A 72,089-nucleotide genomic window follows, 5' to 3' on the forward strand; every position below is an offset into this window, starting at 1 on the left:
TTCTCGCTTCTAAGTAGTGACATTCCATTCATGAGATCATATACATGTTCATATTAATAATTCCAGAAAATGATTTCTTTGTTATAACATATGTGAGTTTTAGTCTACATCTTTACATCAATCTTCTCACATATACCTAGTGTAGGGAGTGTAGTCAAAAAATCTGTGTGAAAATAAAGAGTATATCTGGTGAGGAATTGAGGAAATTCTCTAAGGCATGTTACTACTTTCAAATTGTTGTTTTAATTGATTAAATGCGAGCTAGTAAGTAGTGACTACGGTTAAGTGTTTGCTCAAGTGTAAAGAGAGCTCAAATCTGTGGGAGTAGTGATTTTTAATATGTTCTGTTCATTGGAAATCCCTGAGGAAAATGTTGGAAGGTTTAGATTGTGTTTTGTTTTGCTCGAGGAGTAGCAAAAGCTAAGTGTGGGGGAATTTGATAGGAGCATATTTATGTGACTTAGTTAGCTTGTTTTCTTGAATTTATGTTGTTAGTTCCTAGTTATTTTAGTATTTTAAGCTATTTTCGTGTGTTTGTAGGTCCAATTGACTAAAGTGGCAAGAAAGTGCAATTTGGAGCATTTTGGAGCAGTTTTGGGCTTGGAATGGATAGCATATGCTTGGAGCAAGATGGATGGACGAAATTGAAGTCAAGAAAGGCTAAGAATATGCTAAAGAGATGGAAGAAATTAATTCAAGACTTGGAAGACACAAAATCAACAAGAAAGAAGGAAACATGAGTCAAACTTCCTTATTTTGACTTAGTCAATCCTAATATTTTCCTACTTAATTTCCAGCTGTTAAGGAGGGTCCCTAAATATATTAGGACACTTAATTACATGGTTCTAGAAGCCCTAATCCTAGTCAAAGAGGGATGCCGCACCAATTCTCCCTTTTCCTTTCCTTGTCATGGAAGGAAGTTCCTTTCCTTTTCCCTTTGGATGCTGCCACAACTTTCCTACCCTTTTCTCTTTGGGATTTTGATTTGTTACCTTTTTCTTGGAGGATTTGGAGTCTTAAATCTTTCCAAAATTAATTAATTAATGCCTTGCCCTTTCTCCCTTTATTTTACACAATCTGCCGCACAAAAGAAACATCCATCATTCAACCATCATTCACCCCTTCCACACCTACATCCACACCATACCATTCATCCATCACAACCTAATTTCATACCCAAACACCCTTGTGCCGCAATTTTGCAAGGAGAAAGGAGAGAGGATAGCTTGGAGTCGTGCCTGCCATTCAAGTTGGATTGTTGGAACGTTTCTAGGTGTATTCAATCTTTGTTTTCAATGTTTAGTTTAAGTTTTCTTTGTTTAATTTTGAACATGAGAGGCTAAACTTGTTTTAGATAGAGGAGACTTTGAAACCATGATTATATTTGCAATATGAATTGATTACTTCTAGTTGTGATTTCATAAATCGTGAATGCAATTTGCTTAACTTATTGATTGATAACTTATTCCTGTATGTTGATTGAGCGTGCACACTTAGTTTACATGCATGAATTTGATGCTAGAATATAAGGGAGTTTCACCTAATTGTTATGAACTTATATTCACAAGTAGTGGAGGTTGCTAGACACAATCGTGTTAAGTAAATTCCTGGCAAGAGTATCATGCTGTTCATAGTTACGAATGCCTTGTCAATGCTTATGATTTTCACAAAGCTTAATGATCTTTGATTGTATCTCTATTATGTTGTTCATGTAGGGAACTATTGAAGAATAATTTGGTTGCCGATGCGTATTCCATCCAATTCAATGACTTAAGGAAAATCTGAGGGTTAATTAGTGCTGTTCACGGTTAATCTGGGGTGTTAAGGTTCATGGTTTTTTGAAAAAAGCAACAGAAAATCAATTTGTATGCAAGTGTGTCATGTGTGGAGAAGGACCCTCTAGCTAGCTTATCACCCATAAATTCACCTAATTTCGTCCAAAGTTGTTTAAGTCTTTAAATCTGTTTGTTTTACTTTAAATTCGTCAAAACCAATCCCCCCCCCCTTTAATGTTTCGTGTTTTACTTAGTTAGAACCTTTTTTAGTTTGTTTCCTTTAGTGTTTTGTGTCAAAGTTAAGTTAGAATTCGTCCAAAGTAAGTCTTAGTGTCTGTTTTGAGTCTTTTTTATTGTTTTGAGCTATTTTTAGTCTTTTTAGTTTGTTTTGAGTTCTTTGAGTCTAGTTAAGTGTTTTCAAGCCTAGTTTTATGTTTTTGAGTCAGTTTTAAGTAGATTAGAAATCCTTCCTAATCCCCGGCCTAGAACGATCCCTACTTACATCTTTACTACAATTGTCAATAAGAAAGTTTAATTTGAGTGCTAGTTTATAGCGCATCACTAAGTGCCCGGCGGACTCATCGATGGACCCGGATAACGGACGAGGGAGAGGTGTCTGCTTCGACTTCCACCGTAGATGGAGAGGGAGCCAACACATGTAATACATCTTTTTGTGAAAAAAATTAATTTAATAAATTTAATATACTATTATTTGATTCCTTTATGTGTGAATTGTTGGGTACTTGTGTTGGTTGTATTGTATATTTGTTTGTAGGTTTTGGGAAATGTTGTAATTTTAGGGAAAATTTTGTCGAATTTTTTGTAGATTATTTAATTTGTTTTTACAGTAACTTATTTCATTTTTATTGCTCGTAAAAACACTAGGGGCCCATGTAGACTCATGGGCACCTCACAGCTCACCCGTACCACCCAAGAGCGTATAAAGATTACGTGGGATGCTCGACATCGGGAGGCATTAACAAAGGAGTAGCACAACCGTTTGGTCCACAATATTGGCTCCAATGTGCGTTGCCATTGCCCCATGCAGTGGAAGTCTTGGAGACTTGTCCCACATGAGACTAAGGACGCCATTCTTCATGAGCAATCAGTTAGCAAAGTCTATTGATGCCAATCAAACCAAATAAATCCAGGAACTTTTCACTGGCAGGTTTACTTAGTGGAAGAGTGACTTCCACAAGTATTTCCAAAAATTCAACGATCCGGCTATCGCTTTAGCACATGGGTGCCACTTAGAGTTGGTGAAGCGCCCTAAAAATTGGGCCTCGCTCTGCACCCATTTTCAGGACGAAAAATACTTGGTAAGTGAATTATATAAATTATTTTAGATTAATAATATTTTATCAATACTTTAATTCCATTTATTAATTTATTTGAATACTTTATAATTAATATCGGCACTAGTACAGTTCGTTTCTTTTTAATATAAAAGAGCCAAGGCCAACACAATAAATAGGTCGAAGAATAAGCTTATTCACCAATTCGGCTCCCGACGCTTCTCATACAGGATGAAGGAGCGACGTCGGATGACCACATTTAAAAAAATAAAAAATTATTACTCTTACTCTAAATTACACAACTAATAACTCGTGTCTTTATTAATTTTTAAAGCAGACAGGGTCGAAGTTTCCTGAGATTGACACGTTCAAGAAGGTGTACGTGCCGCCTGGTGATGAGTTGACGGAGGAGCTCCATGTAAGTTTTTGTAATTTTTAAATTTATAATTCTTATTCATTTTAAATAAATGTTATATAAATATTAATTAACTTGCTTTTATAATTAGGAAAACTAATGAAAAGAACTTGAAAACTTTGAGTTTTAATGATAAGGACAAAATAAAGGCTAAAGTGAATAGTATCAGGATTGACTTTTTAGTGTAAAAATATGGTTTTTCGTTAAATTGAATAGTACCGTGGGCTTTTCATTAAAACTCCCTTTATAATTATAGGCTACTATGGTTGAGAGGAGTCAGGCTGTCCTCAAGGAAGTGGCTTCCCAACTTCCCCTTGACACCTTGGTGAAGGAGTTGCCCCCCTTAAGGATGCGGGTCTTTGTATCATGATAGATACCCTCGACCAGAAACTAGGTCTTAGGTGGGCGAAGATGTATCGGGGCATGGGAAATCCCCGCCATCATGAGACAGGAGCCTCCTCTTCCACCTCCACCTTGGGACAGGTCGCATCATTGACGGAGCAAGTAGAGGAATTCCAGCGACAGGTGATGGCCCAAAATCAACACATTGCGACGCAGATTACCCATATCGCCACCCAGCATGCTCATATTACTACCCAGGAGTCTAGGATGGCCCAGATCATCACCGCACTTTTGAGGGGAGGCTTCGACATCCCCACCGCTACACCTCCTCCTACTACACCTTCTACCAACTAGACCCTCGACCCAGCACAGCCGACTGGCAAAGCTGACTCTGACAACTTCTTTTTTTTTTTTTTTTTAATTAAACATTCATACTTTTAAAAAATTTCCTAGCTTGTACGTACATTTTCACATATATTTTTAATTAATATTTTTTTTATCAATTACTGTTCCTAATTCAATTTAACCAAACAAAATTATTTTGTTTAAAATTTAGTTTATATATAATTTTATTTTTAAAAAAATTAACAATGGTTTGCCCGACAAAATAATCCTATTAACAAACACGAAAATAGAGTACAATCTTGCGATAAGGAGAGCTTTGGCCCATAAAAGTATTGGCGACGAAAGACACCTTCGTTGCTCTATCTTGCGCCACGAACATCTTTGTCCCTTTAAACTCATGCAAGGAGTTCTATTTCATCGCACTTACAGGTATGTGCGATGATTGCGATTTCTATTTCGTCGCCAAAACTGTTTTATGTAGTAGTGTTAAAAAATTATAGAAATTATTAAAAAATATAAAAAATTATAAAAAGCTAATTAAAAATATAAAAAATTATAATTTTTTCTATAAATATTTAACCATGTTCTTTCACTTTACACTACATTTCAATATTTTCGAATACTTTCAACTAATTTTTTTATTATTATCTGAAATTAAAAATATAGTTATCTTTTATTATTTTATAAAATAAAAAATAAAAAATATTAATATTTTAATACGAATTGCCTGGGCTATTCAACTTAGGGATGGATTGTGTTGCCTATTGCCCATGAGGTCCTTCCTACACTGAAAGTGCTCTTAGAATCTCACAATGGTTTTAGGTATTCTGTTGCCTTTGTTGATGACTTTTGTTGAGCCAATTTGATACTTGATTCTATGAGTGAGGTTCTATCATGCTTCAAAAGATTTTTTGTAAGGAAATTGTGAATCAATTTGGTACTCGATTCAAGGTGATCTGATCTGATAATGGCACTGAGTTTATGACAAGTTTATTTTCAGGTTTTTTAATTGATCAAGGCATCGTACATTGAACGAGTTGTTTGGGTACACCCTAACAAAATGGGGTGGTGGAGAGAAAAAAATGGGGATCTTCTTGAAAAAAACTCATGTTTCAAATGAATGTTCCCAAGAAGTTTTGGTCGCATGGAGTTTTACTACTATATACCTAAGTAATAGACTTCCAACTCGTACTCTTGGCTCCAAGTCACCCTTTGAAGTTCTTAAAAACAAAAGATGAATATCTTGCATTTGTGTTTTTGGATGTACATGCTTTGTTCATGTTCAAGCTGCTCATCGAGATAAATTTGATCCTCGAGCTATAAAGTTTGTATTTCATGGATATTCGTAAAAAAAAAAAAAAAAAAAAAAAAAAAAAAAAAAAAGGGTACAAGTGTTATGATCCTAAAACAAGGAAAATACTAATCTCTCGTCATGTTCAATTTTGAAACGAAGGTATTCTTTGACAAACAGTCTGGAGCTAAATTTCAAGGGAGCTCTTTGTTGATCAAGTACATTGTCCAATTGTTGATCAGGTACCTTTGCCAACTTTTTTTTACTTATCTTACTTTTCGCAAGCATATCAAAATTTTTCTTCTATGATCAATCGGTATAAACATCAACAATTCCAGTACATCAAATTTATCTCATGATGATTCTAAAATTGCAGCAGAAAATTATCATTCAACTCATGATCATGAAGGCTAGGTATCCAATTCAAAATTACATGTCCCATGAAAATGTTTCTTCATCACATTATGCTTTTCTAAGCAGCATTTCAAGGGCATTTGGACCTAAATCCTTTCAAGAAGCCTCTACTCAACCAGTGTGGAGGAATGCGATGAAAGTAAACTGCTCGTTTTTCCTTCCTCGCGAGTATTGTCAAATTACCAAAAGGAAAGAAACCTGTTGCTTGTAGATGAGTTTACAGGACTAAATTCAATAGTGATGGTTTGATTGAAAGACATAAGGCAAGGCTAATCACCAAAGTTTTCACTCAAACCTATTGAGTAGATTATAATGAAACCTGTATTCCAGTTGCAAATTAAGATGAACATAGTTCGAGTGCTTCTGTATATTGTCGTCAATATGTGCATTCCTCAAGGGCATCCTCAAGAATATAAAAAGGAATGATTTTGCAAATTAAATAAAGCACTTTATGCTCTCAAGCAATCTCCTAGGGCCTGGTATACGAAGCTTAGCTCAGTTCTCGAAAGTATAGGTTTCAAGAGTAGTTATGCTGATTCTTCTTTGTTTGTTAAGGCATGACCATTTGGAAAGCTTGTTGTTTGATTTATATTGATGATATTATTATCACTTGAAGTAACGTGGATGAAATAAAGAAGCTCAAGTCTTTTCTCTCTTAAGAAGTTTTCAATAAAGATTTGGGTGTTCTAGAATACTTCCTTGGCATTGAAATGGCTTCTTCGAAAAGTGATTGTTTCTTAATCAAATGAACTATATGATGGCTCATCTTCAAGAAACTGGAAAGCAAATTATGATGTTAGGCATTATCAAAGACTGGTTGGGAGGCTTATTTATCTCATAATCACTCGCCCAAACATAACGTATGCTGTTAGCTTAGAGAGTCAACATATGCATGCTCCAAGAACTAACCATTTGCAGGCAGTCAGAAGAATTCTACGATATCTAAAAGGTTCTCTAGGACAAGGTGTGATGATGAAAAAGAATGACATAATGAGATAGTTGGATACAACGATGCCAATTGGATGGGCTGTAAAGCAGATAGGAAGTCCACTACTTGATATTGTACATTTGTCAGAGAAAATCTAGTCACTTCGAAGAGTAAGAAATAAAATGTAGTTGCTCGTTCAAGTGCGGAAGCTTAATATAGAGATATCGTTTATAACCAATAAGTTAATATGGTTTCGAGCTCTTCTTAATGACTTGGGATTTGGTTCACCACAACCCATGAAATTATTCTACGATAATCAAGCTCCCATACACATTGCCTCTACTACTATATTCCATGAAAAAACCACATACATTGAAGTTAATTGTCATTTTGTTTAGGAAAATGTTCAAGATAATACCATCCAAATGATGTTTGTTAAAAGTGGGGAGCAGCTGGCTGACATCTTAACCAAATGCCTATTTAAGACTCAATTTCAAAACTTTCTCTTCAAGCTTGTCTACTTCAATATTCTTGCATTAGCTTGAGAGGAAGTGTTGGAATAATTATATTATTCTTTGATTACATTTATAAGAGCATATCTAAAAGAGATGTCAAATATAATATGTCAAAACTTTATTTGATGGCTAATGTGGCCCAAAACTTTATTTGATGGCTAATGTGGCCAATTGAATACAAATGTTAAATCTCCTTCTTTTGCAATCGATGTGTGTTTAGACCTAAAATTATTGGGCTAGGCCGAGTATGGAATTGTTCTCGTCCCAGAAGCTCTGCTCGAGGATTGCTACAAACCAGCCGGTTCATGGGCCGCCTAACTAAGGTCGACCAAGTCCTGTTTAGGAAAAGAATATTCCAGATGAATAGGAAGTGGTGGGCCCTATTGCGAAGTGGATGAATGAAGAGGTTAAGTCCTGATGCAGTAAGGATTCTCAGCCAGATAAAGATATTGACAAGTGGAAGTGAATGTGGCCTAATAAGAGGTTGAATTCAAAATCCTAATAGAAGGGGGATTGGCCTAGATAAGATGGATTGGGGTAAGGAGTCCTAGTTCGAGTGTGGTTAGGATTTGTTCTTGCTGCTATAAATAGAGAACGGTGTGCGTAATTAAAGTCTCTCCAATTCAACACACAATTACCATACGTAAACCTCTTAAACAAACTTGAGATTTTTCATTTTCTTTTTCCGCTAACACATCTTCAGTTTGGATAAACAACACTGTTGCCATAGAATCAATCGACCAAGGAGCACTTTCAGTTTTGGATAAACAGCACTGCATCGAGGTCGACTGGTTACCTATCCAAGTCTCGATCAAGAAAGGTTTACGAATCCTTATTGGCAGAGGTCACTTTATTACCATTCTCGGCGAAGTAAGGTGTTACGAGTTACGACATTCGGCACATTGAATGCTGAGTAATTTTATGATTGGATACTCACAAGTGAGTTTCAGAGTTCTGCATTCTGACGGTTGAACCACATTTACCATCAAGACATACGTCATCTTTGAGTATTTGTGTCCATATAGTTTGGTGTCGATTCGACGTGCTTATACTCTCATAAATATAATCACCGTGACCAAATCCGGCACCGATGATTCATGAACTTCGGAGATTAACAGCCTTGTCTTCAAGCTCGAGAATCCAAAGGCCGAGACTTGTTCCTTCCTCGGCTGCAGTCACAAAATCAAGAAGTCAGCAACACACTCAACGCAATATCAACAAATTTTACTCATCGGCTGACAAGTTGGCACGCTTTGCATCAACCGAAGGATGTAGTTAGCTCATTAGTTACTCGGTCTGCACGCTACATAGGCTTTGTAATGTTTAGGGTCAACAATGTGTCAAATATTTATTTTATTATTACATTGGGCTCCATGGTTACATCAGCTATTAAAAAATAATTGAAATTGATTTTAAGTTTTAATTCTATTGGTTGTCAATGGGACCTAAAAATTAAGAAAATTAAATTAAATATATTGGACTCCTTTTTTTTGGTAAAAAAAAAAATGCTATAAAGTAAGGAGTCAAATAACTTAATTGCCACACCACATATGGCATCTCCTTCGGAGAATACCTAAATGTCTTTGAGTCCTATTTGATATATTTGACATCTCTTTTGAAGATGATCTAAGGTGGCTGGGTGGTGTAAATATGTTGGGTTCCTAGGGGACTTTTCAAATTATGATCAATAAGACTAGCTAATCAACTATAACGTGGACGTAGGCTAATTTGCCGAACCACATAAACTTGTGCTTTGTTAGTTCTTACTATTTTTCCACATGAACCATATGTATTTACTCCTAGCCAGTGTATATTTGTTTCATTTCCTTCCTTCCAAGGAAGAATGCATGACTTTAGGAAAGTAATTATCCTCCTTTTTAGCGAAGGCAACTAATGCAGACTTGTAACAAAGCAAGACATTAAAGTAATTGATTGCTTTGAATCTAGTGTGGTTAGGTGAGGTTGAATAAAGCAATTCCTCTTAGAAATATCTTATCTCTGATCTCAAAGCCACAAATGCTTGAATCTACATTGCTTAGCGTATAATTAAATGATGTTACCCATTAATTTGTGTAGCGAACCAATACGCCTACAACATTTTCTAATTTTAGTCTTGATTTGTCAGTTAATCCATCAACCTCATCAGCATTGTCAGATGCTGCCAGTATTCTCTGTTCTTTCGATTCAATTCATATTGGAGGTGTGGTTCTAATGCTTATGTTATGTATCACACACTATCTACACCGAAATAGACTCAAACAAAAGGATGATTTGGTCGGAAACTTGATAGGAGCATATTTATGCGACTTTGTTAGCTTATTTCCTTGCATTTACTTAGTTAGTTTATATTTATTAGAGTGTTTTAAGCTATTTTCGTGTGTTTATAGGTCCAAATGGCAAAAGTGGCAAGAAAAGGCAATTTGGAGTATTTTAGAGCAGTTTTGGGCTTGGAATGGATAGCACATGCATGAAGTGAGGTGGATGGACGTTTTTGAAGATCAAAAGAGGCTAGGAATGTGCTAAAAAGTTGAAAAAATTAATTCAAGACATAGAAGATAAGGAATCAGCTAAAGAGAAGGAACATTATCCAAAACCTTTTCCAATTCTGTTTTATCTCAACCTTATCCAATCTTATCTTCTCTAACATTATCCAAACTAATCTTATCATATCCTAATCCTATCCTACCTTCTTTCCAGCTGCATGGGGGAGTTATTTTCACATTAGAACACCTAATATCAGAATTCTAGAAGCCTAAAAAGGTGCCACACCACCCTTTCCTTATTCTCCCTGATTTCTGCCATGTAATTAGCCTTTTCCTTGTGGGATTGGAGTGTGTAATCCTTCTCCAACACAACCTTGTCGTGCCCCCCTAGCCCTATAAATACCCACATCAGTTGCATAATTGAGAGAAGAGCCTTAGAGAGAAATTCAGAGAAATTAAACACTTTGTGCCACAGCTTTGTAGTCGTGCCTGCCATCCAAAGCCTTTGGGATTGCTGGAGCTTTTTTAAGTGTATTCTATCCTTAGTTTTAGTCCAATGTTTGTTTTAATTTGGTTTTTAGTTATGATGAACATGTGGAACTAATTTCGTTTTAGCTAGAGGTGAATTCAAAGCCATGAACATATATGTGATATGAATTGATTGCATCTAGTTATTGTTTCATAAATCGTGAATGCAATTTACTTAACTATTTGATTGATAACTTATTCTTGTATGTTGATTAAGGAGGCCTACTTAGTTTGCATGCATGAATTTGATGCTAAAATATAAGGCAATTTCACCTAATAGTTATGACCTTATATTTACAAGTAGTGGAGGTTGGTAGTCACAATCGCGTTAAGTAAATTCCTGGTAGGAGTATCATGCAGTTCATAGTTACGAATGTCATGTCAATGCTTATGATTTTCATAGAACTTAATGATCTTTGATATGTATCTCTATTATGCATTTCATGTAGGGAACTTGATAAGAATAATTTGGTTGCATCGTTGAGTCCAATTCAATGAATTTAGGAAAATCTGAGAGTCAATTTGTGCAGTTCACGGTTAATTTGGGGCATTATCATTCGTGGTTTATAGGAATAATAGCTGGAACTCGATTTGTATGCATATGTATCATGTGTGGAGAATGACCATCTAGCTAGCTTTTCACCCCTTTAAGTTACCTTAGTTTCTTACCACCCTTACTTTGTTTCTGCAACCTACTTAGTTTTAGTTTAAAATCAGTCCAAGCAAACCGCCCCCCCCCCCCGGTTGGTGTTTTTAGTCAAGTCTAGAAATCGTCCAAATTCCCCTTTAGTTCATGTTTTGAGTCAATTTGTTTGTTTTGCACTGTTTTGAGTCAGTTTGGTCTGTTTTGAGTCATTAGAGTCTTATGTGAAAGTATGGATCGTTCTAGACCGGGGATTAGAAGGGATGCTAATCTACACTAATTAGACTCAAAAACAGAAAACTAGACTCAAACAACTCAAAACAAGTTAATTGACTCAAATAACACAAAACTAAATTAAATTGACTCAAAACAAGCACTAGAAAGAAGTTTGGACGAAATTTAAACTAAAAAGACTCAAAATACTCAATGGAGGTTGCTTTGACGAATTTAACTAAAACTAAGCAGATTGCAAAAACGAATTAAGTTTGGTACAAAATTGGGTGAATTATGGGTGAAAAACTAGCTAGAGGGTTCATCTCCACACATGACACATATGCATACAAATCGATTCCCAGTTATTATTCCAATAAACCATGAATGACAATGCCCCAAGTTAACCATGAACTGCACAAATTAACCATCAGATTTTCCTAAATTCGTTGAATTGGACTCAACGACGCAACCAAATTATTCTTATCAAGTTTCCTATATGAACTGCATGATAGAGATACATATCAAAGATCATTAAGTTCTATGAAAATCATAAGCATTGACAAGGCATTCGTAACTAGGAACTGCATGATACTCCTACTATGGATTTACTTATCACAATCATGACTAGTGACTTCCACTACTTATAAATATAATTTCATAACTATTAGGTGAAATTCCCTTATATTTTATCATCAAATTCATGCATGCAAACTAAGTGTGCACCCTTAATCAACATACAAGAATAAGTTATCAATCAAACAGAAAAGTAAATCACATTCATGTTTTACAAAACAATAACTGGATGTAATCAATTCATATCACATATATGTTCATGGCTTTGAATCCACCTCTAGCTAAAAAGAAATTAGTTCCACATGTTCATCATAATTGAAAACCAAATTAAAACAAACATTGGACTAAAACTAAGGTTAGAATACACCTAGGAACGCTCCAACAATCCCAAAGGCCTTGGATGGCAGGCATGGCTCCAAGCTCTTCTTCTCCTTCCTTCCTTGCAAAGCTACGGCACAAAGTGTTTAATTTCTCTGAATTTGTCTCTCTATGGTTGTCCCTAAATATCTGCAGGAACTTCATATATATAGGGTTAAAATGGTTGAATCCAATAAGGAAAGGGATTGAGTTGTTTGAATGGATTAGGACTCCTAGAATCAGATGGGAAGTATTTAGAATAGGATAAGGACTCCTGTTGCAGCTGGAGATAAGTTTAGATAATGTTGGATTAAATAGGATAATGTTTGGATAATATGGGATAAGATTGGATAAGATAGGATAAGGTTGGATAAGATCTCCTTGTTTTCAATTGATTCCTTGTCTTCCAAGCCTTAATTTAATTCTTCCAGATTTGTAGCACATTTTTAGCATCATGTGTCACCAGAAACGTCCATCCATTATGCTCCATACACATGCTATCCAATCCAAGTCCAAAACTGCTCTAAAATGCTCTAAATTGCCTTTTCTTGCCAACTTTACCATTTAGACCTACAAACACACGAAAATAACTTAAAACACTATAATAAATAAAAACTAAGTAAGTAAATGCAAGGAAATAGGCTAACAAAGTCGCATAAATATGCTCCTATCAATTCCCCCAACCGCAGAATCTCCCTTTTCCTTTTATTTGCCTTTCTTTTTTCGTAAAGAAAATTAAAGGGTTTACGTAGCATCTATTCCTCTTTCTTTTCTTCTTTTTCTTTTGCTTTATAACTCAAAGCAATCTATTAATTGATTCATATTCACATCTTGTTTTTCCTTGGAAATTAAATGCAAATGTCAACGTATGAGTTTTGCACCATTGTTTTTGCTCAATACATATAAATTAATGAAATGCGAATAGGGCAAAAATAAAGCAATGTATGACGAGAAGAAAACAAAAAATAGTCTTGCAATATTCTTTAAAAAATTATATTTTTGAAGGCTAAACATAGCCTAAGTTATTTAGCTCTCTATGACTGGAGATGACCTAACACCTAGGCTCTTGCATTTGGAAACAACATGAGGATTGCAGGTTAGAGAAGGGTTGATGATTGTAGTATTGCAAATGAGACAGGAGTCCCATGGGATTACAAGAACACCAATAATGTTGTTTTTTTCGGTCGTGAATAATGATAAACATCATTTGCACACACAAAACTGACCATTTATTAGAAAATGTGAGCAAATGTGCCATTTTGTACAGTATCATTGCCCCAATAACAAATATTAGAACAAAAACTATCTTGCAACAACTAAATTGAGAAATGGCTAGTTTGTAAGAACTAGAAAAATGATGGTTTTGTTTTTGTTAACCCAATAGCAACGCTTTCTATTGGTCTGTTAGCCAAAGCTTTTCCATAAATGAATCCCAGCCAAAACCAAAACCAAAAAGAAAAAGGAAAAAGGAAAAGTAAAGTAGGCCGACAACTACTTTGGCTAAAGCTAGTAGGTAGGACTGTCCGATCCTTGCCTTGCGAAAGTTAGGTTTACCACCTCCTGGCATGGTTTGGGAGCTTTATTTGTTTAATATCCTCCTGAGAATGCAAGCCTCCGCCGATGTCAATAAAGTGTGGAGTTATAGAAAGATGAGTGTGCGGGGGGTGCAAAGCCAAGAGTTTGTGCATAGCACCAAAGAGTGTAAACATGTTGAGAGAAGCTCTTCCATCCGATCTGGTCATGACCAACAGAGGGGGAGAGAGAAAGCGATCAGCGTCGAAGCTTCTCAAGCATTTGAGGAGTCGAGGACTTGTATATATCATTGCATTTTCTGAAAAGTTATGCATCCGGAACATGGTGTTTGGATGAACTTGGTAAGATCCTTCAATGTAAAGAATTTTCAAAGAAATGATAAGTTTGGCAAATTTTTTACAAGGTGAATCGCGGAAGCACAAAAATCAAAGGATTTGGTACTTCTAAGGGATTCAGCTTGTGAAAAATTGATCAAATCTTTTGTTGCTTTGAATATTATTTACACTTACGGATATTAGCAAGTTCATTCAAACACCATGTTAAGGATGCATAATTTTCACAAAATACAATGATTCAAGTCCTTGACTCCTCAATTGCTTTGAGAAACTTTGATGGTGATATTTCTTTTCCGTTTGGAAGCTCACTATCATCTATGAAGGTTAATCACCTTATGAACCAAATTGCTATACAGATGGTTTGTAAAGTTGTAGTGTGTATCGCCATGAATAGGTAATCTACTCCATATTGTTTGGTACGGTGGTGGTAAGTGGTAACATATTGTTTGGATGCTGCCGCAACTTTCCTACCCTTTTCTCTTTGGGATTTTGATTTGTTACCTTTTTCTTGGAGGATTTGGAGTCTTAAATCTTTCCCAAATTAATTAATTAATGCCTTGCCCTTTCTCCCTTTATTTTACACAATCTGCCGCACAAAAGAAACATCCATCATTTAGCCATCATTCAACCTTCCACACCTACATCCACACCATACCATTCATCCATCACAACCTAATTTCATACCCAAACACCCTTGTGCCACAATTTTGCAAGGAGAAAGGAGAGAGGATAGCTTAGAGTCGTGCCTGCCATTCAAGTTGGATTGTTGGAACGTTTCTAGGTGTATTCAATCTTTGTTTTCAATGTTTAGTTTAAGTTTTCTTTGTTTAATTGTGAACATGAGAGGCTAAACTTGTTTTAGCTAGAGGAGACTTTGAAACCATGATTATATTTGCAATATGAATTGATTACTTCTAGTTGTGATTTCATAAATTGTGAATGCAATTTGCTTAACTTATTGATTGATAACTTATTCATGTATGTTGATTGAGCGTGCACACTTAGTTTACATGCATGAATTTGATGCTAGAATATATGGGAGTTTCACCTAATTGTTATGAACTTATATTCACAAGTAGTGGAGGTTGCTAGTCACAATCGTGTTAAGTAAATTCCTGGCAGGAGTATCATGCTGTTCATAGTTACGAATGCCTTGTCAATGCTTATGATTTTCACAAAGCTTAATGATCTTTGATTGTATCTCTATTATGCTGTTTATGTAGGGAACTATTGAAGAATAATTTGGTTGCCGATGCGTATTCCATCCAATTCAATGACTTAAGGAAAATCTGAGGGTTAATTAGTGCTGTTCACGGTTAATCTGGGGTGTTGAGGTTCATGGTTTATTGAAAAAGCAACAGGAAATCAATTTGTATGCAAGTGTGTCATGTGTGGAGAAGGACCCTCTAGCTAGCTTATCACCCATAAATTCACCTAATTTCGTCCAAAGTTGTCTAAGTCTTTAAATCTGTTTGTTTTACTTTAAATTTGTCAAAACCAATCCCCCCCTCTTAATATTTTGTGTTTTACTTAGTTAGAACTTGTTTTAGTTTGTTTCCTTTAGTGTTTTGTGTCAAAGTTAAGTTAGAATTCGTCCAAAGTAAGTCTTAGTGTCTGTTTTGAGTCTTTTTGATTGTTTTGAGCTATTTTTAGTCTTTTTAGTTTGTTTTGAGTTCTTTGAGTCTAGTTAAGTGTTTTCAAGCCTAGTTTTATGTTTTTGAGTCAGTTTTAAGTAGATTAGAAATCCTTCCTAATCCCCAGCCTAGAACGATCCCTACTTACATCTTTACTACAATTGTCAATAAGAGGGTTTAATTTGAGTGCTAGTTTATAACACATCACTAAGTGCCTGTCGGACTCATCGATGGGCCCGGATAACTGACGAGGGAGAGGTGTCTGCTTCGACTTCCACCGTAGATGGAGAGGGAGCCAACACATGTAATACATCTTTTTGTGAAAAAATTTAATTTAATAAATTTAATATACTATTATTTGATTCCTTTATGTGTGAATTGTTGGGTACTTGTGTTGGTTGTATTGTATATTTGTTTGTAGGTTTTGGGAAATGTTGTAATTTTAGGGAAAATTTTGTCGAATTTTTTGTAGATTATTTAATTTGTTTTTACAGTAACTTATTTCATTTTTACTGCTCGTAAAAACACTAGGGGCCCATGTAGACTCATGGGCACCTCACAGCTCACCCGTACCACCCAAGAGCGTATAAAGATTACGTGGGATGCTCGACATCGGGAGGCATCAACAAACGAGTAGCACAACCATTTGGTCCACAATATTGGCTCCAATGTGCATTGCCATTGCCCCATGTAGTGGAAGTCTTGGAGACTTGTCCCCATAAGACTAAGGACGCCATTCTTCATGAGCAATCAGTTAGCAAAGTCTATTGTTTCATTATCTTTTAAGTAAATTGTGAAAATTAATAATTGTTAAGTTTGATTAATTTTTATCTTATTCTCAGCATCCCTATGAGCTTGAGGACCTTGATGCCAATCAAACCAAATAAATCCAGGAACTTTTCACTGGCAGGTTCACTTAGTGAAAGAGTGACCTCCACAAGTATTTCCAAAAATTCGACGATCCAGCTATCGCTTAGCACATGGGTGCCACATAGAGTTGGTGAAGCACCCTAAAAATTGGGCTTGGCTTTGCACCCATTTTCAGGACGAAAAATACTTGGTAAGTGAATTATATAAATTATTTTAGATTAATAATATTTTATCAATACTTTAATTCCATTTATTAATTTATTTGAATACTTTATAATTAATATCGGCACTAGTACGGTTCATTTCTTTTTAACATAAAAGAGCCAAGGCCAACACAATAAATAGGTCGAAGAAGAAGCTTATTCACCACTTCGGCTCCCGACGCTTCTCATACAAGATGAAGGAGCGACGTCGGATGACCACATTTAAAAAAAATTAAAAAATTATTACTCTTACTCTAAATTACACAACTAATAACTCGTGTCTTTATTAATTTTTAAAGCAGACAGGGTCGAAGTTTCCTAAGATTGACACGTTCAAGAAGGTGTACGTGCCGCCTGGTGATGAGTTGACGAAGGAGCTCCATGTAAGTTTTTGTAATTTTTAAATTTATAATTCTTATTCATTTTAAATAAGTGTTATATAAATATTAATATAATTCCTATTCATTTTAAATAAGTGTTATATAAATATTAATTAACTTGCTTTTATAATTAGGAAAACTAATGAAAAGAGCTTGAAAACTTTGAGTTTTAATGATAAGGACAAAATAAAGGCTAAAGTGAATAGTATCAGGATTGACTTTTTAGTGTAAAAATATGGTTTTTCGTTAAATTGAATAGTACCATGGGCTTTTCGTTAAAACTCCCTTTATAATTATAGGCTACTATGGTTGAAAGGAGTCAGGCTGTCCTCGAGGAAGTGGCTTCCCAACTTCCCCTTGACACCTTGGTGAAGGAGTTGCCCCCCTTAAGGATGTGGGTCTCTGTATCATGATAGATACCCTCGACCAGAAACTAGGTCTTAGGCTGGCGAAGATGTATCGGGGCATGGGAAATCCCCGCCATCATGAGACAGGAGCCTCCTCTTCCACCTCCACCTCAGGACAGGTTGCATCATTGACGGAGCAAGTAGAGGAATTCCAGTGACAGGTGACGGCCCAAAATCAGCACATTGCGATGCAGATTACCCATATCGCCACCCAGCATGCTCATATTACTACCCAAGAGTCTAGGATGGCCCAGATCATCACCGCACTTTTGAGGGGAGGCTTCGACATCCCCGCTGCTACACCTCCTCCTACTACACCTTCTACCAACTAGACCCTCGACCCAGCACAACCGACTGCCGGAGCTGACTCTGAGAACTTTTTTATTTTTTTTTTAATTAAACATTTGTGACATCCCACATCGCCCAGGGGAATGATCCTTAAATATATATTCCCATCTCTACCTAGCACGAGGCCTTTTGGGAGCTCACTGGCTTCGGGTTCCATAGGAACTCCGAAGTTAAGCGAGTAGCGTACGAGAGCATCCCAGGATGGGTGACCCATCGGGAAGTTCTCGTGTGAGTTCCCAGAAACAAAACCGTGAGGGCGTGGTCAGGGCCCAAAGCGGACAATATCGTGCTATGGTAGTGGAGCGGGCCCGGGAAGTGGTGCCCCTCGGGCCGGGATGTGACAATTTGGTATCAGAGCCTAACCCTGGCCGCGTGTGTGCCGACGAGGACGTCGGGCCCCTAAGGGGGGTGGATTGTGACATCCCACATCGCCAAGGGGAATGATCCTTAAATATATATTCCCATCTCTACCTAGCACGAGGCCTTTTGGGAGCTCACTGGCTTCGGGTTCCATAGGAACTCCGAAGTTAAGCGAGTAGCGCACTAGAGCATTCCCAGGATGGGTGACCCATCGGGAAGTTCTCGTGTGAGTTCCCAGAAACAAAACCGTGAGGGCGTGGTCGGGGCCCAAAGCGGACAATATCGTGCTATGGTAGTGGAGCGGGCCCGGGAAGTGGTGCCCCCCGAGCCGGGATGTGACAACATTCATACTTTTAAAAAATTTCCTAGCTTGTACGTACATTTTCACATATATTTTTAATTAATATTTTTTTTTATCAATTACTGTTCCTAATTCAATTTAACCAAACAAAATTATTTTGTTTAAAATTTAGTTTATATATAATTTTATTTAAAAAAAAAATTAACAATGGTTTGCCCGACAAAATAATCCTATTAACAAACGCGAAAACAAAGTACAATCTTGCGATAAGGAGAGCTTTGGCCCATAAAAGTATTGGCGACGAAAGACACCTTCGTTGCTCTATCTTGCGCCACGAACATCTTTGTCCCTTTAAACTCATGCAAGGAGTTCTATTTCATCGCACTTACAGGTATGTGCGATGATTGCGATTTCTATTTCGTCGCCAAAACTATTTTATGTAGTAGTGTTAAAAAATTATAGAAATTATTAAAAAATATAAAAAACTAATTAAAAATATAAAAAATTATAATTTTTTCTATAAATATTTAACCATGTTCTTTCACTTTACACTACATTTCAATATTTTTGAATACTTTCAACTAATTTTTTTATTATTATCCGAAATTAAAAATTGTGACATCCCACATCGCCCAGGGGTGATCCTTAAATGTATATTCCCATCCATACCTAGCACGAGGCCTTTTGGGAGCTCACTGGCTTCGGGTTCCGTAGGAACTCCGAAGTTAAGCGAGAAGGAGGCTAGAGCAATCCCAGGATGGGTGACCCACTGGGAAGTTGCTCGTGAGTTCCCAAAAACAAAACCGTGAGGGAATGGTAAGCCCAAAGCGGACAATATCGTGCTACGGTGGTGGAGTGGGCCCGGGAAGTGGTTCCGCCCGGGCCAGGATGTGACAATTTGGTATCAGAGCCTAACCCTGGTCGCGAGTGTGCCGACGAGGACGTCGGGCCCCTAAGGGGGGTGGATTGTGACATCCCACATCGCCCAGGGGTGATCCTTAAATGTATATTCCCATCCATACCTAGCACGAGGCCTTTTAGGAGCTCACTGGCTTCGGGTTCCATGGGAACTCCGAAGTTAAGCGAGTAGCGCACGAGAGCACTCCCAGGATGGGTGACCCATCGGGAAGTTCTCGTGTGAGTTCCCAGAAACAAAACCGTGAGGGCGTGGTCGGGGCCCAAAGCGGACAATATCATGCTACGGTGGTGGAGCGGGCTCGGGAAGTGGTGCGCCCCGGCCGGGATGTGACAAAAATACAGTTATCTTTTATTATTTTATAACATAAAAATTAAAAAATACTAATATTTTAATACGAATTGCCTGGGCTATTCAACTTAGGGATGGATTGTGTTGCCTATTGCCCATGAGGTCCTTTTTACACTGAAAGTGCTCTTAGAATCTCACAATGGTTTTAGGTATTCTGTTCCTTTGTTGATGACTTTTCTCGAGCCAATTTGATACTTGATTCTATGAGTGAGGTTCTATCATGCTTCAAAAGATTTTTTGTAAGGAAATTGTGAATCAATTTGGTACTCGATTCAAGGTGTTCTGATCTGATAATGGCACTGAGTTTATGACAAGTTTATTTTCAGGTTTTTTAATTGATCAAGGCATCGTACGTTGAACGAGTTGTTTGGGTACACCCTAACAAAATGGTGTGGTGGAGAGAAAAAAATGGGGTTCTTCTTGAAAAAAACTCACGTTTCAAATGAATGTTCCCAAGAAGTTTTGGTCGCATGGAGTTTTACTACTATATACCTAAGTAATAGACTTCCAACTCGTACTCTTGGCTCCAAGTCACCCTCTGAAGTTCTTAAAAACAAAAGATGAATATCTTGCATTTGTGTTTTTGGATGTACATGCTTTATTCATGTTCAAGCTCCTCATCGAGATAAATTTGATCCTCAAGCTGTAAAGTTTGTATTTCATGGATATTCTTTAAAAAAAAAAAAAAAAGAAAAAAAAAGAAGGGGTACAAGTGTTATGATCCTAAAACAAGGAAAATACTAATCTCTCGTATGTTCAATTTTGAAACAAAGGTATTCTTTGACAAACAGTTTGGAGCTAAATTTCAGGGGAGCTCTTTGTTGATCAAGTACATCGTCCAATTGTTGATTAGGTACCTTTGCCAACTTTTTTTTACTTATCTTACTTTTCGCAAGCATATCAAAATTTTTCTTCCATGATCAATCGGTATAAACATCAACAATTCCAGTACATCAAATTTATCTCATGATATTCTAAAATTGCAGCAGAAAATTATCATTCAACTCATAATCATGAAGGCTAGGTATCCAATTCAAAATTACATGTCCCATGAAAATGTTTCTTCATCACATTATGCTTTTCTAAGCAGCATTTCAAAGGCATTTGGACCTAAATCCTTTCAAGAAGCCTCTACTCAACCAGTGTGGAGGAATGCGATGAAAGTAAACTGCTCGTTTTTCCTTCCCTACGAGTATTGTCAAATTACCAAAAGGAAAGAAACCTGTTGCTTGTAGATGAGTTTACAGGACTAAATTCAATAGTGATGGTTCGATCGAAAGACATAAGGCAAGGCTAATCACCAAAGTTTTCACTCAAACCTATTGAGTAGATTATAACGAAACCTATATTCCAGTTGCAAATTAAGATGAACATAGTTCGAGTGCTTCTGTATATTGTAGTCAATATGTGCATTCCTCAAGGGCATCCTCAAGAATATAAAAAGGTATGGTTTTGCAAATTAAATAAAGCACTTTATGCTCTTAAGCAATCTCCAAGGGCCTGGTATACGAAGCTTAGCTCAGTTCTCGAAAGTATAGGTTTCAAGAGTAGCTATGCTGATTCTTCTTTGTTTGTTAAGGCATGACCATTTGGAAAGCTTGTTGTTTGATTTATATTGATGATATTATTATCACTTGAAGTAACATGGATGAAATAAAGAAGCTCAAGTCTTTTCTCTCTTAAGAAGTTTTCAATAAAGATTTGGGTGTTCTAGAATACTTCCTTGGCATTGAAATGGCTTCTTCGAAAAGTGATTGTTTCTTAATCAAATGAATTGTATGATAGCTCATCTTCAAGAAACTGGAAAGCAAATTATGATGTTGGGCATTATCAAAGACTGGTTGGGAGGCTTATTTATCTCACAATCACTCGCCCCAAACATAACGTATGTTGTTAGCTTAGAGAGTCAACATATGCATGCTCCAAGAACTAACCATTTGCAGGCAGTCAGAAGAATTCTACGATATCTAAAAGGTTCTCTAGAACAAGGTGTGATGATGAAAAAGAATGACATAATGAGATAGTTGGATACAACGATGCCAATTGGATGGGCTGTAAAGCAGATAGGAAGTCCACTACTTGATATTGTACATTTGTCAGAGAAAATCTAGTCACTTCGAAGAGTAAGAAATAAAATGTAGTTGCTCGTTCAAGTGCGGAAGCTTAATATAGAGATATCGTTTAAAACCAATAAGTTAATATGGTTTCGAGCTCTTCTTAATGACTTGGGATTTGGTTCACCACAACCCATGAAATTATTCTGCGATAGTCAAGCTCCCATACACATTGCCTCTACTACTATATTCCAGGAAAAAACCACATACATTGAAGTTAATTGTCATTTTGTTTAGGAAAATGTTCAAGACAATACCACCCAAATGATGTTTGTTAAAAGTAGGGAGCAGCTGGCTGACATCTTAACCAAATGCCTATTTAAGACTCAATTTCAAAACTTTCTCTTCAAGCTTGTCTACTTCAATATTCTTGCATTAGCTTGAGAGGAAGTGTTGGAATAATTATATTGTTCTTTGATTACATTTATAAGAGCATATCTAAAAGAGATGTCAAATATAATATGTGTAAACTTTATTTGATGGCTAATGTGGCCAATTGAATACAAATGTTAAATCTCCTTCTTTTGCAATTGATGTGTGTTTGGACCTAAAATTATTAGGCTGGGGCGAGTATGGAATTGTTCTTGTCCCAAAAGTTCTGCTCGAGGATTGCTACAAACCAGCCGGTTCATGGGCCACCTAACTAAGGTCGGACAAGTCCTGTTTGGGAAAAGAATATTCCAGATGAATAGGAAGTTGTGGGCCCTATTGTGAAGCGGATGAATGAAGAGGTTAAGTCCTGATGCAGTAAGGATTCTCAGGCAGATAAAGATATTGAAAAGTGGAAGTGAATGTGGCCTAATAAGAGGTTGAATTCAAAATCCTAATAGAAGGGGGATTGACTGAGATAAGATGGATTGGGGTAAGGAGTCCTAGTTCGAGTGTGGTTAGGATTTGTTCTTGCTGCTATAAATAGAGAACGGTGTGCGCAATTAAAGTCTCTCCAATTCAACACACAATTACCCTACGCAAACCTCTCAAACAAACTTGAGATTTTTCATTTTCTTTTTCCGCTAACACATCTTCAGTTTGGATAAACAACACTGTTGCCATAGAATCAATCGACCAAGGAGCACTTTTAGTTTGGATAAACAGCACTGCATCGAGGCTGTTGGAAATGTGCCCTAAAACCAATCATATGATGATACTTTATGGACATTTCACATGTTAAACTAATCTAGTTTAATATTAAGGGCAAACATTATTGTTTGAGCCGTCTCATATAAATGTTATATGCTTAAACGATAAGTCCAAGGAATATGTGATTGGGAGAATGCGATCTAAAGAAGTTAGATTCATGAGACCATTCTTTCGTAGACACATCCTAAACGTTCCTGATCATAGGATTGCCAATTGGGCATTGACAGTCCGTTACGATCAGTACGTGCTGTGTCTTCTCTCAGGGAGAGTGACTAGTCTCGAGTCATTGGTGTGAATGACACCAAGACAAGCATGTAGGTGCTCAATAGAGAATGAGTTCACTGAACACGATCAACGAGGAGTTCTCATATTCATGTCACATGAGAACTCATGGTTGGGATAATACAAAGTAGTCATTTGACCTGAGGCATCACAGCTGTTTTGTGGTTAGGTACTTGATCTTTGATTATGTCAAAGTCACTCTATCAGGGTGTCCACGGCATCGTCGGGGTTAAGCCACTTAGCCATGGAGGCAAGTGAATGCGCAACAAGGGATCTCTAACCTTCAAACTGTTTGAGGGAGAATACTCTATGATATGATTTAGAATCTCTGGCCAGAGTATGAATGAGATGTTGGAATGCGTTCCAGATCACATTCAAGGTAATCATATAAGTACAAGATTCACATTGGATAGTAGACATGAATAAACTATCAAACCAAACAATGTGGTCAAGAGTATTGTATTAGAGAAAGACCGTATTGCATTTGTAATCCTAAAACTGAATAGGTTCTCCACCTCTTCTGATTAGCTTGGGTAACCATGACATGCTGCTAGGCGTCAACCATGGTTTGTGGAAGCCCTAAACGTGTATAATCACTAACGGGAGAATTGAAAGTAAGTTTCAATTCACAATCGATTAGAAAGAGTTTTTAATCGCCCACTGCCTCGCTAAAAGGAACCTAATGGATCGTTCACCGAGTAAGGTAGAGTTTGAAGAAACAACGGAGATGAGTAAGAATAATTAAATGGTTTAATTATTTATCTAAGGCTAGGATTAATTAATATGTTAATTAATCAAACGAATAAGTTCGTTAAAGACCTCGGGTTAGTTTTGGGCCGCAAGGCCCAATGGGATTTGAATGTCAAGCCCATTAACTCAAGTTGTATGACAACTTGAATAAACAAAGGGCTTGAAAGCCCAATAAACCCTATAGGCCGGCCATGTTAGAAGAATAGGGCTTTTGGTCCATTAGGTCACTTATTTGAAGGGACTATATAAAGGACTTTATAGCCTAAAATTGAAAAATGGTAATTTTTGGGGAAAGGATGAGAACACAAGCTCTCCTTTCTCTCTAAAATTTCGGCCACCTTGGAGGGATCATCTAGCAATCAAACTCCTCCAAGGTCACTCATTTCTTCTTCATTATGCCTTGGTGATGAATCATTAGAGGTTCTCAATTTTGGGAACTTGGAGAAACCTTTTCATCCATCCAAATCCATGGATCTAAGATGCAAGGAATGAAGGCCCTCTCTTTGGGTGATTAGCCTTTGCTTATGCAAAGAGGAATCTACAAAGGTATTGATTTCTCAACTCACTTTGTTTTGAGTTGAGTCTTGGTTCACCTATCTACTAGGCTTTAAAGTTCATGGGTTAAGTTTTGTTTTTGAGTGCATATAAACATGATTCCGCCTTTTAATTGTTAATTGCATGTTGTTGATGTTGCTCAAATGAACTTGTTTTTCACAAATCTTCCTTCAGAGGCCGACTGGTTACCTATCCAAGTCTCGGTCAAGAAGGGTTTCCGAATCCTTATTGGCAGAGGTCACCTTATTAGCATTCTCGACGAAGTAAGGTGTTACGAGTTACGACATTCGGCACATTGAACGCTGAGTAATTTTATGATTGGATACTCACAAGTGAGTTTCAGAGTTCGGCATTCTGACGGTTGAACCACATTTACCATCAAGACATACGTCATCTTTGAGTACTTGTGTCCATATAGTTTGGTGTCGATTCGACGTGTTTATACTCTCATAAATATAATCACTGTGACTGAATCCGGCGCCGATGATTCGTGAACTTCGCAGATTAGCAGCCTTGTCTTCAAGCTCGAGAATCCAAAGGCCGAGACTTGTTCCTTCCTCGGCTGCAGTTGCAAAATCAAGAAGTCAGCAACACGCTCAACGAAATATCAACAAATTTTACTCCTCGACCGACGAGTTGGCACGCTTTGTATCAACCGAAGGACGTAGTTAGCTCATTAGTTACTCGGCCTGCGCGCCACGTAGGCTTTGTAAATTTTAGGGTCAACAATGTGTCAAATATTTATTTTATTATTACATTGGGCTCCATGGTTACATTAGCTATTAAAAATAATTGAAATTGATTTTAAGTTTTAATTCTATTGGTTGTCAATGGGACCTAAAAATTAAGAAAATTAAATTAAATATATTGGACTCCTTTTTTTCTGTAAAAAAAAAAATGCTATAAAGTGATGCGAACTAAGTAAGCACACAAATTAAAACCCTCTTGTGACAATTGTAGTAAAGATGCAAGTAGGGATCGTTCTAGACCGGGGATTAGGAGGGATTACTAAATCACTTGGAAACTGACTCAAAAACGTAAAACAAACGTTAAAAACACTAAACTAGACTCAAAGAATGTAAAACTAAACAATAAAATACTAAAACAAATCAAAAGACTCAAAGAATACAAAACGCTTATAAACACAAACTAAGACACTTTCTAACTAAATTGGACACTAAAGTAAAGGGGGATTGAGGTGTTGACGAAATTAAACTAAATGCAACGATTGTAATTTAAAGGCAGAATGTAAATATGAATGTGATGAAAATATGGATGAATGCTAGCTAGAAGGTTCTTCTCCACACATGTTACACTTGCATACAAAATGATTTTCAGTTGGTCTTTCGATAAATTATGAAACTCAATACCCCGGGTTAATTAGGTCCGCTTAAATTAACCGTCAAGTTCTCCTTAAGTTAATGAATTGGATGGGTTAGCGCAACGCAATTCAAAACATTCTCCAAAAGTCCTTTACGTGAAAAGCACAATAAAGATACAATCAAAGATCATTAAGCATCATGAAAACTATAAGTGTTGACGAGGCATTCGTTACTATGATGAGCATGAAACTAGTGCCAAGAATTCATTTAACGCGATTGTTTATAAGCAACCTCCACTACTTGTGAATATAAGTTCATAACTATTAGGTGAAACTCACTTATACTCTAGCATCATATTCATGCATGAAAATTAAGCGTGCACTCTCAATCAACATACATAAATAAGTTATCGAACAAGCAGTTAAACAAATTGAATTCACCATTCATGAAATTCCAACCAAAAATAATCAATTCATATTGCAAGCATAAACATGGTTTCGAATCACCCCCTAGCTAACTAGGGGGATTTAGCCTCTCATGGTCACAACAAGAGAAATAAAATTGAATTTAAACATAAAGAACAAAGGATGGATTACACCTAGAACGCCCAACGAATCCACTTGAATTTCTGCGCGTCTAAGTCCTCTTTCCTCTTCTCCTTGCTGCGACAGTTTGGTTATGGGTGGTGTAGGAAGGTGTAAGATGGTGTGGAATGGTCTTGGTGGCTGCGTGAAGATGGGGGAAGGCTGGAATTGGTGTCTGGAAGTCACGGCAATAATGGGAGGAAAGGTATAAAGTGGCTGCGTGAAGATGGAATAGGTGCGGCTGTTTGTTGTTTTATATATGGTGTTGCGGCTGCAGTTTTGTTTTTGAAGGCTGCCCTAATTAAATGGGGAATTATGGGATATATTGGCTGCACGGCTGGACTAAAATAAAATATGGGAGAATGGTGGAATGAAAGGCTTGCTGCGGCTGTTATGGAAAAAGTGTGGAATCAAAATGTAGATGGTGGCGGCTGGATGGTTTTTGCACGGGTTTTGGTGAGAATAATGGTGGCTTGGTTGTAAAAATATGTAGGGTTTTAGAAAATAAACCCTAGCTTATTTAAAATTAAATCAAAGGCTTACGAAAATAGGAAATTAAAACATAAATATAAAGGTGCGGCTAGGAAGGGAAATAGGGCTAGGGCCTTGGTTTTGTGTCCTAAAGTGCATACGAGGCCTATAAAGTGGCTAGAAAATATGGACGTTTAGAATTAGGAAAGGTTACCAAAACGGGAAACTTAGGGTCAACTTTCCTAAAATAGGAAGCCTTGTTTGAGTAGGATTCTTCGTTTTGGTAAGAATTCATCGTTGGCGTAGGAATTCGTCGTTTCTTCAAGTCTTCAACTCATTCATTCCTCATTCGCTCCAAAAGACTCCAATTTGCATCTTCTTGCACACTTTGGCCTTATAATCTGAAAATACACAAAAGTGGCCTTAAACACTGAAATAGATAAGTAAACACAACATAAATGCACGAGAACAAGCTAATTAAGTCGCATGAATATGCTCCTATCATAAAGTAAGGAGTCAAATAACTTAATTGCCACACCACATATGGCATCTCCTTTGGAGAGAATACCTAAATGTCTTTGAGTCCTATTTGATATATTTGACATCTCTTTTGAAGATGATCTAAGGTGGCTGTGTGGTGTAAATGTGTTGGGTTCCTAGGGGACTTTTCAAATTATGATCAATAAGACTAGCTAATCAACTATACCATGGACGTAGGCTAATTTGCCGAACCACATAAACTTGTGCTTTGTTAGTTCTTACTATTTTTCCACATGAACCATATGTATTTACTCCTAGCCAGTGTATATTTGTTTTATTTCCTTCCTTCCAAGGAAGAATGCATGACTTTAGGAAAGTAATTATCCTCCTTTTTGGCGAAGGCAACTAATGCAGACTTGGAACAAAGCAAGACATTAAAGTAATTGATTGCTTTGAATCTAGTGTGGTTAGGTGAGGTTGAATAAAGCAATTCCTCTTAGAAATACCTTATCTCTGATCTCAAAGCCACAAATGCTTGAATCTACATTGCTTAGCGTATAATTAAATGATGTTACCCATTAATTTGTGTAGTGAACCAATACGCCTACAACATTTTCTAATTTTAGTTTCGATTTGTCAGTTAATCCATCAACCTCATCGGCATTGTCAGATGCTGCCAGTATTCTCTGTTCTTTCGATTCAATTCATATTGGAGGTGTGGTTCCAATGCTTATGTTATGTATCACACACTATCTACACCAAAATAGACTCAAACAAAAGGATGACTTGGTCGGAAACCTGATAGGAGCATATTTATGCGACTTTGTTAGCCTATTTCCTTGCATTTACTTAGTTAGTTTATATTTATTAGAGTGTTTTAAGCTATTTTGGTGTGTTTATAGGTCCAAATGGCAAAAGTGGCAAGAAAAGGCAATTTGGAGTATTTTAGAGCAGTTTTGGGCTTGGAATGGATAACACATGCATGAAGTGAGGTGGATGGACGTTTTTGAAGATCAAAAGAGGCTAGGAATGTGCTAAAAAGTTGAAAAAATTAATTCAAGACATAGAAGATAAGGAATCAGCTAAAGAGAAGGAACATTATCCAAAACCTTTTCCAGTCTTGTTTTATCTCAACCTTATCCAATCTTATCTTCTCTAACATTATCCAAACTAATCTTATCATATCCTAATCCTATCCTACCTTCTTTCCAGTTGCATTGGGGAGTTATTTTCACATTAGAACACCTAATATCAGAATTCTAGAAGCCTAAAAAGGTGCCGCACCACCCTTTCCTTATTCTCCCTGGTTTCTGCCATGTAATTAGCCTTTTCCTTGTGGGATTGGAGTGTGTAATCCTTCTCCAACACAACCTTGTCGTGCCCCCCTAGCCCTATAAATACCCACATCTGCTGCATAATTGAGAGAAGAGCCTTAGAGAGAAATTCAGAGAAATTAAACACTTTGTGCCACAACTTTGTAAAGAAGGAGAGCTTGGAGTCGTGCCTGCCATCCAAAGCCTTTGGGATTGCTGGAGCTTTTCTAAGTGTATTCTATCCTTAGTTTTAGTCCAATGTTTGTTTTAATTTGGTTTTTAGTTATGATGAACATGTGGAACTAATTTCGTTTTAGCCAGAGGTGAATTCAAAGCCATGAACATATATGTGATATGAATTGATTGCATCTAGTTATTGTTTCATAAATCGTGAATGCAATTCACTTAATTGTTTGATTGATAACTTATTCTTGTATGTTGATTAAGGAGGCCTACTTAGTTTGCATGCATGAATTCGATGCTAAAATATAAGGGAATTTCACCTAATAGTTATGACCTTATATTTTCAAGTAGTGGAGGTTGGTAGTCACAATCGCGTTAAGTAAATTCCTAGTAGGAGTATCATGCAGTTCATAGTTACGAATGTCATGTCAATGCTTATGATTTTCACAGAACTTAATGATCTTTGATATGTATCTCTATTATGCATTTCAAGTAGGGAACTTGATAAGAATAATTTGGTTGCATCGTTGAGTCCAATTCAATGAATTTAGGAAAATCTGAGAGTCAATTTGTGCAGTTCACGGTTAATTTGGGGCATTGTTATTCGTGGTTTATAGGAATAATAACTGGAAATCGATTTGTATGCATATGTATCCTGTGTGGAGAATGACCCTCTAGCTAGCTTTTCACCCCTTTAAGTTACCTTAGTTTCTTACCACCCTTACTTTGTTTCTGCAACCTACTTAGTTTTAGTTTAAAATCAGTCCAAACAAACCCCCCCCCCCCCCGGTTAGTGTTTTTAGTCAAGTCTAGAAATCGTCCAAATTCCCCCTTAGTTCATGTTTTGAGTCAATTTGTTTGTTTTGCACTGTTTTGAGTCAGTTTTGAGTCATTACAGTCTAGTTTTGTGTTTTTAAGTCTCATTTGTGTTGATTAGCATCCCTTCTAATCCCTGGCCTAGAACGATCCCTACTTACGTATACTACAATTGTCTAAAAAGGGTTTCATTTGTGTGTTATTTTTTTATAGTTGTAGTATGTGAAAGTATGGATCGTTTTAGGCTGGGGATTAGAAGGGATGCTAATCTACACTAATTAGACTCAAAAACAGAAAACTAGACTCAAACAACTCAAAACAAACTAAATTGACTCAAATAACACAAAACTAAATTAAATTGACTCAAAACAAGCACTAGAAAGAAGTTTGGACGAAATTTAAACTAAAAAGACTCAAAATACTCAATGGAGGTTGCTTTGACGAATTTAACTAAAACTAAGCAGATTGCAAAAACGAATTAAGTTTGGTACGAAATTGGGTGAATTATGGGTGAAAAACTAGCTAGAGGGTTCATCTCCACACATGACACATATGCATACAAATCGATTCCCAGTTATTATTCCAATAAACCATGAATGACAATGCTCCAAGTTAACCGTGAACTGCACAAATTAACCATCTAATTTTCCTAAATTCATTGAATTGGACTCAGCGACGCAACCAAATTATTCTTATCAAGTTTCCTATATGAACTGCATGATAGAGATACATATCAAAGATCATTAAGTTCTATGAAAATCATAAGCATTGACAAGACATTCGTAACTAGGAACTGCATGATACTCCTATCCTGGATTTACTTAACACAATCATGACTAGTGACTTCCACTACTTATAAATATAAGTTCATAACTATTAGGTGAAATTCCGTTATATTTTAGCATCAAATTCATGCATGCAAACTAAGTGTGCACCCTTAATCAACATACAAGAATAAGTTATCAATCAAACAGAAAAGTAAATCACATTCATGTTTTACAAAACAATAACTAGATGTAATCAATTCATATCACATATATGTTCATGGCTTTGAATCCACCTCTAGCTAAAAAGAAATTAGTTCCACATGTTCATCATAATTGAAAACCAAATTAAAACAAACATTGGACTAAAACTAAGGTTAGAATACACCTAGGAACGCTCCAACAATCCCAAAGGCCTTGGATGGCAGGCATGGCTCCAAGCTCTTCTTCTCCTTCCTTCCTTGCAAAGCTACGGCATAAAGTGTTTAATTTCTCTGAATTTATCTCTCTATGGTTGTCCCTAAATCTCTGCAGGAACTTCATATATATAGGATTAAAATGGTTGAATCCAATAAGGAAAGGGATTGAGTTGTTTGAATGGATTAGGACTCCAAGAATCAGATGGGAAGTATTTAGAATAGGATAAGGACTCCTGTTGCAGCTAGAGATAAGTTTAGATAATGTTGGATTAAATAGGATAATGTTTGGATAATATGGGATAAGATAAGATAAGATTGGATAAGATAGGATAAGGTTGGATAAGATCTCCTTGTTTTCAGTTGATTCCTTGTCTTCCAAGCCTTAATTTAATTCTTCCAGATTTGTAGCACATTTTTAGCATCATTTGTCACCAAAACCGTCCATCCATTATGCTCCATACACATGCTATCCAATCCAAGTCCAAAACTGCTCTAAAATGCTCCAAATTGACTTTTCTTGCCAACTTTACCATTTAGACCTACAAACACACGAAAATAACTTAAAACACTATAATAAATAGAAACTAACTAAGTAAATGCAAGGAAATAGGTTAACAAAGTCGCATAAATATGCTCCTATCAATTCTGCCAACCGCAGAATCTCCCTTTTCCTTTTATTTGCCTTTCTTTTTTCGTAAAGAAAATTAAAGGGTTTACGTAGCATCTATTCCTCTTTCTTTTCTTCTTTTTCTTTTGCTTTATAACTCAAAGCAATCTATTAATTGGTTCATATTCACATCTTGTTTTTCCTTGGAAATTAAATGCAAATGTCAATGTATGAGTTTTGCACCATAGTTTTTGCTCAATACATATAAATTAACGAAATGCGAATAGGGCAAAAAATAAAGCAATGTATGACGAGAAGAAAACAAAAAATAGTCTTGCAATATTCTTTGAAAAATTATATTTTTGAAGGCTAAACGTAGCCTAAGTTATTTAGCTCACTATGACTGGAGATGACCTAACACCTAGGCTCTTGCATTTGGAAACAACATGAGGATTGCAGGTTAGAGAAGGGTTGATGATTCTAGTATTGCAAATGAGACAGGAGTCTCATGGGATTACAAGAACACCAATAATGTTCTTTTTTTCGGTTGTGAATAATGATAAACATCATTTGCACACACAAAACTGACCATTTATTAGAAAATGTGAGCAAATATGTCATTTTGTACAATATCATTGCCCCAAGAACAAATATTAGAACAAAAACTATCTTGCAACAACTAAATTGAGAAATGGCTAGTTTGTAAGAACTAGAAAAATGATGGTTTTGTTTTTGTTAACCCAATAGCAACGCTTTCTATAGGTCTGTTAGGCAAAGCTTTTCCATAAATGAATCCCAGCCAAAACCAAAACCAAAAAGAAAAAGGAAAAAGGAAAAAGGAAAAAGGAAAAAGGAAAAGTAAAGTAGGCCGACAACTACTTTGGCTAAAGCTAGTAGGTAGGACTGTCCGATCCTTGCCTTGCGAAAGTTAGGTTTACCACCTCCTGGCATGGTTTGGGAGCTTTATTTGTTTAATATCCTCCTGAGAATGCAAGCCTCCGCCGATGTCAATAAAGTGTGGAGTTATAGAAAGATGAGTGTGCGGGGTGCAAAGCCAAGAGTTTGTGCATAGCACCAAAGAGTGCAAACATGTTGAGAGAAGCTCTTCCATCCGATCTGGTCATGACCAACAGAGGGGGAGAGAGAAAGCGATCAGCGTCAACGCTTCTCAAGCATTTGAGGAGTCGAGGACTTGTATATATCATTGCATTTTCTGAAAAGTTATGCATCCGGAACATGGTGTTTGGATAAACTTGGTAAGATCCTTCAATGTAAAGAATTTTCAAAGAAATGATAAGTTTGGCAAATTTTTTACAAGGTGAATCACGGAAGCACAAAAATCAAAGGAAAATTCTGGTACTTCTAAGGGATTCAGCTTGTGAAAAATTGATCAAATCTTTTGTTGCTTTAAATATTATTTACACTCACGTATATTAGCAAGTTCATTCAAACACCATGTTAAGGATGCATAATTTTCACAAAATACAATGATTCAAGTCCTTGACTCCTCAATTGCTTTGAGAAACTTTGATGGTGATATTTCTTTTCCGTTTGGAAGCTCACTATCATCTATGAAGGTTAATCACCTTATGAACCAAATTGCTATACAGATGGTTTGTAAAGTTGTAGCGTGTATCGCCATGAATAGGTAATCTACTCCATATTGTTTGGTACGGTGGTGGTAAGTGGTAACATATTGGGATCTCTCTCTCTCTCTCACTCTCTCTCTCTCTCTCTCTCTCTCTCCCCCCCCCCCCCAATTCATGGTGATATGATGTATTTATACACACACATAAATAGCTGAAAAAGGATTGATGGAACGAAGGCAATTTTGGCTTACCTTGAAACAAAGTTGAAAAAGTTTGAAGGGTGGATTGGTTGTTCCTTTACTTTTTGTTTTATTGGCTTACCTTCATGTATAAGTAGTATTGATACCCTCTCACACATACATATATGTATCCCTACAACATAACTCTGATACATGTTATCATATAAATTCATATGGACACAATATATTAGCAGTATTGAGAAAATCTCTTGATAAAAACAAAAACACAATTGATTTCTGAGCAATATTTGAATACTTATGTCCCTTTCTTAATTGCAATAGTTAGGCTGCAGCAAACAGTAATTCGGTTGCTTGATTATGTTGGGAATAAAAGTTATCAATGCTACGGAAACAGAGAAGTGAGAACAAACTGAACCAGATTCACAAAAACAGATGAGTAAGTCATAGGCCACAACATAAGAAGTTTGCTTGATACCTTTCGTTTCTTCGATCAGTATGCTGCTGTGTTAGTATGTAATATATCTGGATGAAGGAAATTTATTAGAAGTAGAAAGCTGTGATGAAGGCAACTTAGCGTTTCCCAGGCTATTTGGGAGGATGCTGTTTATGAATATCACTGATTTCTATGTGAACCTTGATTGCATGTCCACATTGCAAAAACTTGATCTATCAGGAAGCAACTTTGTTAACCTTCCCACCTGCAATAACAATTTGTTAAATTGCAGGAACTTTGTTGTGTGACCGCAAGCTGTGGTGCCCATGTAATAATGCCGGAGGATGAACACACAAAGAAGAGGTATCAGGGATAACGAAGGTGGTGAAGATAATGAAGGCCGACTGGCCAAGGTCCATGAGGATGAAGATTCTGCATTATGTTTTTTTTTTTTTTCCAGAAGTGAAGCTTGAAGGTTGCTGTTTGGTTCTACCTTTGTGTTTCTGTTGGCGCTTTGCGTGTTCCCTCATCTTGGAGAGAAGGAAAGAAGAAAATAAGGAGTTGCAATCATGATTGAAGGTTGTAATTAAGTTTACATTTGTTTCTTCTTTTGGTGGAAATTTAAGTTCCTTTGCAAAATAAATAGAATACGATCAGACGAGATTATTCTCGATAACAATCTATGTAGGAGGCATAACACCCACCCTTGCCCGAAGAAAGGGGACCAATACTTCCCGGGAAAAAAAGGCTCAGTTAGATTATCCATAAACATATATACTTTCGATAAGTGAGAAAGATGAACTGTATCGTCAACAAGGTTTTTGCTCACGTTTTGATGATTACAAACCATACGATACATACGGAAAGACAACAAAAATATGAATTGTTGTAGGATTACACGAATGAATGACACAAAAAGGAACCCGTGAAAATGTAGAAACTCAAAACCACTCCACATGAATCATGATGGTAAGCATGGTAGTAAAAGTCTATAAGATGTAAAGTACAATTGCCCAAACAGGGTAGACGAACAAAATGATTATGCCAACAGTGTTTGATATTCCGCCAGGTTTGGTGAAAGCATCTCTGAACCCACCGGCTGCCCGGATGTGTTCTTGAAGCAAATAACCTGCGACGAGAAGACATTACAACACCAATCCAGTCGCCCCTCAGAGTGTCCGCAAATAAGCTAGGAGCAACCACTATAAGAAGAATCAACGCTGCCGGCAATTCCAGCCACTCTGGAGGTTATCATCACACAGTTTGTGACCACAATCAGTAAACAGAATGGGATTAGGATAATGTAACAACCATTTTGCTCACCAGCATTATCACTGTATTAATTGCCGTTGGACGAGTTTAAATTTCAAAATTTGCCCAAGTAGACTGGTTAAATCAGTCATCCAACGGCGATTAAAGTAGTGGTAATGCTCACATTAGGAATTAAAACAATATTTTACCTGGGAAACGTTTAGGGAAGAAAAGCCGTAAGACAACACCAACGAAAGCAATCCATTTTCTTACTTCTCCCCTGAGAAAATACAGATTTTTTAGCTATAATCAGGGAGGGTTTAGGGAATAAACCGGACCGAAAACACAGATAACAGGAAATATGTAACTGCTGCACACAGTGTAGAAAGTCACCTGAAGATGTCGAACAATATCGAAGGAAGGGTGAAGAAAATGTAGGGGATCAATTAGGCCTGGCAACGGGTCGTGTTTGTCGTGTTCGTGTTGTTTTCGTGTAACACCTGTTATCTTAACGAGTCGTATCGTATCACACCTATTATCTTAACGGGTCCTTAACAGGACGGGTAAAGTGATCTGACCCGTTATGACCTGCTAAGAAAAATGTATTTTTTTTTCCTTAAATGTGCACATACCGGGGTAAAGCGACCCCGCCCGTTATGACCGGCTATGACCCGTTAAGAAATTTTTTTTTTTTTTCTTAAATTTGCACATACCACACATTGCCACATATATTACTTCAAAACATTAAAACACATTTATTGTTTAAATACTACATCTACACATGAAAATAAGAGCCTAATAAACAAACATCCATACACCCTAGTCTATTACAAAATATTAAATGTGCAAGGATATGCAAAATGAAAGAGTTTTTGTTTTCAAGGTTATGAAGCCTTTCTCAAAAGTTTAAACCTTGCCAATGGAACTCAAAGCTTGGCATGTTATTCCTTTTACAAAATCCTCAATTTTCATCGATCATTATAACATAAGATTTTGTGGTATCCACCAGTGTAAATATTTTAAATTGAAGATCGAATTCATTCATTGTATTCATATAGGGTCAAGGAGTGTAGCTGTCAAAAAATCATCAAAATCAGAGTTAAAATAACCGTTAAATCGTGAATTTTCGTTGATAACCGTTGAAAAGTTTTGTCCCGGTACTTGATCTTTGAATGTTTGTTTTTTTGCGATTTTTGGCATATACGATCTTGAAGCATATACAAACAAGTTTGACGGTTGGATCGTTGAAATTATTTTCGTAGAATGCGTATCCCATCAAAACGATAGATTCACTAACACTTAGAGTTTATTTTTACTTTCATTAAGTATAACATAAGATTTTGTGGTATCCACTAGGGTAAATATTTTAAATTGAAGATCGAATTCATTCATTGTATTCATATAGGGTCAAGGAGTGTAGTTGTAAAAATTCATCAAAAGCAGAGTTAAAATAACCGTTAAATCGTGATTTTTCGTTGATAATCATCAAAAAGTTTTGTCCCATTACTTTATCTCTGAATGTTTGTTTTTTGCAATTTTTGGCGTATGCGATCTTGAAGTATATACAAACAAGTTTGATGGTTGGATCGTTGAAACTACTTTCGTAGAATGTGTATCCCATCAAAATAATAGATTCACTAACACTTCAGAGTTTATTCATACTTTCATTAAGTATAACATAAGATTTTGTGGTATCCACTAGTGTAAATATTTTAAATTGAAGATCGAGTTCATTCATTGTATTTGTATAGGGTCAAGGAGTGTAGCTGTAAAAAATCATCAAAATCGAAGTTAAAATAACCGCTAAATTGTGATTTTTTGTAGAATTTGTATCCCATCAAGTTCAATGTTGTATATTAAGTAGATTTAAATTTATTTATTTTGTACGTATAACACTTAAGAAATTGAATGGTATGTATATTTAAGCTAATCCAGTGGTCACCAATTTTTAATATTTAATTTAATATATATATGTAATTATTATAGTTTTTAGGGGTATAAAATTGTTAAATTAATATATATAATTATTATAATATTTTTTTAGGGTTATAAAATTATAAAATTAATATTTTGCTTATCGTGTATACCCGAACCAACCCATTATCTTAACAGGTGCTTATCGGGTTATCCGATAACGACCCGATTCGTTATCGTGTCAACCTAAACACCTGTTAATTTCGTGTCGTGTCGTGTCGGGTTATCGGGTCGTGTTAAGAAGTGCCAGGCCTAGGATCAATAGCCCTGTAAAAATGTTCGATTTCTAGTTTGTTCGATCCAAGATCAATAGATAGCTACAATAAGCACATAAACAAATAGTTAAGCGTATGTATATTTTCTCAAATTAGTACAAGAAAAATTAAATTGTCACACAAAGAACAATTAACAAAATACAGAACAAACTAAATTAACATAAAAAAATGAACATAAAATTGGTGAAATAACGGGAAAAAAAAAAGAAATAAAGAGATCTAAATTATTGAAAACCAAAAAGAAAAAAAAAAAGGGGTTCAATACAGGATTTGGAAACCCTACATCTCCAATAACTCACAATTACCCAGAAACATATTGGTTATCGTGAATTATGATAACGCCAAAACAAACCATAAAACATAGCATCCAGTCCAAAACAAGGAGAAAGATGACATACATTGTAGCAAAAGAAGCAACCCATTTGAGAAAAGAAGTTCCAAATCCCAAGCTGCCGAGGCGGACGGCGTGGCTGGCAAGCTTCTTAACAGCAGCACCGAGCTCTTTGAAATCGTTGTTGATCAAATCGGCCGCGTCCGGTTCAGTCATCATCTTCAAGTAGCTCTTATTGATTGCCATCACCAAAGTAGAGACAGAGACGGAAAAAGAGTTTACTAGAAAAAGGCAGAGACATTGGGGACACAATTGCTTTTGACCTTATGTTACTGTATTTGTAAAGATCTAAAAATAAAGAGCTGAAACACTGTTAGTGTCACGTGGCCGAGCAACTACACCAATAATATATTTTTTTTTTGGTGAACCGGATACTTCATTGCCAGGGTAAAGATGCCGAAATTACAGAGGAAGCCTATATAGAGGCAAGCAAACAACTTAAACCAAATAAAATCGATTGACCTAAATGAAGTCGCACATCTCCCTACATCGACGCAACGCCAATTGGTCAACCGCCATATCGGCTGATATTGGGATCCAAGACCAACGACAATCTTGGAAAGACTCCCCTTTTTGTCAGTGTATTCCTAAGGCAAGAAATTTTGATTTCAACGAGTCAGACTCAATGATAACTGAAGTCCATCCTAAAGAGATACCCAACTCACATCCATGTAGAATAACCAATGCCTCAACCATTGCTACACATGGAACCTTGATGTTGTATCTGCAAGCTGCCAGGAACCTTCCATTCGAATCTCGTGCCACCTCACGTGCAAAACTAGAGGCCATTTGATAGGAGCATATTTATGCAACTTTGTTAGCCTATTTCCTTGCATTTACTAAGTTAGTTTTTATTTATTAGAGTATTTTAAGCCATTTTCGTGTGTTTGTAGGTTCAAATGGCAAAAGTGGCAAGAAAAGGCAATTTGGAGCATTTTAGAGCAGTTTTTCACTTGAAATGGATAGCACATGCATGGAGCAAGGTGGATGGATGTTTTTGAAGTTCAAAAGAGGCTAGGAATGTGCTTAACATCTGGAAGAATTAATTTAAGACTTGGAAGATAAGGAATCAGCTATAAAGAAGTAAACATTATCCAAATTACATTATCTTATCAAAACCTTATCCAAACTAATCTTATCTTATCCTAATCCTATTTTACCTTATGTCCAGCTATAAGGGGGATTCCTTATCACATTAAACCACTTCCCATCTGATTTAAGGAGTCCTAAAATCATGCAAACAACTAACCATTTTCCCCTAGGAATCTGCCACACCTTGGATAAGAATAATTTGATAGCGGCACAAAGTGTTTTAATGTTTCCTAGAACAAAAAATCCGAAAATTTTTAAAAAAAAAAAAAAGAATCAAAAAACGTTTTGAAAAAACCCAAAAAGAGGCATTTTTAGAGTTGTTTTTTATGTTTGTTTGTGTCTTAGGGTACCTTCCAACACAATGATGAGGATTTGGTTTTTAATTGCATGACTGTTAAAGAAAGTTACAAACATGGATGGAAGTTTGATATGCTCTTTGGTTTATGCTTAGTTGTAGTTGTCATTTACGAATTCACATGTAATCACAAAGGAAAAAAACTCAGTTTTTGTAACATGCTTGAAGGAAGGAACTCAAACTAACGCTACAACCCTGAAAGACTTGAGCTTAATCTTTGTTTGGAGAGTTATTAATCAGTGATATTCTTGTTTTCTAAAGTCGATGCATGATCTCATTATATCTTTGCTTGGTTGCTACTTAGAATGCGTTTTCATCACTATAGATCCAAATACTAGAACTCATGCCTGTTTCATTCAAAGCAAAAAATTGAGTGCATAACATAAAACAAGATGAAGTTGTTAGTTAAAAAACCAAAGCCAAGAAGCCTTACCCTTTGCATATGTATTGTAGGTTTAACCATTTTGAGCCTTATTTAACCTATTTTCTTTGTTAGCCCACATTATCCTTACCTAGCCTAGAATAGGACTATCTATACCCTTGTTCTTAAAGAATAGTGGAGCATGACTTAGAGGGAATTCCCTTTCATCTACAATTGGCAGAAAAACAAGTGTGGGGGAAGGTTTTTCGTTGGAATTCTATGAGGTCATACGTTTTGTTGCCAAAGAAAGAAAAAGCACAAAAGAAACAAGAAAAAAAATAAATAAAAAAAAAACGTGAAAAAGAAAGAAAAGAAAAAGATTTGAGAAATAAGTGCGAATGAACTCACAAGTATTACCTTTCTTTGTTAGCCAATACCTTAGCCCCGTTACAACCCTTAGACTTCTATCTTGATTGTTATGTGTTTCAATATGTGGAGTTTGAAATTGGTACGAGCATATGGTATCCCTAGTGTTGGAAGTATGCCCACAAAGCCACTCATTTGATGTAATAGCTTTTTGGAATACTTAATGCATTAAACTTTTATATGTTTAATGGAGGGCAAAGCTTATTGTTAATCACTATTTATTGTATCTTGTGTTTAAGCAATAAGGGAATCCAAGGAATGTATTTGATCTAAGAGATAAGTGATCTAAGTAAGTTAGATTTTTGAGACCTTTCTTTTATGTTCATTCCTAAAACGTTCCTAGCCATAGGGTTGCCAATTGGGCATTGACAATCCGCTAAGGTTAGTATGTGTTATGTCGACTCAAGTATGGATATGACAAGTCTCAAGTCATTTAGTGTTGGACACTAAGACAAACACATAGGTGCTCGAAAGAGTAATCGAGTACACTGAACTATGATCAAAAGAGAGTTCAAACATACATGTCATGTAAGAACTCGATGGTTACAATATGCAAAGTAGTCCTTTGACCTGAGGCATCATAGATGTCTAATGGTTAGGTCCTTGATCTTTGATCGTGTCAAATGGCATTCCTTTGGAGTGTCCACGACATGGTTGGGGTCAAGCTATCTAGTCATGTAGGCATATGAATGCACAACAAGGGATCTCTAACCTTCCATGGTGGAAGGAGAATACTCTAAGATATGATTCGAGAGTCTTTGGCCAAAGCATATGAATATGACTTAGGAAGTTTGTTCCAAATCTTATTCAAGCGAATCATATAGGGAAGTATCACATTGGATAGTAGACATGAAACAAACTATCACTTCAACAAAGTGATTAAGAGTATTGTATTAGAGAAGGACCGTATTGCATTGTAGTTGTAACTGGATAGGTTCTCCAACCACTTCTACTTAGCTTGGGTAACCATGACATGCTGCTAGGTGTCACTCATGGTTTGTGGAAGCCCTAAAGATTAGCAAACACTAATCTTAAGGGAGAATTGAAATATGGTTTAAATTCACAATCGATAGTTAAGAGTAACATCGCCCACTGCCTCGCTAATTGGAACCTAATAGATCGTACACCGAGTAAGGATGAAAGTGAGGTAATTAAATGAAATGGATAAGCAATTAAATGGTTAATTGAAGTATGGTCAAAGTTAATTAATTAGTTAATTAATTATACGAAACGTTCATATTGGACTTCTAAGTTGGTTTTGGGTTTAGGGGCCCAAAAATGTTTTGGTCCACAAGGCCCATTATGTTTAAGTTGTATGACAACTAAAACAAAATGGGCAATTAGCCCAAACACTTAGAGAGGCCGGCCATTAATAGTGAGGGATACCAAACTTGTGTTAATTACAAGTTTGCCACTCACAAGAAATGAAGTATAAATTCAAAATTATAACTTTATTTTTTTAGGGTTTTTTCTTGATGAAATTAGAAAAAAAAAAAAAAATATTATTCTCTCTATTTCAACAAGGGAGGCCGGCCACTTAGGGAGGGATATCTAGCAATTTCCTCTCCCCTAAGTCATCCACTTTTATCTTCACAATTAATCTTTGGTGTAGAGACTTGGAGACATCAAGCTTTTGGTGTTTTGGAGAACATATCCTCAAATCCTCAAGGAAGCAAAGGAGGTGACTTGAAGGCCCTCCACTTGGGTGAATTCCTTGTGTAATGAAGGATGAGCTACAAGGGTAATGATTCTCTAAATCCTTTCTTCTCTTTAATGTTGTTAAAGAGTTATGGTTCACCATATACTAGGCTTTGAAAGTCATGGGTTTTATGAATTGTTTTTGGATGCATGCCTACTTTAATTTGTTAATAGTTTGCCTATGTATTCAAATGTTCTTTACATGTTCTTAGTAAGGACATAAATTTTCCTTCAAGTGGTATCATAGCCTAGGCCTAGTTTATGGTGGATCCTTTTGGGTTTTGTGATTTTTCATAATATGTGATTTAAATGTTGTAAATGTTACAAGCTTTGTTCTTGCTTTGAATATAAATTTTGTTTGAAAATTTAGCATCTCAAATGTTGTAGATGTAGTTCATATAAGCATGAATATTGGAACTAAAATTTGGTGCCAAGTATTTTGGGATTTTCGGCCAAATCCAAAGGGTGATTTTTTTGGGTTCATGTTAGGCTTGTTAAAATGGTTTTAAAGTGCTTTTTGGAACCCCTAAGTACCCTAGGATATTAACCCTCTTTTGAGTTGTGAAAAATTGAGTTTTTGGTAAGTGAAAACATTCATGGAGCTATTATGAGTTTTCATGAGTGTTCTTCAATGTTCTTGAAGTTCTTGCCAAGAAATTTTTTTTTTTCATAAAGTTTTGATTATTAGTTGATGGGTGATGATTATTGGTGAGAAATGATTAAATGGCTTTAATTATGTCAAAGATATATTTTCTTTTCAAACCATCCCCACCATCTTTAATCTCACCCACCAAAATCCACTTACAAAATCTTTTTTTTATCAAAAATCTCAATGATTCTATCCTTGGCCGGCCACCCCTCTAGTGGGGTACTTTTGTGTAATTATATAAAGTTTTGATACTTTTGTGTATTTGTATTTTGGCCCAAAAAGTTTGTGTTTTTTGCAAAATGGCCCAAATAAAATGAGAACAAAAATTGTTTTGTCTCTTTAATGAGAATTGGATTTTCATTATATTTAGTTCCATTTAAATCAATTCTATGGATCCAAAAACCAATTGTTTAAAGTTGCTTTCTTAGTTAATTTGATTGATTAAGAAAAGAGTGATTATGAACCAAATGCCTCGATAATTGACCTATGTGATTGGTCGCTTAACGTTATGAATGTTTGGGTTTAGTAGTATAGATTTGAATGCAATTTGATTAATTCAAGTTTGTTGTAAAGGGCATAAGTCCTCCAATGTGTTGTAAAAGGGCATAAGCCCTTCTCTTTATTTCATGTATTCCTATTTGTTTAATTGTATGCAAATTGGAATAGTTGGGTCCAACGCCCAATAGGAAATAACGGTTTAATTAGATTAAACGCGTAACTAAAATCAACAAACTATCTACCTAAAACCCAAGGTCCAACACAAGGCTCGTGTTGGATCAAATCAATCGGTTCATAATCATCCTAAAACCTAAAACGACTATATAGTCCATATGAGGATGCAATGCGTTCGTTAGTAGTTCCATATAGTCTCGCTTGTTTCAACGAAACAGTGGGAGTATTATATGCTACTAATTCATATTAACTTGGACCAATAGTTGTGATAGGCCCATGTTCTTTTAATATGATTAAAATGTTTTTGATGTAGCCCAACACTACTCCCTCAAATAAAATGGATATTAAGTTGATAAGCGAGAGATGCTTTGAACATCTCTTCGTAGGCCTTCCATCGTGGTGGACTCCAATCGTTTGTGACTCCTACACCGGCTTCACCCTATCATGGGGAAGTTCAAAGTATGTGCTTACATTCAGGAGGAGTCCATATGTACATACATGATGTGGTGAGGTAGGCAACGAGGATAGCCAACATCGTATCATCGTGAGGTTATTCTTGAACCCCTACACGAACTAAGCATGGTGGGAGTAACTTAACTAAGTGCAATGGTGCCAACATCGTATCATCGTGAGGCAACATTCTCTAGAGGCCAAACAAGATGGGTAATTACAAACGTTGTAAATGAGTAAAGCGTTATTCTCTCATCATTATTTTTGCTAACCAACATCGTATCATCGTGAGGTGGGCTTGGTAATGGTGAGTCTCCCATACCCCGCTAAGAGTTCAATATAACTCTCAGATTCTATTGAGGGATATGGAATTTGCCAAAAATAGTGGGTGGTACTATTTGATTCAAGACCCAATCAAGTAGTTTATCAACAATCTAATACGATTTCTGTTATGTTATGTAGTGAACGACATGCCTAAAATTATACCCACCATTATACTTGACAAAAGGGGCCTTAGGGGCCAACGTTTCCTTGCTTGGTATCGCCACATTGAGAATGTCTCAAAGGTGAAAGACATATTGTATGTACTTAAGCAATCCCCTCCTCATGTACCTCCTAAGAAACTAGCTTCGAAGGAAGAGTGTCATGATTATGCAAGACGCTATAAGGATGACTTACAAGCCAAATGCTTAATCCTCACTTCACTTAGTGAGGAGCTTATGAAGCTACATAAGCACATGGACACTTCATGTGCCATGGTTGAAAGTTTGCATAAGATGCATGACATTGAGACTAGTAAAGTACGATTCTCAAATGTTTGTAATCTATTAAATGCCAAAATGGCAAAAGGGGCATCGGTCCATAAACATGGACAAAAGATGGAAAGGATCTTTCAAGATCTCGAAAGTTTAGGAACTTCCATCGATGGGAAAATGGCCCAAGATTTTTTTCCTTGCATCTCTCTCGGATGATTTCACTAAGTTTATTGTAAACTATAAAGTGAATAAATTGGATCATACTTTTAACGAGATGATTGACATGTGCTGTAAATTTGAAAAAGGTTTCAAAAGGGACAGTGGGAGTGAGAATGAAAACACAAGGAAAAGGTTAAATAAGAAGAAGGCAAGAAAATCCAAAGGAACATGCTTTCATTGTGGAAAGGATGGACGTTGGAAGAAGAAATACAGGGTGCGCATTGCGAGCCTTATGACACGAACTTTTGAAGAGACTATTGTAAACACGAAAAATTCCTGAAACAAGAGACAATAATACGTGTACAAAATATATATTTTGTATTAATGATTTTGGGGTTACAATCTCTTTGTAATTTGGTCCTCTGATTCTATCTTCGTAGGGTGTGGGTTTGTGGATGAGTTGTTGATCCAAAGGGCCGTCGGGGCTTGATCTAAGGATGAACAGTTGATGAATGGATCTTCAAGGGGCGTTGGGCTTGATCTTGAAGAATGGGTGTATGAGCTTGTTGAGGTTGTTGATCCAAAGGGCCGTTGGGGCTTGATCTTAGGATGAACGGATGATGAATGATGAACACTTTCTTCAAGGGGCCGTCGGGGCTTGATCTTGAGTTGGTGGGAGTTCTTCAAGGGCCGTTGGTGCTTGATCTTGAAGGAGGATTTGACGAAGAACGAAGAGTGCTTTCTTGATCCTTCGGGATTTGCTTGAGAGCTTTAGAGTTTCAATGCTTCAAGGTTTTGGTGTGATATCAATTTCCCTACCTTTCTTCCTTTTTTTTTTGAATGCCTTGGCTTCCTATTTATAGAATTCCAAAACTTGATTTTTGGATTTAAATAATCAGATGAAATAAATCATTTCTGCCAGGTATTGACACGTGTCCTATTTGATGACTTTTCCAATTTATTTCGATTTTTCGTTGAGTCACACGCTACATGTAAAATTTATGTGATACGTGAGCGTTGAAATTTTAATTATTGGTCAACATTCATTTCACCGAAATTTTGATGTCTACAAATGCCCCCACTTCAAGGCGCGTCGTAAACATGTGCTTGTCACGTGTAGAAGATGTGTTTTGAAGTCCCTTAATGTAGATGTCAACCCAAGGGCCGTCGAGGCTTGATCTTGAATTGGGCTGGAAATTTCTTCAAGGGCCATCGAGGCTTGATCTTGAGTTCGACTGGAAGATTTTCTGGTTTCCTCCAATCGTTGATTTTCCGCAGGCTTACTCTTGAACTGGGTGTAGGATTCTTTTGGTCTCCTCCACTCGTTGATTTTCCTTTGTGCTACTCTTGAACTAGGCAGCAGGATTCTTTTGGTCTCCCTCGAAGGTCTGAGCTTACTCCTTTTTTCTGTTTCTTTGTTCAATCTCTCCAATTCGTATTGAAGAGGGTTAGAGGATAGCTCAGCATATGTAATTGTAGCTTGTCTCCACATGCTTCAATGTATCATTTTCACTTGCCTTACTTGCTCCCCTTTGCAGAAGTGGTATTTCCTTATGCAGGTTTAGCATTTTCTCTTGTAATATTTGTTCCTGATGCAGGAGTTGAATGCAAACCTTGCATTTGAATGGACCATCACTTCTTGGTGGCAGCGCAAGTTTGAGTGGAGGTTCCGACATATTGCTTTCTCTGTCCTTGTCTTGGCAGGTGAGAACAAGGGCAAAGGAAAAGATAGGGGAAAAGCATGATATGAGATACCTTTGCTTTCGCCCTTGATGATATGAGATACTTTTGCCTTGGTGTCATTTGTTTGCAAGGGCATTCCTGGAGAGGAAGAAAACTGAGCATTTTGAGATGCTTTGCTGGGAGTGTACTCTCGGAGGTGAGGAAGAGTTGGGCATTTTTTTTTTTTTTTTTTTTTTTTTTTGTTTGCAGGTCTGCCTTGCCATAAAAGATGAAGGGCGACATATATAGGGATTTCCCAATAGCAAGTGGTGGTACTGTTCTTTCACCCTTGTCGACAAACGTTTTGATCCCGCAAATCCGGCTTTTTGAAATAGTGACGACTCTTCGATCTTTGAATATGCCTCTTTGATTTCTGAACGACGCCTCTTCGATTTCTGAACGAGCGCCTCTTTTGACAAAGCTGCACGCGTTTTCTGAAAAGCAGAGAAAGCGTCGCCAAACTTTGCGCTTGTCGGCTAAAGATGTGTAGCTGCGATGATGACCTCCACGTGATCTTTTGACAAAGTGGCACCTGTGCTCTGAAAAGCCGAGAAAGCGTCGCCAACCTCCACGTGTTTTCAACTTTGTCAGAGATCTTTTGACAAAGTTGAACGCGTTTTTTGAAAAGCAGAGAAAGCGTCGCCTCACTTACGCCGGAAAATCCAGCTTTTGAGATTTGCAGAGCGATGTCTCTTCACTTTTGAATAAGCGGCCCTTCGATTTCTGAACCAACGCCTCTTTGATTTCTGAGCAAGCGCCTCTTCTTTTTTATAGAGGTATTGATCACCTCTAACATGCACACTTTGAAGGTTGCTCATTCCTGAAAATCATCTCCGGCCTTTTGAGTTTTAACTCCATCCACCCATCTCTTTTAACACTTTTGAAAAAAATGGCTAACCCATCGAACCTTAGCTTAGAATTGAGTCTCAGTAGTGATACGGGCGCGCCGCGTCAAGGTAACGTATGGCGCCCTTCTTTCTTATCTTCTAACGGTCCTCTTACAGGTGAAGACTCAGTGATGCAGGATGCAACAACAGCTACAATAGTAGCTAGGAACCTCCTCACACCAAAAGATAGTAGGCTGCTTTCAGGACGGTCCGATGAGTTGGCCGTTCAAGAGTCCCTCGCTCTTAGTGTTCAGTGTGCGAGCTCTGTGTCCAACATGGGCCAGGCAAGCTGAAGGAAAAAAACCAATTAGTCTCCTTGCAAGCCGTGTATATGCATTGGGAGTCTTGTACCCGTGCATGTACAAATGCTTCTATCACCCTGCCGGCCAAAGACGAGTTCAAGAGCAGTCCAGTAACCCGTGCTTATGTAAATTGGTGGTCAAAGGTATATTATGAGAATTTGGGGATGGCAAGTGGTACCAATTCTTCTCATTCACACCTTAATGTATTGAAGGAGGGGTGTTCTGTAGTTCCTACACAACTGACATCTTTTGATTGCGCGAGTGCTGCTACTTTGCAAGATAGACCAGTGGTTTTAGTCCCTCAACGCCCACGCTTGTCTTCTCAACATCTGGATGTATTTGAAGAGGCTGGTGATGAAGTTGATTCGCACGAAGATGGACTTGTTTTGCAGCAGGGTCAACAAGTTTTAAACAAGCGACGTCTTGAAGGTGCTCAGGCCGATAGCGATGTCAATTTTCGTCACAAGAAGAAAGAAGTGTTTAGGCTCCCTCAACTCGATGGCAGCGTGTTGTTTGAGAAAGACGTATGCATCTTCTTCTCTCTTATGACTTCTTCTGCTTTCATTGTTCTAGCTTTTGTTTCTAACAGCTTTCTTTGTTTTCTTTAGGTTGGGCCTTCTTGTTCTTTTGACTTGGTAACCACAGGTATTCATTCTTATGCGGAGAAGCTATTTGGGGGTGACCTACCTACAGGCGAGGAGATTGGGGATCCACCTGGTACAGAGCTTATCCCAAGTTTGTCAAGTTTCCCAAGTTTGCCGTGTGTGATGCGATATTTATGCGCACAAATTAAACCCTCTTTTTGTCAATTGTAGTGAAGTGTGTAAGTAGGGATCGTTCTGGACCGGGGATTAGGAGGGATTGTTAATCACTTGGATTTTGACTCAAAAACGTAAAAATAATATAAAACACTAAACTAGACTCAAAGAATGTGAAACTAAACGTTAAAACATTAAGACAAACCAAAAGACTCAAAATTCTTTAAAAACACAAACTAAATTGATTTCTAACTAATTTGACAATAAAGTAAAGGGGGGAATGTGTTTGGACGAGATTAAATTAAATGGACAAATTGTAATTAAAGGCAAAACGTAAATATGAATGAGATGAAAATATGGATGATGGAATAGCCAAGGGGTTCATCTCCACACATGTTATACTTGCATACAAAATTGATTCTCAGTTGGTCTTTCGATAAATTATGAAACTCAACACCCCGGGTTAATTAGGTCCGCTTAAATTAACCGTCAAGTTTTCCTAATGTTATTGAATTGGATGACATCATTCGACAACCCAAAGCATTCCTCACAAGTTCCCTACATGAATTGCATAATAGAGATACAAGCAAGAATCATTAAGCATCATGAAAACTATAAGTGTTGACGAGGCATTCGTTACTATGATTGCATGAAACTTATGCCAAGAATTTGTTTAACGCGATTGTTTATAAGCAACCTCCACTACTTGTGAATATAAGTTCATAACGATTAGGTGAAATTCACTTATATTCTAGCGTCAAATTCATGCATGAAAATTAAGCGCGCATTCTTAATAAACATACATAAATAAGTTATCAATCAAACAGTTAAACAAATTGAATCCACAACTTATGAAATTCCAACGAAAGTTAATCAATTCATATTGCAAATATAAACATAGTTTCGAATCACCCCCTAGCTAAAGGGGGTTTAGTTCCTCATAACTTTGAAATCAAAGAAACACCTAAACATTCCAACAATTCAAAACTTTGAATTGTATGAACGTTTAAGCACTCTTTTCTTCCATTTCTCATACGTACAAAACAAAGAGAATTAAAATGAAACTTTGAAATCAAAGAAACACCTAAACATTCCAACAACTCAAAACTTGAATTGTATGAACGTTTAGGCACTCTTCTCTTCCTCGTTGTTGTAGCACAAGGTTTAAGGATAGGTTGGTTGGGGGGATGGAAGTGTTGGGGAATTATGGAAATGGATGAGGATTGGTGGAAATGGAAGATGGTTTTTGGATTCTAAGGGAGAAAGGAATGTGTTTGTGGTGTGTTGTTGTGTTGTGAATGAGATGATTTTTGAATGAATGAATGCAAGGGTATTTATAGGAGGAGTGGAGATGTATATGGCTATTTGTTTAAGGTGTTTGTGGTTGCAATGATGAAGAATTGCATGTGGAAATAAAAGGGAAAATGTGGTGAAATGATGAAGTAGGAAGGTGGAAATGCATGTGAGATGTTGGAAAGGAAATGGGAATATGAGTAGGCCATGGCATGGGAGTTGTTTTGTTGGTGTAAATGTGCCATGGTTGCAATGATGAAGAATAAAGGGTGCATGTGGGGTGGAATTGAATGAATGCAAAGTGAATGAATAATGAAATGAGTTAAATAGGGAGAATGTGGTGAAATGATGAAGTAGGAAGGTGGAAATGCATGTGACTTGTTTGTGGAATAAATAATGAATGGTGGAATGATGAAGAGTTGCATAAAGAATGCATGTAGGGTTAGCTAGGTTGGCTTTGTTTGGGTGCATGTGTGTTAATGGTGGTTTTGCATGTGAATTGATGGATTGTTTTTGATGGAATGGATGGTTCTTTGCATGGCTTTTGAAGTGATTGTGGGCTTTGGAATTGGAAGGAAATGCATGGCCTTGGGGTTGGTTTAAGAGAGAATGGGCTAGGCCCTTTTTTTTATGTCCAAAATGAATACAAGGCCTTCAAATTCGTCCAACACTTTGGCTCCAATCATATGCTATCCATTCCAAGCCCAATTTTGCTCCAAAATGCTCCAAAATGCATCTTTTTGCTTCCTTAGCCATATGAACCTAAAAACACACGAAAATGGCTTAAACTACTAAAACAACTATGAATTAACAACATAGATGCACGAAAACAAGCTAAGTAAGTCGCCTAAATATGCTCCTATCAGTGTGTAGGTGGAGGCATGCAAGATCCCGTCATGCATTCTATACCTTTGCCAGCTAGCTCTGAGATCTCTCTGAGAGGGCCAAACCTCAGTGGTACTGAGCAGCTTATTCATCGCATCAATCTTCGTGCGGCAATGGATATCAAGAGCCATATTGAGGGGAGGATTTCGAAATGCCCGTCGGAGGACCTTGCGTTGCTTAAGGAGGACTTGTCGAAACTTATTTCTGCAATTGACAATCTTAACATTGATTCTTCATCCTTAAAGATCAAAATTGCTGAAATTATGGCCGCCTCAACTGAGTATTCTTCCTTGCGTGTTATTTCCTTGAAGAAGTTGAGTCCAGATGTTAGAGCTCACCAACTTGCTGCAATAGACTTGTCACTAACCCAGGCCCGGTCTTCTCAGCAAGCTGCTTCGGGAGATCATCAATCTACAGAGACTTCTTTAGCTTCCGTCCGGGTACGTCTAGATATGTTGATGCAAGAACAAGAACAGCTGGGCATCGAGGCATCAAAACTTGAAAGTGTTCTCGGGGAGCAGGGAGCTACACTTTCTCAATGCCAAGAGGAGATTTCACGCCTAGAACAAGAGAAAGACATGGCTATGGAGTTGCCCATCCTGTCTCTCACCGAGGTAGAGACTTTGAAGGCTTTAGAAGGCTTGCTTGAAGACCGCCTCCTTAGTGTTAGGGACATAGTTTTCGAGTAGTGTCTTCTGCCCTTTTTTCTTTTGTAATCAGACTTTTTCCTTTAAAGAAATAAAATGTTTGCATTCTTGAATTTGCTCTTTATTCTTCAAAGTGTTTTTTATTTTTTATTTTGATGTGACTGTACTTGAAGTTTTGAAGTTTCAAGTTGCCTACGTACTCTTCCAAAGAAGAGATCAAGTCATAACGTAGTTCAAATGAGTGATGGTTTTGATGATGATTTTGCCGTACACAGTTTATGCTCTTGCAGGCCAGGAGCGTGGGGCGTTTGCTTTAGGGGTAGTAGCGCTTCAAAAATCTGCCGTTGATGGGGCCGATCTTCAACCCGTCTTCTGCCATGATTAAGTAAGCGCCATTGGTGTAGATCTCTTGTATCACGTAGGGTCCATCCCACTTTGATGTGAACTTGCTTTTTGTCTTATGAGTTGTAATGATAGGCCTACGCAATGCCAGCACGAGATCTCCGGCTTGGAAAGACCTTGGGCGGATTTTCTTGTTGAATGCCTTGGATAACCGTGCTTGGTAGCATTCCAAGTGTTGTTGAGCTTCGAGCCTTCTCTCATCCAGCGCTTCCAACTCCTGAAGGCACAACTTTGCATTTTCTTCATCAGTCAAGCCTTCTTGTATAGCCATCCTTAGTGAGGGGATTTGACTTTCGAGCGGTAGAACAGCTTCTACACCATATACGAGAGAATAAGGTGTAGCTTGGGTAGGAGTCCTATGTGTAGTCCTATATGCCCAAAGTGCTTCACTTATTCTTTCATGCCAGTCTCTCTTTGTTCGGCCGATTACCTTTTTCAGGAGGTTGCACAGCGTCTTGTTGAATGCTTCTGCGAGGCCGTTGGCCGGAGCATGATACATGGAAGACTTGTGCTGCTTGAACTTGTATTTGTCGCAAAGCTCGTCCACGAGTCGGTTGGAGAACTGCTTTCCGTTGTCAGTGATAATGTAGCGAGGCACCCCATATCGGTGGATGATATGCTCCTTGATGAAACGAACAACAGTTTCCTTTTTTACTTCCCTTAAAGGTATGGCTTCAGCCCACTTGGAGAAGTAATCTGTTGCAGCTAGGATGTAAGCTTCCCCTGCAGATGACTTTGGCGTAATTGGTCCTACAACGTCCAATCCCCATGCGTCGAACGGCCATGAAGCAACTGTAGGGTGTAATGGTTCGGGCGGTTGATGTATGAAGTTGGCGTGGAATTGGCAGGCTTGGCACCTTTTGGCATGTTCCAGGCAGTCCTTCACCATGCTCGGCCAGTAGTAACCCATTCTTTTAAGCCAGAAATGTAGCTTTGGTCCAGACTGATGTGCCCCACACACACCTGAATGTGCTTCTTCCATGGCTTGATTAACTTCTTCCTTACCTAGGCATCTCAGGAGCACTCCTTCAAAAGAGCGTCGGTAGAGTGTTCCTTTGTAGTAAAGGAAGCGAGGTGCTCGTCGACGTATTTCGGAACGGTGTCTAAGATCATCTGGAAGCTTTCCGTGCTCTAAGTAGTCGATCAGCGGCTGTCTCCACTCTTCAGCATCGACTGGAAGTACTGAGATGACATTTGTATCATCTAGTGACATTTCATTAACGAGCGGAATCACCCACCTTTGGCAAACTGGCACGTCTGCAACTTCCTCTTTTCCTAGTGTCATACTCGAGGCTAGATTGGCGAGAGCGTCTGCCATTTGATTTTCCTTTCTTGGCACATGTTCTAGTGTCACAGCTTCGAACTTTTGTAGCAGTTGGGTCGCTAGCCGGAAGTATGGGACGAGATCATCTTTTCTCACCTCATATTCAGTTAAGAATTGATTGATTATGAGCTTGGAATCGCCATACACCTCAAGAGCTGTGATTTCCATGTTGATCGCCATTTGGAGCCCGATTATCAATGCTTGGTACTCAGCAACATTGTTGGAGCATAGCTCATTCAGTTGGAAGGAGTAAGGTAGTATTTGCCTTTGTGGCGTCATGAATACTACTCCTGCCCCCGCTCCGTCTGCTCGTGCGGATCCATCGAAGAACAACGTCCATGTTGGGAAAATATCGATGTAGAACACCTCTTCGTCAGGCAAGTCGTCTGAGATTTTCCAATCAGCCGGGATTGGATGATCGGCAAGGAAGTCTGCTAGCGCTTGTCCCTTGACGGCTTTAGCTGAGACGTAGATGATCTCATATTGATTAAGAAGCAAAGCCCATTTAGCGAGTCGCCCCGTCAAGACTGGCTTAGACATAACGTATTTGACAGGGTCGGCTTTAGCAACCAAGTGGATGGTGTAAGCATGCATGTAATGTCTGAGTTTCTGAATGGCAAACACCAAAGCGAGGCACATCTTTTCTATTGGGGAATAGTTCAACTCAGCGCCGGTGAGAGTCCGACTGAGGTAGTAAAGTGCTCCTTCTTTTTGAGATTCATTCTCTTGCGCCAAGAGTGCTCCGATTGAATTTTCCTGAGCAGCAATATACAATATGAGTGGTTTCCCGGGCACAGGTGCCCCCAGGACAGGTGGACTTGACAAATATTTCTTTATGCTTTCAAAAGCATTATGGCACGCTTTGTCCCATACGAATGGGACATCTTTCTTCATAAGGCGACTGAACGGTTGACAACGCCCTGCGAGGTTGGAGATGAAGCGTCTAATGAAGGCTAGCCGTCCTTGTAGACTTTTCAGCTCATGCAGGTTTCTTGGCTCGGGCATGCTTTGAATGGCCTTGATCTTTGATTGGTCTACTTCAATACCACGGTGTTTGACGATGAAGCCGAGGAATTTTCCAGAGGTGACGCCAAACGCACACTTTAACAGGTTCATCTTGAGGTTGTATTTTCGCAGCCTTTCGAACACTATTCGCAGATCTTTCAAGTGGTCTGATCTTTTCTTCGTCTTAACCACCACATCATCTACATAACATTCTACGTTCTTGTGTAGCATGTCATTGAAGATTTTCTGCATTGCGCGTTGATACGTAGCTCCAGCGTTCTTCAGACCAAAGGGCATCACCTTGTTGCAATAGATACCTTTTGGAGTACGAAAGGCTGTTAGCTCCTCGTCTTCGAGGGCCATGCGAATTTGATTGTACCCAGAAGAGCCATCCATGAATGATAATGCCTCATGGCCAGTGGTTGCATCCACCATGATTTCAATGATTGGCAAGGGGAAGTCGTCCTTTGGGCAAGCATCGTTGAGGTCCCGGAAGTCTACGCAAACACGTATTTGTCCTGATTTCTTAGGGACAATGACGATGTTGGAGATCCACTTGGGGTATTGCACTTCTCGAATAAAGCCTGCTTCGATTAGCTTGTCGATCTCGACCTCGATTTGTGGGATAAGCTCAGATCGATAGCGTCTTTGAGTTTGCTTTATCGGTCGTGTTCCAGGCCTGACCGTAAGATGATGAACAGCGATGATAGGGTCCAGGCCTGGCATTTCTATCTCATCTGTACTTAATAATGCACTTACGAAGATAGGCTTTGGTTCCTCGCTTGTACCTAAGTTGAGTTCCTTGAGATCATCGACCGTGGCTTGCCCCCCATCTTCGAGCTGTGGTGGTGCAGCAGTGACATCTTCCTCGGGGATTTCGTCTTCTTTACCTTCTTGAACCGTGATGTGGAAAACATCTTGGATCTCCTCTTCAGTACTGTCTTCTCGAGCTTGTTGGCATAAGGATTGTCTGGTGTGGATGATAGTACGCCTTCTTACTTTCAGTGGTCCCTTTGTGTCGACCTCTAGGATTGCTTGGCGCTTCATCCTTGAAGGAATCAAGCTTCGAACGTCATCTTTTTCTCCTAACCCATCGAGCTTTTCTTCCTTTGGTGTTGTCTTCCTCTTTCCAAAAGGCTTCTCATTATCTTCAAATTTTTCTGAAGCTGATTGTCGCAGAGGAGAGATAACTGTGTTGCTTTGTTTCTTAAGCTTTAACAACCTTTCAAAAGCAGAGCTTTGGGATGTTGGCGCGTTAAGCCTCTTGAAGACAGAGGTTCGGTCTTGGCCACCAATGCGATTAAGCACTGAAGTTCTGGAGCTTGAATGGCTCATCCTATCGAAGACCGACGTCCGAGGGGAGGGTTTAGGCTCTTCTTGATCTTGTTCAATGCTCACACTGATGTGTTGAGCGCTAGTGTTTTTCACTTTGTTTGAAATCATCACAGGTGCATTTGGTGTGAAACCAAGTCCGGCTTTGTTGTTGTCAACTCCGTAACCATGCTCCTTCAACTTCTTTTGAGTTTTGGTGAGGTTACGTTCTTTGTCATTGACAGTGTTTGAAACCTTCTTTCCAGCCACCGCAGAAGAAGCGAAGTCGTACCCGGCCTTTGACATGAGTTTGTAGGCGTTAGGGTCGAAACCTTCCTCGGTCCTTTTGGTTGGAAGAAAGCTTGATTCTACCTTCTTTGGTAGAGCTTTTATGAAGCCTTGTGGTAGTCTTGCGACCTTAGCATCCCCTAGCTGTGTCAAAGGCAAAACTGCATTTGTCTTGAGCAACTTCACATTATCCGCGTGCCACTGTGTGTCGGCTTTTCTTGTTCCAGTTTCAAATGGAGATTCACCATTCTTTCTTCTTGACATCGGGATATATCGGAATATGGGTGCGTTCAGTCCCTCTGACGGCATCCTACTCCCTTTAGTTGTTGCAGGTTTAGCAAACTCGTCATCGTCTTTGCTTGAAGATTGCACAGTCTGCTCTTTTTGCTTTTTAGGCATGACTTGCCACTCCTGCTTTTTAGGTGCTGCTTTGCCCGTGGATTTGATATCTTCCGGAAGGGCTTCGGGTACCACGTCTTCATCCATGTAGAACTTGGCGTCTGCAAAGTGTGATTCGGCTTCGGTGAATGGCTTGGTATCACCTTGGATCACCTTCATTCCTTCTCGGTAAAATTTTAGGCATTGGTGAAGGGTGGACGGCATTACCCCATTTGCGTGGATCCAAGGTCTTCCTAAGAGCAAGCTGTAGGAAGTTCTTGCATCAATCACGTGGAATATTGTGCTTGATTTGAGCTCACCAATGGTCATCTATACTCGGATCATGCCCATCGCCCTTTGTCCTCCTTGGTTAAAACCCTGGATCAGCAGACGGGTCAGGGATAGTTCATTCACCTTGATACCGATTATGGTCATTGTTGATTTTGGCATGATGTTTATGGCCGACCCACCATCCACAAGCATGCGGTTGACTTTGTATTCCCTTACGTACCCTGAGACGAAGAGAGGACGGTTGTGAGGCTTTGATCCCAGCAGTAAGTCTTCGTCAGTGAAGTTAATTGTGTCATGGATGGCACAACATGTGGCACATTCATGTGGCTGAAGCTTCAAGCCTTCGTCGTTACTTTCTCGCACTTCGTGATCACCGGGACCTGCCAAGACTGCTGCTAGTGCTCTTCGTATCTTTTTTGGCAATGGTAGCGCTTCCTCGATGCTAAAGTGTGTTGGCAGACCTTCTTCAGGTGTGAGGGTCTTTTCTACCTCAGTGGCGATAGGTTTTCCTTTTGAGGGCTCTTCTATTTCTACTTCAACCATGTGACAGGCCACGGTAGTGCACTGTTGGAAAAAGTCATTCGGGAAGTACTCACGCAAGGAAACGGGAATGCGTGGCTCCTGCTCCATAGGTTCCCTAGCATATGTTGTTTTATTATGCTTTATGTTTCTTTTAGGCTTCGCATTGTTGCGGCCGTGGTGATTTCTTCTTTGTTCCACATTTGGCTGTATGACTCGTGGTCTTGGTTTCCTTGTCTTTTTGTAGGTTACCAATATCCATCCTTCTTCATTATCAGCATGTGCATCTTGGTCGCTTCTTTCCAGTGATGGTTGTGTAGGGGGTGCCGTGCAACTTGAGCATTCACGGGAACGGTCAGGTGTCGTTTGGAGAGGCATAGGATTAAACGATCCAAACGCAATTGTAGTGGTATGCGTTGCGGTCGTTTCCTCAAGATCGAGCTCAATTTGCCCTTGTTGTGCTAGCTTCATGATGAGTTCTTTAAGAACGAAGCACTTGCCAACAGGATGGCTCACAATACGATGGTACTTGCAGTACCTAGGATCGTTTGTGCGATTCATTTCTTCAGGACGCTTGCATTCGGGTAGCTCAATCACCTTTTTTTCCAGCAAGTCATCTAACATGGCAGCCATGTCAGAGTCAGGAAAAGGGTACGTTTTCTGTTCCAACTCTCTCAAGGTGCTCTTGTATCTGTCTTGGGTGTGAGGAGGCTCACTTGTCTTTATCTCCTTCACTTTCTTCTTGGAGGAGATCTTGATGGGCGCTGAGGAGGTCTTAATGGGGGTAGTGTTGACGGTGAAAGCTTCTTTAGCGGGCTTCTTCCCGGTCTTGTCTACATTTGGGGCAAATACTTTATCCTTATTGAAGTTAGTAATCGGTTCCTTTTTCCCGTGATTAGCGATACTCAGCTCCATGTCGTGGGAACGAGTTGCTAGTTCTTCGAATGTTCTTGGTTTTATGCCTTGGAGGATGTAATGTAACCCCCAGTGCATGCCTTGAACACACATCTCAATGGCAGAGGTTTCAGAAAGCCGATCTTTGCAATCCAGACTTAAGGAGCGCCATCTATTTATGTAGTCGACGACAGGTTCATCTCTCCACTGTTTCGTACTGGTCAGCTCTAGCATGCTTACAGTACGACGAGTGCTGTAGAAACGATTGAGGAATTCCCTTTCTAGCTGGTCCCAACTGTTGATAGACTCAGGTTCGAGGTCAGTGTACCAATCAAAAGCGTTACTTTTCAGCGAACGCACGAACTGTTTGACTAGGTAGTCTCCCTCTGTCCCAGCATTGTTGCAAGTTTCAATGAAATGGGCGACATGTTGCTTCGGGTTGCCTTTTCTATCGAACTGCATGAATTTTGGGGGCTGATAACCCCTTGGCATCTTCAAAGCATCAATCTTCTTGGAGTAAGGCTTTGAGTACAGTACGGAGTCATGCGAGCTTCCTTCGTACTGTGTCTTGATAGTGCTTGCAATCATCTCCTGTAGTTGCTGGATAGAGAGAGATCCCATGGACGCTGTTGCTTGGTCTAGTTTCAGCTTCTCTTCAACTTTCTCTGCTGGAGGCTCCTCTTCTTCGTTGACTTCTTTCTTTACTAGGCCAACATTTGGGTCGACTTTCACGTCGGGCTGCGCATCTAGTTGGTTGACGAGTGCGGCAATCTGCAAGTCCTTCTCTTCCACAGTCCGTGTGAGCTTTGCAATTTCTTCATTCATCTGAGCTAGCTGCTCCTCGATTGAAGTTGCTCCGTGGGTCATGACTTGCATGGTTGTACTGCCGCTCGAATCAGCGTCGGAGAGTAGGGACTCTGAGTATTTCCTCGGGCTCTCCCCTTTTGATGCCCTTAGCAAGGCTAGGGTGATCACAGGCTCATACCTCAGGTGCTCTTGTTCCTTTGACAGAGTTAATGCAGGGGCGGAAGCTGCGGCAAAAAGATCTCTTGCCTTACTTCGGGTTATGATGCTCGAAATATCACCACTTGCGGTGATCATGTTCTTGTTCTTTGCTTTGATTGCAGGAACAGCTTGATCCTTTCTTGATGCCATTTGCGTTTTTTGATGATTTGAGGATAAAGATGAGAGGTAGAGATTGTCCCACTGGGCGTGCCAAATTTGTAAACACGAAAAATTCCTGAAACAAGAGACAAGAATACGTGTACAAAATATATATTTTGTATTAATGATTTTGGGGTTACAATCTCTTTGTAATTTGGTCCTCTGATTCTATCTTCGTAGGGTGTGGGTTTGTGGATGAGTTGTTGATCCAAAGGGCCGTCGGGGCTTGATCTAAGGATGAACAGTTGATGAATGGATCTTCAAGGGGCGTTGGGCTTGATCTTGAAGAATGGGTGTATGAGCTTGTTGAGGTTGTTGATCCAAAGGGCCGTTGGGGCTTGATCTTAGGATGAACGGATGATGAATGATGAACACTTTCTTCAAGGGGCCGTCGGGGCTTGATCTTGAGTTGGTGGGAGTTCTTCAAGGGCCATTGGTGCTTGATCTTGAAGGAGGATTTGATGAAGAACGAAGAGTGCTTTCTTGATCCTTCGGGATTTGCTTGAGAGCTTTAGAGTTTCAATGCTTCAAGGTTTTGGTGTGATATCAATTTCCCTTCCTTTCTTCCTTTTTTTTTTTGAATGCCTTGGCTTCCTATTTATAGAATTCCAAAACTTGATTTTTGGATTTAAATAATCAGATGAAATAAATCATTTCTGCCAGGTATTGACACGTGTCCTATTTGATGACTTTTCCAATTTATTTCGATTTTTCGTTGAGTCACACGCTACATGTAAAATTTATGTGATACGTGAGCGTTGAAATTTTAATTATTGGTCAACATTCATTTCACCGAAATTTTGATGTCTACAACTATTTCTGTCATAGAGAGTGCTTTTACAGTGAGCTCTAATTCCTGGATATTTGATTCAGGTGCTAGTCAACATATTTGTAATACGATACAGGGACTAGCAGGGAGCAAGACACTGCGCAATGGGGAGATGGTTGTGCGAGTTGGGAACGGCGCTAAAATCTCTGCAAAAGCAATAGGCACCTACATGCTTAACCTACCCTCTGGGGAAGTCCTGGAACTTAAAAATTGTTTATATTTTCCTTCATGTATAAAGAATTTGATTTCTATCTCTAAGCTTTTACGAGATGGGCACTCAGTATTGTTTGACAAAATGAGTTGCACTTTATACTTGAAAGGTCGTATTATCTCTCATGGTAATATGATAGAGGGACTTTTTCACCTAGAGACGAATAGTGGGATGCACTGTATTGAAAGCGGGAATACCTCAAAACCCAAAAGGGCTAGAGAAGAAGTTAACCAAGAAAGGATGTGGCATGTTAAACTTGGACATGTGAACCCTGAAAAGATTCGCAAGATGTCGAAAGACGGATATGTCCGCCTATTAGGTAATGACCAGATGGGTACTTGTGAATGCTGTTTGAAAGGAAAGATGACCAAATCTCCATTCACTGGGAAAGGAGAGCGTGCCACTGAAATTCTAGGGTTAATCCACACTGACGTATGTGGACCTATGTCTACTACGTCGAGAGGAGGTTTCTCCTACTATATCACATTCACCGACAATCACTCTCAGTTTGGCTATGTGTATCTTATAAAGTACAAGTCAGAATCCTTTGAAAGGTTCAAAGAATTCAAGAATGAAGTTGAGAAGCAAACTGGGAAACAGATAAAAATCCTAAGATCAGATCGAGGGGGTGAATATCTGAGTAATGAATTCCTAGATTATCTCAAAGAGTGTGGAATAATATCACAGTGGACTCCACCGGGAACTCCACAACTTAATGGAGTTTCTGAAAGGAGAAATCGAACCTTGATGAACATGGTTCGTTCTATGATGAGTTCCGCTGATCTGCCAGTAACATTCTGGGGATACGCTCTATATACAGCAGCTTACTTGCTTAATAGAGTACCTTCCAAATCAGTTTCACAAACGCCCTATGAGATATGGCATGGAAGAAAGCCAAGTCTTAATCACATTAAGATTTGGGGTTGTGAAGCATATGTCAAGAAGCTTGAAGCTACTAAGCTCGAAGCGAGATCAGTAAGGTGCTATTTTGTGGGATATCCTAGAGAAACTATGGGATATGAGTTCTACCATCCTGACGACCAGAAAGTCTTTGTCGCCAGAACTGCTAAGTTTCTAGAGGACGAATTTGTTCTCAAAGGAACTATAAGTAAAACGATGGAAATTAATGAGATTAAAGATGAAACACAAACAAGCACAAGACATATTGACAACCCTGTTCCTGGACCCCAAGCTCCACGTAGATCTGAAAGGGTTAGTAAGCCACCTAAGAGGTATGGCTTAAACAATGACTTTGCGGAATTGTACCTTCTGGGTGACAATGACACAAAGGAGGACCCTAGGGACTACAAAGAAGCAATGTCCGACATTGATTCAAAGAGATGGCAAGAGGCCATGAAATCCGAGATGGATTCCATGTATCAAAATCAGGTCTGGACTCTTGTAGACCCTCCAGAAGGTATAGTACCTGTTGGAAACAAATGGGTCTTCAAGAGGAAGATAGGCGTTGATGGGAACGTGGAGACTTATAAGGCTAGACTTGTAGCCAAGGGTTACAGGCAACGAGAAGGGATTGACTATGAAGAAACTTTCTCTCCTGTAGCCATGATTAAGTCCATTCGGATTTTGCTTGCTATAGCTGCGTACCATGATTATGAAATCTGGCAAATGGACGTGAAGACGGCCTTTCTGAACGGCTACCTAGAGGAAGAGCTTTATATGGCTCAACCCGAAGGTTTCGTGTCCAAGTCTGCAAAGACTAAGGTATGCAAGCTTCTGAGGTCCATTTATGGACTTAAGCAAGCCTCAAGGAGCTGGAACATTCGTTTTGATACTGAAATCAAATCGTTTGATTTTACTCAAAACGAAGATGACAATTGTGTTTATCAAAAGGTCGTAGGGGATGCAGTGGTATTTCTAGTGTTATATGTAGATGACATATTACTATTCGGGAATGACACTGCAGTACTTTCTTCTGTAAAAGTGTGGTTGTCCAAAACCTTCCACATGAAAGATCTAGGAGATGCATCTTATGTACTTGGGATAAAGCTCTATCGTGATAGAACCAGAAGACTAATTGCATTATCCCAATCTATGTACATTGATAAGGTGCTAAGTAGGTTCCAGATTGAACAATCTAAGAAAGGTTTTCTTCCTATGAGACATGGAATTCACCTTTCTAAGTCCATGGGACCTAAGACTCCTGAAGAGATACGGCAAATGAATACTATTCCTTATGCTTCCGCCATAGGAAGTCTCATGTATGCCATGATATGCACAAGGCCTGATATCGCATATGCTGTGAGCATTACTAGTCGATATCAATCTAACCCAGGATCAGAACACTGGGCAGCTGTCAAGACGGTCCTTAAGTACTTAAGAAGAACTAAGGACATGTTCCTCGTTTATGGAGGAGCGACAGAGTTGCGAGTGGAAGGCACGCAGATTTCCAATCTGACGTCGATGATAGAAGTTCCAACTCCGGATATGTATTCACTCTGAATGGTGGGGCTGTCAGCTGGAAAAGCAAGAAACAAAGTGTAATTGCTGATTCCACGACAGAGGCTGAATATGTCGCTGCAGCTGAAGCCTGCAAAGAAGCGTTCTGGATGAAGAAGTTCATCACTGAACTTGGAGTGGTTCCAACCATTACATCACCAGTAACTTTGTACTGTGATAATAGTGGGGCGATAGCTCAAGCCAAGGAACCCAGGGCACATCAAAAGAACAAGCATTTTGATAGGCGCTTTAATATCATTAGAAGATATGCTGTCGAGGGGAAAGTCAACATCCTCAAAGTTGCTTCAGCCGATAACGTAGCAGATCCACTAACGAAGCCAATGTCTCAAATCCAACTTGACCGCCTGATAGGAGCATATTCATGCGATTTAATTAGCTTGTTCTCGTGCATTTATGTTGTGTTTACTTAGTTGTTTTAGTGTTTAAGGCCACTTTTGTGTATTTTCAGATTATAAGGCCAAAGTGTGCAAGAAGATGCAAATTGGAGTCTTTTGGAGCGAAAGAGGAATGAATGAGTTGAAGACTTGAAGAAACGACGAATTCCTACTCCAACGATGAATTCTTACCAAAACGAGGAATCCTACTCAAACAAGGTTTCCTATTTTAGGAAAGTTAACCCTAAGTTTCCCGTTTTGGTAACCTTTCCTAATCTTCAACGTCCGTATTTTCTAGCCACTTTGAAGTCCTTGTAGGCGCTTTAGGACACAAAACGAAGGCCCTAGCCCAAATTCTAGCCCTAAGCCGTGGGCCTTAGCCCAATTCCCTATCCTTACCGTGCAAGGGGGGGCATTTAGGCCCAAATCCATGCTTCTAAACCCTAGCCCTCTAACCTTGCAGCCACCTTGCCCTTTCATTTCACCCTAGCCGTCACTTTTCATTCTCCCATTCAGTTTCTCATCCTAATTCTCTCCTAAACTAAACCTAGCCGCACCCTAGGGGTTCCAATTATTCAGCCACACATTTTCAGCCGCAAATCCCATCTAAAAAACCATTCACCCTAATTCATTCTTCCATCCGCAATCTTCCCATTGATTTTCACCCTAATAACCCAAGAATCCATCTCAGCCGTACCTTGTTCTTAACCCTAGAGACTACACACATATTCATTCAGCCACCACCCTAATAATCCTAATCCCCTCTAATCCGTGCACTACCATACCCTAATACACTTCAATCCGCAGCCACATTCACAACCCCCCAATCCGTGCACTCCCACATATCTCCCATTCATTCACAAACCGTAAGGCCCTAACCCTAACACACCATTCATACACTCATCATCCCATCACCTTAATTCTCCCATTCTCTCAACCAGCCGCATCCACCATCACCAAAAACCCATTCAAACCCGTGCATATCCCAGCCATTCCAGCCACTTCCAAGCCTTGCCGCAGCCATCTCCACCACTCCTCACACAATTCCACACCATTCCCCACCTTTTACCACCATTGTCGCACCCCTAAATCATCCTAAACCCATCAATAACCCAGAAATTCACCCAAAATCATCCTACACCATCTCTGCCGCAGCAAGAAGAAGAGGAAAGAGGAGCTTCGACGCGCACCAATTCACTTGGATTCGTTGGGCGTTCTAGGTGTAATCAATCCTTTGTGCTTTATGTTTAAATTCATTTGTAATTCTCTTTTTGTGAACATGAGAGGCTAAATCCCCCTAGTTAGCTAGGGGGTGATTCGAAACCATGTTTATGCTTGCAATATGAATTGATTACTTTTGGTTGGAATTTCATGAATGTTGGATTCAATTCGTTTACCTGTTTGATTGATAACTTGTTTGTGTATGTTTATTGAGAGTGCACGCTTAATGTTCATGCATGAATTTGACGCTAGAATATAAGTGAGTTTCACCTAATAGTTATGAACTTATATTCACAAGTAGTGGAGGTTGCTTATAAACAATCGCGTTAAATGAATTCTTGGCACTAGTTTCATGCTCATCATAGTAACGAATGCCTCGTCAACACTTATAGTTTTCATGATGCTTAATGATCTGTGATTGTATCTTTATTGTGCTTTTCACGTAAAGGACTTTTGGAGAATGTTTTGAATTGCGTTGCGCTAACCCATCCAATTCATTAACTTAAGGAAAACTTGACGGTTAATTTAAGCAGACCTAATTAACCCGGAGTGTTGAGTTTCATAATTCATCGAAAGACCAACTGAAAATCAAAGTGTATGCAAGTGTGACATGTGTGGAGAAGAACCTTCTAGCTAGCATTCATCCATAATTTCATTCAATTCATCTTTAGAATCTGCCTTAATTTACAATCTGTGCATTTAATTTATTTTCGTCAAAAACTCAATCCCCCTTTACTTTACTGTCCAATTTAGTTAGAAAGTGTCTTAGTTTGTATTTATAAGTGTTTTGATTCATTTGATTACATAAATTCGTCCAAAGTTGTCAAAGTGCTCAAAACTGCCCAGAAAGTGATTTTAAGGCAGTTTTGAGTGTTTTGGGGCTGTTTTGAGTCTTTTGATTTGTTTGAGTGTTTTTATTGTTTAGTTTTGCATTCTTTGAGTCTAGTTTAGTGTTTCAAACTTTATTTTACGTTTTTGAGTCAGTTTCCAAGTGATTTTGCAATCCCTCCTAATCCCCGGTTAAGAACGATCCCTACTTATTCATATACTACAATTGTCACAAGAGGGTTTTAATTTGTGTGCTTACTTAGTTCGCATCACCGCCATATGGAAAAGATGGGTATTAGATACATGGTAGGATGGCTTTGAGTGCAAGTGGGAGATTGTTGGAAGTATGCCCACAAAGCCACTCATTTGATGTAATAGCTTTTTGGAATACTTAATGCATTAAACTTTTATATGTTTAATGGAGGGCAAAGCTTATTGTTAATCACTATTTATTGTATCTTGTGTTTAAGCAATAAGGGAATCCAAGAAATGTATTTGATCTAAGAGATAAGTGATCTAAGTAAGTTAGATTTTCGAGACCTTTCTCTTATGTTCATTCCTAAAACGTTCCTAGCCATAGGGTTGCCAATTGGGCATTGACAATCCGCTAAGGTTAGTATGTGTTATGTCGACTCAAGTATGGATATGACAAGTCTCAAGTCATTTAGTGTTGGACACTAAGACAAACACATAGGTGCTCGAAAGAGTAATCGAGTACACTGAACTATGATCAAAAGAGAGTTCAAACATACATGTCATGTAAGAACTCGATGGTTACAATATGCAAAGTAGTCCTTTGACCTGAGGCATCATAGATGTCTAATGGTTAGGTCCTTGATCTTTGATCGTGTCAAATGGTATTCCTTTGGAGTGTCCACGGCATGGTTGGGGTCAAGCTATCTAGTCATGTAGGCATATGAATGCATAACAAGGGATCTCTAACCTTCCATGGTGGAAGGAGAATACTCTAAGATATGATTCGAGAGTCTTTGGCCAAAGCATATGAATATGACTTAGGAAGTTTGTTCCAAATCTTATTCAAGCGAATCATATAGGGAAGTATCACATTGGATAGTAGACATGAAACAAACTATCACTTCAACAAAGTGATTAAGAGTATTGTATTAGAGAAGGACCGTATTGCATTGTAGTTGTAACTGGATAGGTTCTCCAACCACTTCTACTTAGCTTGGGTAACCATGACATGCTGCTAGGTGTCACTCATGGTTTGTGAAAGCCCTAAAGATTAGCAAACACTAATCTTAAGGGAGAATTGAAATATGGTTTAAATTCACAATCGATAGTTAAGAGTAACATCGCCCACTGCCTCGCTAATTGGAACCTAATGGATCATACACCGAGTAAGGATGAAAGTGAGGTAATTAAATGAAATGGATAAGCAATTAAATGGTTAATTGAAGTATGGTCAAAGTTAATTAATTAGTTAATTAATTATACGAAACGTTCGTATTGGACTTCTAAGTTGGTTTTGGGTTTAGGGGCCCAAAAGTGTTTTGGTCCACAAGGCCCATTATGTTTAAGTTGTATGACAACTAAAACAAAATGGGCAATTAGCCCAAACACTTAGAGAGGCCGGCCATTAATAGTGAGGGATACCAAACTTGTGTTAATTACAAGTTTGCCACTCACAAGAAATGAAGTATAAATTCAAAATTATAACTTTATTTTTTTAGGGTTTTTTCTTGATGAAATTAGAAAAAAAAAAAATTATTCTCTCTATTTCAACAAGGGAGGCCGGCCACTTAGGGAGGGATATCTAGCAATTTCCTCTCCCCTAAGTCATCCACTTTTATCTTCACAATTAATCTTTGGTGTAGAGACTTGGAGACATCAAGCTTTTGGTGTTTTGGAGAACATATCCTCAAATCCTCAAGGAAGCAAAGGAGGTGACTTGAAGGCCCTCCACTTGGGTGAATCCCTTGTGTAATCAAGGATGAGCTACAAGGGTAATGATTCTCTAAATCCTTTCTTCTCTTTAATGTTGTTAAAGAGTTATGGTTCACCATATACTAGGCTTTGAAAGTCATGGGTTTTATGAATTGTTTTTGGATGCATGCCTACTTTAATTTGTTAATAGTTTGCCTATGTATTCAAATGTTCTTTACATGTTCTTAGTAAGGACATAAATTTTCCTTCACCTAGTTCTCACGTCTAAGTAGTGGCATTTCGTTCATGAGATCATACACATGTTACATCAATAATTCCAGAAAGTGCCTTCTTTAATTATACATATGTGAGTGTTAGTCTACATGTTTACATCAATCTTCTCACATATCCCTAGTGTAGGGAGGAATTGAGTGAATTCTCTAAGACATGCTACTACATTCAAAATGTTGTTTTAATTGATTAAATGCGAGCTAGTGGGTGGTGACTACGGTTAAGTATATGTTCGAGGATAGGGGTAGCTACAATCTATGGGAGTAGTGATTTTTAACATGTCATGTTTCATTGGAAATCCCTGAGGCAATTGTTGGAAGGTTTAGGTTGTGTTTTGTTTGTTTTGTTTTGCTCAGGGACTAGCAAAAGCTAAGTATGGGGGAATTTGATAGGAGCATATATTATGCGACTTTGTTATCTTATTTGTTTGCATTTACTTAGTTAATTTCCATTTATTATAGTGATTTAGTTTATTTTCGTATTATTGTAGGTTCAATTGGTGAAGATGACAATAAATGGCCAAAAGGAGCAATTTGGAGCAGTTTTGGACTTGGATTGGATAACATGTGTATGGAGCATAATTGATGGACGTTTTTGGTGACATATGATGCTAAAAATGTGCTACAAATCTGGAAGAATTAAATTAAGGCTTGGAAGACAAGGAATCAATTGAAAACAAGGAGATCTTATCCAACCTTATCCAAACATTATCCTATTTAATCCAACATTATCTAAACTTATCTCCAGCTACAAAAGAAGTCATTATCCCATTCTAAATACTTCTCATCTGATTCTAGGAGTCCTAATCCATCCAAACAATTCAATCCTTTTCCTCCTTGGATTTAGCCATTTTAACCCTATATATATGAAGTTCCTGCAGAGATTTAGGGGAGATATAGAGAGCCTAAGAGAGAATTTCAAAGAAAAATACAAAGAGTGCCGCAACAAGGAAGGAAGGAGAAGAAGAAGCTTGGTGCCATGACCTGCAATTTGCCATAGGATTGCTAGAGTGTTCCTGGGTGTATTCTATCCTTAGTTTTAGTTCAATGTTTATCTTAATTTGGTTTTCAATTATGATAGACATGTGGAACTAATTTCTTTTTAGCTAGAGGTGAATTCGAAGCCATGGACATATGTTTTATATGAATTGATTACATCCAATTATTGTTTCGTAAAACATGAATGCGATTTACTTATCTGTTTGATTAATAACTTATTCTTGTGTGTTGATTAAGGATGCATACTTAGTTTGCATGCTTGAATTTGATGCTAAAATTTAAGGGAATTTCACCTAATCGTTATGAACTTATATTTATAAGTAGTGGAAGTCACTAACCATGATTGTGCTAGGTAAATCCATGGCAGGAGTATCATGCAGTTCATAGTTACGAATTCCATGTCAACATAAATTCGTTTTTAAATTTATCAGAAACCAAAACCCCCTTTTTATTTCGTGTCTTTTAGTTAGAATATGTTTAAATTGGTTTCTTTTTAGTGTTTTGAGTCAACATAATTCTATAATTCATCCAAATCATCCCCTAGTTTCTGTTTTGAGTCAATTTGCTTGTTTTGTGCTGTTTTGAATCATTCTAGTTTGTTTTAAGTCATTAGAGTCTAGTTTTCTGTTTTTGAGTCCGGTTAAATGTAATTGAGTCTAATTTGAGTAGATTAGCAGCCCTTCTAATCCCCGGCCTAGAACGATCCCTACTTTCATATACTACAACTATCTAAAGAGGGTTTAATTTGTGTGCTAGTTTATATCACATCATTACATCCAATTATTGTTTCGTAAAACATGAATGCGATTTACTTATCTGTTTGATTGATAACTTATTCTTGTATGTTGATTAAGGGTGCACACTTAGTTTGCATGCATGAATCTGATGATAAGAATAATTTGATTGCGTCGCTGAGTCGAATTCAATGAATTTAGGAAAATCTAATGGTTAATTTGTGCAGTTCACGGTTAATTTGGGGCATTGTCATTCATGATTTATTGGAATAATAATTGGAAATCGATTTGTATGCATATGGTTCATGCATGGAGAAGGACCCTCTAGCTAGCCTTTCACCATTTAGTTCACCCAATTTTCGTACCAACTTAATTTGTTTGCTGCAATCTACGTAGTTTTAGTTAAATTTGTCAAAACAACCCCCATTTCGTATTTTGAGTCTTTTTAGTTTGATTTTCGTCCAAATCACTCTTTAGTTCATGTTTTGAGTCAATTTAAGTTAGTTTTGTGTTATTTGAGTCAATTTAGCTTATTTTGAGTTGTTTGAGTCTAGTTTTTAGTTTTGAAGTCTAATTAGTGTAGATTAGCATCCCTTATAATTCCCGGCCTAGAACGATCCCTACTTTCACATACTACAACTATCAAAAAGAGGGCTTAATTTGTGTGTTATTTTATATCACATCACCGTTGTCACCACCTAACTAGTGTCCACGTGAAGGAAAATTTGTGAAAAACATGTTCATTTAAGCAACATCAATAGCATGCAATTAACAATTAAAGGCGGAATCATGCTTGTATGCACTTAAAACAAAACATTTACCCATGAAATTCAAAGCCTAGTAGATAGGTGAATCAAGACTCAACTCAAAACAAAGTGAGTTGAGAAATCAATACCTTTGTAGATTCCTCTTTGCATAAGCAAAGGCTAATCACCCAAAGAGAGGGCCTTCATTCCTTGCATCTTGGATCCATGGATTTGGATGGATGAAAAGGTTTCTCCAAGTTCCCAAAATTGAGAACCTCTAAGTCTCCACACCAAGGTATATTGTAGAAGAAATGAGTGACCTAGAGGAAGTAAGATTGCTAGCTATTCCCCTCTAGATTGGCCAAAATTTTAGAGAGAAAGGAGAGCTTGTGTTCTCATCCTTTCCCCCAAAAATAACCCTTAGTAAATTTTAGGCTATAAAGTCCTTTATATAGTCCCTTCAAATAAGTGACCTAATGGACCAAAAGCCCTATTCTTTTACACATGGCTAGCCTATAGGTTTATTGGGCTTTCAAGCCCTTTGTTTTATTCAAGTTGTCATACAACTTGAGTTAATGGGCTTGACATTCAAATCCCATTGGGCCTTGCGGCCCAAAACTAACCTGAGGTCTTTAACGAACTTATTCGTTTGATTAATTAACATATTAATTAATCCTAGCCTTAGATAAATAATTAAACCATTTAATTATTCTTACTCATCTCCGTTGTTTCTTCAAACTCTACCTTACACGGTGTACGATCCATTAGGTTCCTTTTAGCGAGGCAGTGGGCGATTCAAACTCTTTCAAATCGATTGTGAATTGAAACTTACTTTCAATTCTCCCGTTAGTGATAATACACTTTTAGGGCTTCCACAAACCATGAGTGACACCTAGCAGCATATCATGGTTACCCAAGCTAATCAGAAGAGGTGGAGAACCTATTCAGTTTAGGATTACAAATGCAATACGGTCTTTCTCTAATACAATACTCTTGACCACATTGTTTGGTTTGATAGTTTATTCATGTCTACTATCCAATGTGAATCTTGTACTTATATGATTACCTTGAATGTGATCTGGAACGCATTCCAACATCTCATTCATACTCTGGCCAGAGATTCTAAATCATATCATAGAGTATTCTCCCTCAAACAGTTTGAAGGTTAGAGATCCCTTGTTGCGCATTCACTTGCCTCTATGGCTAAGTGGCTTAACCCCAACGATGCCGTGGACACCCTGATAGAGTGACTTTGACATAATCAAAGATTAAGGACCTAACCACAAGACAACTGTGATGCCTCAGGTCAAAAGACTAATTTGCATTATCCCAACCATGAGTTCTCATGTGACATGAATATGAGAACTCTTCGTTGATCGTGTTCAGTGAACTCATTCTCTATTGAGCACCTACGTACTTGTCTTGATGTCACACACACCAATGACTCGAGGCTAGTCACTCTCCCTGAGAGAAGACATAGCACGTACTGATCTTAACGGACTGTCAATGCCCAATTGACAATCATATGATCAGGAACGTTTAGGATGTGTCAACGAAAGAATGGTCTCATGAATCTAACTTCTTTAGATCGCATTCTTCCAATCACATATTCCTTGGACTTATCGTTTAAGCATATAACATTTATATTAGACGGCTCAAACAATAATCTTTGCCCTTTACATTTAAACTACATTAGTTTGAAATGAACTACATTAGTTTGAAATGTCCGTAAAGTATCATCATATGATTGGTTTTAGGGCACATTTCCAACAATCTCCCACTTGCACTAGAGCCAATCAGCTTAGTCATCATTGATGATACCTCTTCTGTAATTCATTTCATAAATGGCTGAGTAGTAGGCCTAAACAATGGATATCTATATGTTATCCATAGAAGCAACCTTGAGAATAACGACGTCACCATTATACATGATTCTCAATCATGTGGTTCAGTCTCTCATTTGAGTTCGGACCTTGATGAGACCTTGATTCCCTGGCTTGAGTTATCGCCCCATTAGTGTCATACACTTTCTGGTTGGAACCGAATGAAGAGTTCATGAATGAACTTTCCCATCCAAACAACAATGTTGTAAGCTTCTATATGGCAATATATTTTGCATACATGATGGAACACATTAAAGTCATTTACTTTTAACGTTTCCACCCAAATATCTCTTTAGTCATAATAAAGAGATATCTCTTTATCACTTCATTCATAATGAAGAGATATTCTATGATGGATTAGATTCATAATCTAATACATTTACGCTTCCATTACGTTACTCTAATTCTTCCTCATTCTTGAGGAATCCATCCTTAGTATTTCTTAAATACCTAAGGATTCACTTGACAGTTGCCATGGTTCTGATCCTGGGCTTGCATTGATATCATCTTGTACCGTTCTAGGTACGACTTATATCAATGTTTTCATACAATATGAAATACATAAATCACCTTTCTGCGTATGCATAAAGGATTCTATTTACGCATTATTTCTTTGGGAGTCAAAGGGTACATTCCCTTTGAGAAGAACAACTTCCTAGTCTCACTAGAATTGTCATTCTAATTGAAGTTTATCATCATATGAGAAACTTCCTAGCATCTCTTGTCTATTTTAGGGATTGATATAATCCAATTATATCTTGAAATCTATCATTATAGATTTCCATCCCATGTATATAGACTGTGTCTCCCATATACATTCTATCATTATAGAATGTTTAAAGTCATAACTTTAACGATGAAGAATTCCTTTCATTTTCAAAATTAATATATATCATGTATATATATATTCAAATTTAGGAATATGATCAACTCCCACTAATCTTTTGTAAACCTAGTAAACAAAAGATTTATTTACATCTTTATGAGAAATCAAACAATTGATCTTTTCTCATAAGACGCTTATAGCTCCCACTAGCTTGCTAAGATCCATGATGGATGGATCTTCTTACAACTAACATGTCTTAGAAGTATATATCATATATATATATGGGTAATTGATAATGTCCAACGAACTAAATCTTATTTATGTTCATTCTTCTCCTAATGGAGAAATACATTATCTTACGATGCTACTTTCCTTGATATTTTTCAAGGAAATTAATCTAAAGTGTTACTTTTTCCTTGGATCAAATC

At 38.1% G+C, this 72,089-nt stretch overlaps 2 long non-coding RNA genes and 1 pseudogene across 3 annotated transcripts; 2 read left to right on the forward strand and 1 right to left on the reverse strand.

Annotated features, from left to right (window-relative positions):
- The first annotated feature begins 15,687 nt into the window (after positions 1-15,687).
- LOC125472656 lies at positions 15,688-28,404 on the forward strand. 2 transcript variants are annotated; one of them, XR_007254562.1, is made up of 5 exons: positions 15,688-15,923; positions 16,151-16,372; positions 16,462-16,679; positions 16,995-17,075; positions 28,356-28,404. It is a non-coding gene; the product is annotated as an uncharacterized LOC125472656 (long non-coding RNA). The 2 variants fall into 2 exon arrangements; XR_007254561.1 differs by lacking the exon at positions 28,356-28,404 and adding an exon at positions 17,372-17,956.
- A 3,394-nt stretch (positions 28,405-31,798) lies between these two features.
- Positions 31,799-34,541, forward strand: LOC103932308. Its single transcript, XR_007254560.1, has 2 exons — positions 31,799-33,780; positions 34,070-34,541. It is a non-coding gene; the product is annotated as an uncharacterized LOC103932308 (long non-coding RNA).
- A 34-nt stretch (positions 34,542-34,575) lies between these two features.
- On the reverse strand, positions 34,576-37,854 carry LOC125472655 (annotated as a pseudogene).
- Positions 37,855-72,089: the final 34,235 nt, after the last annotated feature.

This window comes from the organism of the source record quoted next, unplaced genomic scaffold, assembly GCF_019419815.1.
Source record: "Pyrus x bretschneideri cultivar Hongxiangsu unplaced genomic scaffold, Pyrus_bretschneideri_v1 Contig70, whole genome shotgun sequence".
NCBI lineage: Eukaryota > Viridiplantae > Streptophyta > Magnoliopsida > Rosales > Rosaceae > Pyrus > Pyrus x bretschneideri.